Source organism: Molothrus aeneus, chromosome 1 (genome assembly GCF_037042795.1).
Source record: "Molothrus aeneus isolate 106 chromosome 1, BPBGC_Maene_1.0, whole genome shotgun sequence".
NCBI lineage: Eukaryota > Metazoa > Chordata > Aves > Passeriformes > Icteridae > Molothrus > Molothrus aeneus.
This window is the reverse complement of record NC_089646.1, coordinates 5,552,034-5,610,937: the sequence shown is the minus strand read 5'-3', so window position 1 is coordinate 5,610,937 and position 58,904 is coordinate 5,552,034. Positions and strand designations below refer to the sequence as shown.

Below are 58,904 nucleotides of genomic sequence, written 5' to 3'. Positions count from 1 at the left end.
CAAAACATAAACAAGGTTTTTCTCTGTTCAGTATGACTTCTGTAAGACTAGGAGTGTATTTATTATTCCATTAAACTTCAGTAACACAACTATGATAATGTACATGCCACGGTTTATTCTGTAAATCCATCATATGGGAAGAAGTCCACTATACTGTGGAATACCTGTGGATCATGCAGGGTCTATGTTTGTGGCACATCTGTCCCCAAACATCAGAAAAAAAAAAAAAAAATTTAAAAATCATCAGTGATTTGCTAAACAGGTTTATAATGATAGTAGCAATTAGGAATGGAATAAATATTAGCTCCTTTCCATTCCTCACTTTATACTCATATTGACATTCATTTTCTGTTCTCCAGTAGATCCATTGGTGCTTGGACTTTTTCTCTGCTTCCTGTACAGGGGAAATATCAGCTGAGGTTGCCTGTCACTGCTGTGAACATGTCACAGTACCGAGGTACTGTGGGACACACTTTGCAGTGAGATGCCATTGATCAAACAGATCCAAAACCTTTCTCTGAATAGGAAAATATTGAAGAAAACTGAACACAGCAGAGCCAAAGGCCACGATTCTCAGCTGCCATAATCAACAGGCTTGGTTTCATAGGGAGGCTGCCTCTGCTGATATACATTTACAATATCATCTTCTGTGAAAATTTAAAAATATTCTTAATAGCTTTGTCACCAATTAACTACTTAATGTCTGGAGATTGTTCATCGCCCATTATTTCTCCATTCTCAACCATGAGATTGCCACTACTCTCTCTTGTGACACTGTCATACGACGGAGGGATGGACACTGAGGACGACGTTTCAGACCTGTTAGGACTCCTACCATAATTTGCATGCAGCATAGATGCAATGAGTCCTTCTTTTTCTGGAGCAGCATCTCCCAGAGTGTCAGAGCTGCCAGTTCTGTGCTGGTACAGGTAGGAAGCCTGTTTGAGGGAGCGCTGGAGCAGGTGGCTCCTGTAGGCACGCTGGATCACCGTGGCCGACGCTTCCTCTTGCCTGTGGCTGAGCGTAGTGGATATTGGCTCATAGGATTGTTTTGATGGATTGGCAGCCATGAATTTCTCCTCCATATGTACTTTCAGAGTATCCAGCTCTCCAGAATCTCCCAACACCCTCTTGGTGAAAGCAAACAAGATATCCAAGCAGTGTATCTTGTCCCCACTGACCACAGGCAGGTCCATTGCTGTGAGTTCAACTTTGTTTGGTTTTGGTACACACAAGGGCTTGGGCAGAGCATCTGCAAAGTCTGAAAGTGCAGAGAAAGTTATGAACTGAGTTGCCTCAGGATCAAACTTCTCCCAGACTTCATAAAAGATATCAAAGTCATCTTCCCCTAAAGGCTCTGCACTTTCCTCAGTGGCAGCATTGAAGTTCTCCATAATAACAGCTATGTACATGTTTACAACAATGAGAAATGATATAATGATGTAACTTACAAAATAAATAATACCTATGGCAGGTTTACCACATTCACCCACTTCACCACTTATGATTGGATCACAATATGGTGGTCCAGTGTTTAAAATAGGACTGAGAAGAGCATCCCAGCCAGCTGACGTGGTGATTTGGAAGAGACAGAGCATGCTGTTAGCAAAGGTTTGGAAGTTGAACATGTCATCAATGCCACCTTCCATCTTCACATAGGCAAAATTAGCCATGCCAAAAATGGCATAAATGAACATGACCAGGAACAGCAAGAGGCCAATGTTGAACAGAGCAGGAAGGGACATCATTAAGGCAAAGAGCAGAGTTCGAATTCCTTTGGCTCCCCGGATGAGTCTCAGGATCCGGCCAATCCGGGCCAAGCGAATGACTCTGAAGAGTGTGGGTGGTAAGAAATGTTCAAAGGCTTTGCCAATGTTGGAAAGCAGTAAGGCTGAAAAGGAGAAGATAACTCATTAGAATATAATATTTTTCCTTAACTTGTAAAGAGGCTGGAATGATAATATATTCACAGCTCAAAAATATCTGATGTGTGTTTGCTAAGCCCCACCAGAATAACTTTTAGGAGAAGCTGAATTGAAATAATAGTTGTTGAAATCAGCAATTATGAGCTACATTCTTCAGCCATCAGAGAACAGTCCCTGTTGCACAGAAGATGACAAGAAACTTTCTGTGCACAACTTCAAATATCTGTATCAGCTGACACTTGACGACTGATGGTTTTCTTTGACTCTGGTTGCATGAATACTTCAGCAGATTCAAGTTACCTTCTACATTTGTCTTCAAATACTGACACTACAAAGCTAAACTAAGAAAACAAGATATAAGGCAATGTCAAAGTAATTTAGATAATACAGGCATGATATGTAGAAGCAAACAGAGCGATGAACACAGAAGATGTGCATGCCATTCTACAACGGCTTTTGGTTTATTCAGGGACAGAGCTACACATGGACGTTATTTTTTCTTTGTTTGAATGAAATAAATGACACCTAGTAGCATTAGAAGAGGCTTGTCTTTTCTAAGTGCAGCTGTTTTGGATAATTTTTTCTGTATTTACAATCCAGAAACCTAATTTCCCAAGGAAGAGCCATAGTCTTACTGGAATCTTATTTACCCTAGACACGAGTAATAGTAAAGAACTGAAATATCCTTCTTGCCTCTTGCTAGGGCAGTACTAGCCCCAGGAATATTTAAATTGGCAAGAAGCTCAAATTTGCAGCAGAGCTCTTTACCCCATTCTTCCATTGCAATCCCTTCAAGTAAAAACTAATACATTTTTGGTGATCTTTTCTATTGTGTTACAAAGTGAGAGCCCTTATTGTCAGTCAGCAATGCCTGAATTCTACAGGCTATAATCTAATTCCATTCTTCCCACTCTATTCATATTCCAGTATTCCTGTTTGTCTATATATTTCAGTCATCTGTCAAAAAATACAGATGACAAACCCCAATAATTGATCTCATTGAATATTTCTTAGTTGGTACTAAATCTGTGACAATGGGAATTATCGTGTAATGTGATACTGCTATGATGAGTCATTCATTCTGTACTTCAGATGAGGAAAAAAAAAACCTGAAGAACTATTATAAATATATACACACTTTTACTAAAGGAATTGTTTTGAATCTCATTTAATATAATCTTGAGGGGGCTTGTTTATTTTTTCCTTAATACCTTATAGTATTATGACTTACATTTCAATGATTATTTGCAGTTAATAAATTTTAACTAATATTTTTTCTTTCTAAAAAGAATAATAATTTATATAGTAAAGAATTTTCAAGACAGTTTTACTTACCAACAAGTGACATAATAACAACAACTAAATCAAATATGTTCCAGGCATTTGAGAAATAGTACTGCCTCAGAGCCAGCAATTTCAGCACACATTCTGCAGTGAAGATGGTAACAAAGAGTATATTGATTTTGCTGAGGACGTTTGTCTTTGTTTCACTTTGCTCATACGTTTCCACCATCATTGTGACCATATTGAGGCAGATGAGACCCATGATGACAACATCAAACATCTGGGATGTTACAATGTTGAAAAGGAAACCTTGGTATCTGTTCTAGAAGGGAAAAAGAATACTTCTGACATCAGTTATGAAAATAAGGAGTACCCATCCATACATGTTTCCAGCATTTCCAATTTTTATGTCACAAAATCACTCAGCTGCAATGAAGTTGGAGAAATTGGAGAAAGGCAGAGTACAACAAAGACATTAAAAATCCCTTCCCATCCTGAAGTTTTATCAGTTACAAGAAGAATATAAAACCCAATAATATTTATGCAGAGAACTTAATAAATATTTAACCTGTGAAATAATTCCATCCACTTTTTGGTGTGGAACTGACTTTAGAGAACTGTGCAAGTATCAAAGTAAAGACAGTAAGAATATTTTATATGCAATATATAAATATATGCACTTTCCAGTGAATTAAATTGCATTTTTGCAATGCGTTTTCTCAGTGAAGAATTCTGTTTACCAATGGTCTTGGAATGGGTTTTTGAGGTTTCTTGGATCCCAACTTTTTCATTGCATTGTAGTATTTTTTCTGTTCTTCTGTCATAAAGATATCTTCCCCACCTAAGTATACAAAGAAATGTCACTGTTATCTGGCGAAGAGCAAAACTACTGTACTTAAAATGTCTAAAATTCTGGAAACTGACATTTCTTCCTTTTTTACATCTTGCTGTTACTGGCTCTAATTTCATATCATGTAACTGTGTCCAAAAAATCAGTGGCACAAACCAGCCATTCACGGAGTAGAAGTCTTGGTGTGAAACTCAGCCCACCCAAAAGGCATGCAAACAAAAAACATGGACAGGATCAAATCTTTCCCTGGCCTTGCTGAATATCCAGATTTTTCCCTCGGCTTTCAGGCTGGGCTTGCTAAATATCCAAATCACTCATCAGAGCAGCTGTAGCAGACCACTTTCTAAATAATGAGTCTCTGGTTATATTGAGTTCCTCAAAAGGAGTGAAATTTTAAGAGGCTTTGAAAGGTTTGGGGAAGATCTAGGTGTTCAGGTTACAGGGGAAAAGAAAGGAGAAAGTTATTTCTTGTAATTTAATTATCAATGCTCTGGTAAATGCCAATAGAAGTTTTAGATTCCATGTATAGGACCTTGTTCTGTAAAGCACAACCAATACACTTATCTTTTTCTTTTGCTGGTTGAAGTTGTCAATGATTACACCAACAAAGAGGTTCAGGGTGAAAAAAGACCCAAAGATGATGAAGTTCACAAAGTAGAGATACATATAGAGACTGTACTCCATTTCTGGCTGATCATCTTTCTGCAAGAATGAGAAGGAACTTGAGAAATAACAATACAGCAACATGGGCCCAATTGAGAATAATCTTCATATTGAAGCTCCTCTCAAAAATTGGTTCCAGGAGAAACTAAGATTTACAGACTTTCTGCTAATTGTGACAAAAGTGGTATAATTTAAAAATACCAATAGTGCATAACACAAAATTTTGTTTGAATATTCTTGACATGATTTCCACGGGCATTGCAGAAGCACCTTTTCAGTTCCTTTCAATAAGAACAGGAGCTGTAAATTTTTCAGTACATGAAAAATCAAACAAACTATTTAGAAGTCAAATTCCAAGCTCTTGCCATTACAATTCTTGGCCTAGATATGTTGTTGCTCTTTTATCTTCTTAGCAAAAAACTTCTGTGATGGCTATTATTAATAAAAACAAAATTGGGAGAAGAAAAAATAACTTTTCAAATTGAAGAACAAAGAAGAAAAACATTTAAACACACAAAAACTTATCAATATATGAAAATAGTATTATTAGTATTTTCATATTTAATATATTATTTTATATTTTAATATATAATATTGCTAATATTATAATATGAAAATAATTTAAAAATTCTTTTATTCCTTTGAACTCCAGATGAAATTAAGGCATCCTCTACATTTCAATTTCTTTCCTTACTAAGTCATACCACTTTGTTCTGTTTTAGTGGGTGGATCTAGAGCTGAAACCCTTTCCCCGTTGCAACAGAGGAGCTTTAGGATATGATGAGTCATTTGCAGATTGAATGTTTACATCACCTGACAAAAATAATTACTGGTAGCATTTAGCACTGACAAACAGCAGATGTAGAAGTGCAAAATGAATACTGCAATTGCAGAAAGCAGCAACATTCTCAAAAAATACGGTTTGAATGAAATGACTGACCTCTCGTGAATCTACTGCTGCATACATGATGTCCATCCAACCCTTAAATGTTGCCTGGAATGAGAGATTATGGAAAATGTTTTGAACTTTGACCTTGAAAGTCTTCACATAATTTGCAATATCAGAATGACACTGACTGGAGCAAGAGCCTTTGCTATGCTCACAGGCACAAAGCACTCAGCTCTGGCTGCTGCTGTGAGTGGCATTCTCAGCCTCATAGGATATGAAAGCTCTCAGTGGGGAGACAGAACAGTTTATCCTAGGATTCTGACAGAGCAAACCCTCATCAGCATGGCACTAAAGGCCATGCAACCCTCATGGCTGAATAAATCCACATTCTGACAGAAAAGGTCACTATTTACCCCAGAATTCCTTCCGAGATGGACTCTAGGATCATGAAACTGCTGGAGGCTGCAACAGCACTTGCCCACCAGATGTTCCTTTATCACCTGGAAAGTCAGGGCGGGTCTTATCTATCCCCCTTTTCCCATTTGTGTGCGTGAACTGCCAGCTACAAGGGGGAGCAAGCTGCAGGATATTCCACTCCCTGCATCACCCTCAGAGATGAGTTAGGAATTAACAAAAGGTCAAGCCCATCTGACAAGGGCTGGCTACTGAGGACAAGCAGCACTTACCACCTGAAGAAGAGCCAGGTAGCCAGAGCCAACATTATCAAAATTGACTTTAACATTGATCCAGAATATTTTCCCAGTGTTGTTGTACATCTCACAGTCTGTTTTGTTTGTGATGTTGCCCTCTAATACGGAATTTTCATCTGTCATATTGACACATTTCCCAAACTTCCCAGCAAAGAGGTTCACTCCCATGATGCTGAAGATGAGCCAGAAGATGAGGCAGACGAGCAGAACATTCATGATGGAAGGGATGGCTCCCAGGAGGGCATTGACCACAACCTTGGACGAAAAGGGAGAGGAAAAATACGCTTCAGGAAAAAGGATGAGCCCAGGTATCTGTAAGCAGTCACTTAGTCATCTCTGCAAAGAGAAACCTGATGTTTTCTAGGTAAATAGTCACAGTCACACTGGTCACAGCTGTCAGGGGGACCTTGAACGATATCTTTAGTATCTATTAGGTTTTCAAAGCAATAGTTGATATTTTTTGGTCTGCTGTGAGGTCTCACCACTGCTAAAATCTAAGTCCACCCTTTTTTTTTCCCCCTCCTTATTTTTGGAATAGGACATGGTCCATTTGTCTCTTTGTTTTAGATTTTATTAACATAAAACTTCTGAAGTATTCATCCATGAGCACTTGTGCAGAGGACTATATTTAAGACTGTCAAAAGTAGTTCCTAAAAGGACCAGTAATAATTCTCCACTAGTAATTTGCTTCATTTATTTTTAGTGGATTATGGTTGTGTTTGGGGTTTATAAGCATAAGCCAGGTACATTACCTGTGTTAGGTGCTGTATAGCCACAGAAAAGTGTCCAAGCAGATTTTAAATGTATGCTAAGACATAACAGATTGCTTTGAAAAAATTGGATAAGGGAATGGTGGGAACATTTCTTTGAGTTTCACGGTGAACTCATCTGTGAGGTAGCAAAGAAAGACTTGATGGACCAGCAGAAAAATTCAAAGGCTTTGTGAAGGTTTTTTGGAGACTGCGCCACACACATTCTTCATAGCAAGACATAAAGTATGACATTACCTGTTTCAATATCAAAATTTACTCCAGACATGGAAATTTGGATACATTCTGCTAATTAATTTAATGACATTTCTGTCTTCACAGTGTCAAGATTGCAACCACAGAGTTTTCAGTTTTATTCTTCCTGAATAAAAAATAATAAATAAATGTGCTCTTTTGATGGGAAAAGAAAATCTAATGTTCTACAGGAAAACACTTTTGTTTTCTGAAAGAACTCTATTTAAAAAATAATTTGAGCAAAGTACTTTTTAATAGGCTACAGTTTTTGTAAATCAATCCAGTAAAATCTTTCAAAATTGAAGTGACTCTTTCCTCTGAGTTAGCTTGCTATGAGATTTCAAAAATTATAATTGTGCTCACAGGTCTTATTCTCTGTTTTATTTTTGCCTTTCTCAGTAAGACAGGAACACAAGAATGTCTGAGCAGCAATGGAACAAAATTCCACCTAGGCCAGTTTTAATTTCAACAGCACGTGGATCAATCACTCCAGGAAAGTCTATAAGGAATGCCCAATTACAGAAGAGCACAACCAAGGGTCTCTTAAAAAATGTATTTTATAGTTCCTAAGCTGGGCTCAGGGTGAGCATGTGAACTTGACAAAGACACAGTGATGAGTCACAAACCTGTATTGTGCTCATCAGCTCTGACAAGCTTTGGCTTGCAATCAGTCTTACCCTCATTCCTTCAAACCGTGACAGTGCTCTCAGGGGTCTCAGAGCTCGCAGAGTCCTGAGAGATTTCATGGGCCCAAAGGTACTGCCAAAGAGGTTTATCAAAGAGACCTGAGTGGGAAGACAAAGGAAATGCATTAACAACATCCTGTCATCTGTTTCCTTTATTTCTGTTAAAAAAAAAAAAACCCAACCAAAAAACAAAACCATGTTTTCGGTGCCTGGACTACAATATCCTGACACCATTGCTACAGGGGTTAAGGTCTGAAATTTACATCCAGAAAATAATCAGGGATTCTGCTGCTAATGCTGTGTAGGAACAGCAAGGACAGAACTTACATCTACAATAAGGAAATCCAGCCAGCACCAGGCATTGGTGAAATATTTCTTGAAGCCATAAGCCACCCACTTCAGAAGCATCTCCAGAATAAAGATGAAAGTGAACATTTTGTCAAGAAATCCCAATATTGCTTGAATTCTTTCTCTCTTATGTATATGGATGTCTTCAAATGCCTGAAATCATAATATATGTAGACAAATGCAAAAATCAGAAATTAACCTTGTACATTTAAAGTCAAGAAACACTGAGACCCTTTCATCATTCAGCTTGTTTTAATACAGATCTGAACACCATTTGTTACTCAAATCTCTGCCAGCTGAGTAAAAGTGTAATTCTCCCTGTGCCTTCTCTTTCTTTTCTCTATATAAAACAGCCCTGTGGATGCATCCCTCCTGCACAATGAAATCCCGTGAGCACAGGATAAAAATATATACATATTTTTATAAATTTATATAATAAAATTTATATATTGAAGAGAACTAAGCTTTTCTTCCCCAAGTATTAAGAGTCACTTGTTTGTTTTAATGGTATAAAATCTCCTTAATATTTCACAATTGTGACATAACTTCCTGAGAAAAATCCAGTATACAGCCAGAAGAGAAACAGCTTTTGAGATTCATGCATTCTTAGCTTAGCTCATGCTCTCTTATAATTTTTAATAACATCAATAATAGATTTGCAATAATTAAAATGATGAATAAATGACTGCTATTTGAAGACTCTTCCCTCTTTATGAGTTCAAAGATATTCACTTTGTTTGTTGGTAAAAACAACTTCTCTGGGTGCAAATTAAAGCAAAAAACCCTTCATGAATACATGAAACTGTGCTACACCAACCAGGGCTCCACTGCTCAGAAGAATCATGAACACGATAAAGGACTCAAACCAAGAATGTTCCACAATCTGGTAGCAGGTTTTTCTCAGATTCCACCATTTTTCTCCTCCAAACTTTGCAGCACTATCCAGGCAACAATGGAAGTACCGAGCACAACCTGAAAGTGAGAGACAGCAATGAGTGCATGGAAGGGGGGCAGGTGAATGTGAAAGCATGGCCAGGAAACTCCTGGGGATAGGACACAGGCAACGGCCACAGTTACTGCATCCTTGTTGTTGGTTTTCCCTGTTTTACCAAGAGAAAAAAAATTGAGATACATTCAGTTTAATTTGCCTTGTAGCTCCTATAAAGTAGGTAGAGCCCCGTTGGACAACTTTTCATTATTTCAATATTGTATTTGCAGGGAATGCCCTGACAAAGGCAGGAATGACACATCTGACTCCATGTTCTCAGAAGGCTCATTTATTACTTTATGACACTATATTATATTAAAGAATACTATACTAAACTATACTAAAGAATACAGAAAAGATACTTACTAAATGCTAAAAAGATAATAATGAAAACTCCTGACTCTTTTCAGAGTCTCAACACAGCTTGGCCCTGATTGGCCAATGAGTCAAAACAACTCACAGCAGAATCCAATGAAACAATCACCTGTGGGTAAACAATCTCCAAACACATTCCACATGAACACAACAAAGGAGAAGCAAATGAGATAAGAATTGTTTTCCTTTTCTCTGAGGCTTCTCAGCTTCCCAGGAGAAAAATCCTGGGCGAAGGAATTTTTTCAGAGAATATGAATGCCACATTTCAAGATATTTCTGAGACACTGGACAGGCTCTCACTGACCTGCTGTTGGGGCACACAAAACTTCAAGGCCATGGGAAAATTCTCGATGTTACAAAAGTCCTTCTCAGTTTCTGCACACTCTTTGAAAAGCAGAGATGAGATGCTGTAACCCCAGCATAGAAAGACACCGAATTTTTCAGGATTGATGTGAAAGCCAGCATTGTTACATATTAGGGTAGGAAAAAATCACAAAAGCACTGAACACATCCTAGAACAACTTCCAAAGCTAGGTATTGTCTGATGATTTGAAAAGAATCCTCAGATTATTGGATGATATTTAAGGTCCTTTCCAACCCAAATCATTCTATGATTCTCTAATTATCACCCCATAGAAATTCAATTCATCTTAGCAGCTTCTTTTGCTTATTTCACTCCTTTGTTTGAGATTGCTCATGAAATGTTATTCAAGGAATACTTTTACTGCTGCAATGTATTAATAAACCTGATGTGACAGGTGACCATTGCCATGTGAGACCTGGTCCCACACACTTCTCTTATGTTAAACCCCCAAAGTGACTTGGTTGTGTAGAACTCAGTGAAATGCATCTCACCTCACAATCCTATTTTTCAAACTGGGGTCTATGCCATTGCCCATGTCCCACTTGGAAGCAATTGGCTTTTAGGGAAAGGGTTTTATTTTTCAGGTGTCTCAGTCTCTGTGTTGGCTAGATAGGCACAACTATTTAACTTTTTTTCCAATAACTAAAATTAACTGAAAATAATCTGACCCTATTGGCTCAGCATCACTAGAGAAACAAGTTGAGTTTTCACTCTTCTCACTTCCCAGTAGTGAAACCACAAGAGTCTTACCTTCTGGAAAACATTGTTCAGGAGTCTTGAAGTCTTCAGAAAATTCTGGAATCTGTTTTAAAAGATCTTCAGGATTTGTCAGATCCACTGTGCTGACTTCAGAAGAGCTGACACTGTCCAACTACCAAGCACAGTAATATCAGTTATTGATTCTTTCTAATTTGGGTCCAAATGAGTAAATTAATCCATGAACAAATAAAACTCAAAATTAAAGTTTGGTATGTACTAATATTACAATTATTGTTGGTAATGGAATAAACTTTTTGATTTTAAAAGATACAAGCTTAGAAGTACCAACTGATGCATTGAAATAGAGGCCCAAGCTCTATAATTACAGTATCTATCTACATGAACCAGATATACCTGCCTAATCAGCTGGGAAACTGAAGAGCTTTTAAATTGCATATTAGTGAATATAGTTCTCAAAAGAGGAGAAGTTACCTGGGTTAAAACCATGAAATCATGGAAAGATGCATTCACACAGGAGACCCAGATAAATAAATCAGTTATCATGCCAGGAACTGAGCACCCATGATAATATTTAGGAAGCAGAAATTGGAATCACACCCTGTATTCTTCAGTAGGCTTTTTGCCATCTCATTAAACCAAAGACAGTATCATGAGTCAGCAGTTTGCTAGCAATTGTTTACTTTATGCTTTTCTTCTTTCATGTTTCCATAATGCTGGTTTTTACTTCTTTGAATGTATTCTATATTCAAAATTATTTTAAAATCACTGTAAAACTGGTAACAATGATCTTTAATGACACAGAGAGAAACTGATTTCAAGCATTACGTTTCTTGAATCCAAGATACTTAGGACACAGGCAGACTTGATGGAATTTCCCACATGAAAACTTATCTCTCTTGAATTCTTCTTTTTTTTTAATCCTCCTTTTTTGTGGAGTCAGAATTTAATGAATGGAAGGTATCAGAGAGTATTTCATAAATTATTGATAATTACTACTAAATTTACATCATAGCTTTCCCATTTCTACATGCTCTCTTTCCTATACTATATTTTTTTTCTTTAAAATAAATACCTAGAAAACCTTTGATTTTGCTCACAGAATTCCAGCTCCAGTATTGCCTCCTGTCCTGCCAGACCAGGTACTGCAAGTTCAGAGCTGCTTCTGGCACTAAACTTCTCTCTGGTAAATCCCTGAACCGAAATATGCTTGTGTTTGACCTGTATTGGAAAATTAACATCACTGAAAAAAAAAAAATGTTACCTCTTTTTCTTCTGGTGATGAGAGTTCACTCTTCCTGTCCTTTCCTAGATAAAGCACACTGAATTCTTCAGAGGAAAATCCTGATCCTTTACTTGAGCTGCCTGAATTTTTTGCTCTGTCTCCTCTTTGCCTCAGGTGATTTTCATCCTGAAATTAATCTGTGGATTAGAGGGCTTTCTTTTGCCTTTCTAGGGAGTGTACAAATCAGAGGGGAAAAAACAATAAGCTATAAATTTCATTTAAAGTGGGAATCTCCAGACAAGAGTTATAAGAAAGGATCATTTTGAGTCTCTGATTTTACTTAAGGATAGAACTTTTCCACAACAGAGCAAATGAAGGCATTTTAGTGACCTATTCAAAACTTAAATGAGAATTCTTACATAGGAATTAAGAAGTAAACTTAATATGGGAAATTGTGATACCAGATTGACAGCTGTGATTGAAACAGAACAGAAAAATTCATGGAGCACAAAGAAATAGGGTAAATATATGATGTAGTATCAAAAATATGTCCTTGGTAGAGCCACTCCATACTTAATCCCATCCACTTCTAATAATTACTACATATTATACACAGGAAGGAAAAATACAAAGTAAGGATCAGAGCTATAAATTCATATTCTGAATCCATGTTCTGTACACAGAACATGGATTTTTGCTCTTTTGTGCAAATAATACCAAAACAGTTGACATTAAACATAAATATTTACAATAAAAATCACACGTTCACCAAGGACTGCCATAATTACCTGTGTGCACCACAGCATGTCAGCTAGAATTCCTGCAAAAATTTTCTTTTAAAACCATGAAAGAATCTTGATTTTAAAAGGCTCCCAGTGACGATTTACCCTCGCTGTAAATATTTTTACTTTTGGCTCTAGTTCAGAACTTTGCAACTTTCTGAAAATGGATCAACATCTCCCACCCTGTTCTGCTAGAGGCTCTTCTCCCACCCATCCCTCCCTTCATCTCTCTCCACAATTCTGCTGTTCCAACACAAATTAAGATATCCATTACCTGCTTGCTGCATTCTGTGTCAGTAAATGTGCTCAGCTTATCATCATCTTCAAAACCCTCACTTGTATTCTCTGCCTCAGCAATAGGGACACAGACAAATACGTTGGGGTTTCTAACAAAATCTTCAAGACCTGGGCATTTGTCCCTGTTTTTCTCAATCCATTCATTATTGTAATTCTCTTTACAACTCTTTGGCTCTTCACTCTTGAACCCAAGTGAGTTCTGTGCAGTCAATTTGATTTTCTTCTTGTGCACTTTCTTTATGTGCCTGAGCTTTCTGCAGCAGGCATCCCACGTCACGCTCTTGACAAAGTGGAACGCCTTGCGGATCCGAGCAAAGGCAATCCGAAGATTGTTCATCTCTCCATCATCCTCTGTTGTCTGGAGACTGTCAGCACTGAAAGAACTCAGCAGCAGTGCAATGAAAAGGTTGAGAACCTGAAAGAAATTGAAATAATAATTAAAAAAAAATCAAGTCTGGAGATTAGCATTCGAAAATCTGAATTTTAACTTTGAAGAACACAGACGCTACCAAAGTTCTGTCTCTCCTGAGCAAACCAAAACACGGTAATAAGGAAATGGCAGCAACTGATCACATTGTGATTGATGAAATCAACTTCTCTATCTGAAATTTCAACATTCCCATTCCTCTCTTCTCAAAAAAATGTAATTTAAACTACAAGAGAAAACAGATCTGTGTGGCAAATGCATTATTTGATGAAAGCAATTTTTTAAAGGTTAAAGCAGTAACATTGACTCATGTCCTGTCAGTTTAATAATTGTCTCTTCATTCTTCAAATTAGAATTAAATCAGGCCTCTGTGCAGTTACTTCCAAAATTCTGTAAGATCAGATTCAGGCCCAGAAATTTCCTCAAATCTGCCACATTATCACAAAAATCAAAACCAAGAGAAGCTCGAATTTTTCATTTTTAAGCACCTTCATATAAAGGAATTTTTAAACCTCCATTTGTTTTGGTTTTTTGGTTTTTTTTTCTTTTTGTTGTTTGCTTTTAAGGGAATGTGAGAATTTAATTTTTTCACTAGTATTTTGGTTACTAGTGTGTATCTTAATTTTTGTCATGGCAGAACTGAGCAGATAACACCCCCAAGCCATCCAAGGACCACAGGCAGTGGAGAATATCAGCTCTCCAGAGATCAATTCATCTCATCTGTCTTACTTATTGACTTTAGGCTGGAATAAATCTCAGTCCCAGATACCTCTCTCTGCTTCCTCAGACCATAAGAAAGCCTGGACAAAAAGTGGGGGCTAAACACTTCATTGCTTGACAGTTAACATTAAATTGTGATATAAATCTCACTCACAGCATTTCATCACTGGCATCAATCCTTGCACTGTGAAACAGACAGGACATTCAATACATATTTAGGATTCAGCCACAGAGCAGAGATTTCCCACAAAGGTCTGCCTAGAGTTAAATATGTTCAGAATTCTTTTTACAATTAAGAAAAGATTGGCATATGAATGAATGAAGGACATGACGAACCAAGTTACTAAAAGAAGATATTTATGATTTGGGCATCAAGAAAGGACAGCTCAGGACCAAGGAAGGCAGGCTGTCCCTTGTGTCCCAGTATAGTGTGTTGAGGCTGTGTAGGTTATGCCATTGCAAGACCTAGCTCTTGGATATAAATGTATCTTGAGATGCCTAAAAATAATCCTGATTTCTGTGGTAGATTCTGCCATTTGCTGATAAAGAATTCAGTACTTGCATGAGGTCTTAATAAAATAACTAAAATTGATTTAGAGAGGGACTTAAGCACTTGGCCTAATTAATCCAAGCAGGTGAGCCATAAGCCTCACTGATTATTTACATCCAAATCCCAAGACAGGGAGCAACTTAGCTGCCTGTGGTGTATTTACTGCAAAGGTGTTTCTTGTCAATTGCCACATGGAAAGGTCGAGTGGTGCTGTGAGCAAAGCTCACAAAATGGGAAAATACAGACAATGGTCCAAAGGTGAAAGGAAAAAGAGGATTTCGCAGACTATAACATACATAAGTAACTTTTCCACCTGTTTTTAGGGAAGCTACCTTTTTGTTGTCAGAACAACCATTAACTGGAGTCCACCACAGACAGGATGAAGAGAAGAACAGATTGCGAAACTTACCACTAAATTTCCTATCACCATGACCAGCAGAAAGACAACAAGACACATTGATGGTTCAGCAACCACCATGCAGTCCCACATGGTCTCAATCCATTCTCCACACAGAATTCGGAAAACGACGAGGAATGAATGGAAAAAGTCCATCATGTGCCAGCGTGGCCTGCCGTCTTTGCTTATTTTATCGCAGTTGAGCGCATAACTTCTCCCAAAAAGTTGCACCCCTACTACAGCAAAAATGAAAATGATGATTCCCAGGACGAGGGTCAGATTACTCAGTGCTCCCAGGGAGTTACAAATTATTTTAATTAGAGTGTTTAAAGTTGGCCAGGACTTTGCCAGTTTGAAGACCCTCAGCTGCGTAGCAACATAAAACATAGAGTTAGACATTGGTAGAGATAACTCATCTTTGCACCATGCAAATCCTACAACAACCAAATTACTGATATTCTGAACTATTCCAGCGATGCAACGTTTGTGGTACATTAATACTTTTTTTAAAAGTATTTATAGATATTTTTTTCTCTTGGCTGGGCAACACTGCAAACATAAACTAATCACCTCGTAAAGGACCAAACTAACTTGAGACCCTGATAAATGCAGGCAGGTGTCCATGCAATTCTCTTGATGTAGATTTTGGTGCCTAACTTACACGTAAAACAAAGGACCAAAAGCTCAGGGACTGCTGCTGCAGCACTATGAAAAGAGTCTATATTTTGATAAAGCAATTTAAGTCAGTCCCCAGTGTATGAAGTGGAAACCTTAACATAATTTCACATCTCTCTTTAAATATTGTTTATTTCTGTTTGTACTCCAACACTTTTTTCCTAATTTCCTGTGCTAGTTTTTAATTATTTGTGTCATTTTTATAACATGTCCATGCTGGAATATTTTTTTCCTTTGAATATTTCTTGAAAAGTGAACTCAAAAGAAATATACTTTTTAAACTCTTGACTCTAACGTCACAAGGAGTTTGAGTGTGTATCCTAAAGCCAAGTTGAGGAAGAAAAAATAATTGGGATTAAAAAAAAGTAATTTCTTGCCTCCTAACTGCAGAAGTATTCTGTACTAAATTCACAAGATAAAGTTTTATACAACTGAGCATGCATGAAGGATTACCAGTCTGAAGGATCGTAAAACTGACAGGGTTCCTCCTTTTCTCCTTTCTCTCTTGTTTTTGTGTCTGGGGAAACTCAGTTCAATTAAACTCAGTGTGACAATGACACTGTCAAAAATATTCCAGGGCTGCTGAAAATAGTAATAGGGATCTAGAGCGATGATTTTTAAGATCATTTCTGCAGTGAAGATTCCTGTAAAAACCTGTGACGAGGAAACAGTGGCATCAGCCTGCAAGTAGCCATGGGTTATCTCTAGGTCACCTTCCCTCAAATAACATTCATGGACAGGTTAATAAAACCCATGTTTATGAAGTCCTAATGCACTTTTAATTAAAATGGGAGGATTGTTTTCTGCCTTCTCAGGAGCACGACAAACTGTATAAAAAAATCTGGGAATTGTCTGTATTAGAAACAAAGTTTATAAATGCAGGGTTTGCTAATTTTTAATTTTTACTTTCACTTTTTATGTTTCAAGTGAAAACACACATCAGCCAATTAACTAATTCTATAAAAAAACCCACATAGTTGAAAATTTGCTTACCAAGTTTCCTATTTTAAGCATGAATTTAAAAGTAGGTGACATATTATTGTGCTCCAGTGCCATGAACAAAGTGTTCATCACAATGCAAACCGTGATGGTGAGATCAAAAAAAGGATCCTTTATGAAAGCAGCCACTTTTTCCTTGATTCTCAACCAAAGTGGGCAACAGTCCCAAATGAGATACTTTAAAGCAAAGTTCTTCAGGCGTGGTGGGCATTTCTGCTGAGCTTCTTCATGTTCTAAACAAAGAAGAAAATCCTTCTATCATTATTTATCACTGAGCAAGATGGTGAAATAACAACTTCAAGCATTCAAAAGATGAGAGAAGGCAAAGGAAATCTCATCTCTCACAGAGCCTCCCTGAGCTTTTTACCATTCATGTGGTTCTTACACCAGCTGATAAATGCAAAAATAAGAACTCGGAGAAAATGCCAAATTCTTTTGTGAGCACTTCCTTCAAAAGCCTTTGGAAAGGGTTTTCTTTGTTTCAGACTGGTACTAAAACCATCTGGCAATGCAGATATTTGTGCCCTCACCACTGCTTCTTATGCTCTTGCAGGACAACAGAGCAGCTACAGCACTTCCCACCTTGTCTTCACGTGGGTGTCTGGGACAACGGCTGTGTCTCCCTTGACCCTCAAGGCAGTTTAAAGAATCAATGGTAGACATGGGAATTCTGACTCTGGCAAATCCAAATTGCCTGAAATTTGGTCTTTGGCGTTTTCTATGGGAAAGGTCACACCCACCATTTTCCAGCTGATGCAAGCTGAACACATCTCAATTATCCTCAAGTAGAACTTGGGACAGAAGCTGTTTTGTCTTTGTCATTTTCATCTTTTTAATCAAATCTAAATCTCATAGCTTTTTTTTCTTATCCATTAATATTAATTAGCCCTTCAAAATACTTCTGACCCAGATTAAGTCCTGTGCAAATTCATTGACTAACTGAACTAGCTTTAAATACAAGCACAGTAGGAATTACTCATCTGGTTTTCAGGGACCTGGAAGCTTTTCAGAAATAGATGAGCTGGGTCTGACTCATATCCTTTTCTTAATTGGCCCTGTCCTTATTTCTTCTCTCTGTTTAATTTTCATATCTTCTCCCCCAGGCTCAATACCTACATCTGCACCCTACATCACTCATTCCAGAGTGATCACTCTGACTTAATCCGCACTCCAGGTCTAGCCCTTGTCTTCCACTAGAGCTACAAGTCCTGTCCCACCCCAGCTCACAGCTAAAACTGTGCAACAAAACCCAGATCTTTGATGAATTACACTTCAAGGCAAAGTTCAACTGGATGTGCTCAAATGTGATTCTCCTAGGAAAAAGCTTTAAAAAAAATTTAGAAAAGGGACCTTCCTGCCACAGGAAGGTCCCTGCTACCTCCCTGTTCAATCCCATACTTGTGGTCCAAGAACTAGTGGTAGAGCTCCTCAAATGGGCCAAAAGTTACTCATCCTGAATAACTTGGACCGAAATTTTTCAGCAAGATCTGCAACAAAACTATTAGTCATCAAAATGACTGTCACTGATTAACTCCCACCGAAAATTCACTTGGGAAGGTAAATTAAAGGAATAAAATTGTGACGTTGAGTATTCAATATCCAAGAATTGTCATAACTAATTTTACAGGCATAATCTTATTAATTGTTGAATTCTGCATGCCTGTGAATCCTCCGAATTCTGCCACTGACACAACAGAAATCAGAAGCTCAGGAGGAGAAAACAGTGTCCCAGTCCTGCAGGTCAGATGATCAGAAATATCTTCCACCCACTCTCACTCCAACCCCCCTCACTCTCTGCCCTACAAAACAAGCTTTTGCAATAAGCAAAGAATGTGTTCCAGTACACAGAGACTGTGTAACACCTTTTTTTTCTAAAAGAAATCCAAATGAACAATGAAATTCCTAACTACACGCCTACAAACCTCTGCTAACTTTCAAGAACTATGTTTTGTTCTTTCATGGCACCATTATTTTAGGGTTGAAATAAACTTAATGAGGAACCACTTACCCTCCAAGACACTGGTAATTATGCTGACTACGCTTGCTGCCCTTTGTCTCTGAAGAGCCTCATTAAAGTACTCCACTGACAGATGAGGAGGTAAATGCATCATGCTGCTCTCATCATGCACAGCTGGCTGCTCAGAGAAGTAAACACGATTAGGGAGATACCACGGGAGTGAAATGAGCCAGGATGTGATGATAGGTAACTGTGAGAGTTAATAGGAACAATGACAGGCAGCCAAATAAATGTACATTTTTACAAGATGTAATAGATGGTGAGACCAAAGGTCCTACTCTCTTATGGGGCTGCAGTGAATGGATCCTGCAAGCATGTAACATGGGGCAAGCACAGCCCTGGAAATGAGTGTATGAGGGGAAATGGGCCTAGGAATTATACAAGAGACTAATGGAATAGGAGAGAGGTGAAGGATAAATAGGGGAAATTTGGGAACTTACAGGCAAAGCTGCTGCATGATGCTAAAGGGGCTATGAACAAAAAAAAAAAAAAATTAAAAAGTCACGGGCATTATTCAAAATTACACCCCTGAGCAGCATTTGGGATGAAAAGGGTGACTTGCAATTTCAGCACTAGGAATCTTTCAAACGATGTTAGTGCAATTAATGAATAGCAGAAACATAAGGTTTACCAAAATCTAATTTTCAGGAAGCATCAGACTATTAAAAATCAGACTATTCTACAGACAACAATTCTACAACAACATCAGCACGCTTGAGTTCACATCACTGTTTGCCATTAAGGTGAAACTGTTAAAACAACAACAAAACAAAAAAAAAAAAAAAAAACAAAACCAAAACCAAACCAAACCAAATCAAAGATTGATAAAGCACCATATAAAGCATATATTTAAAATATTATATTTTTCCTCACCAGATCCCCCTTTCCTGAGTCTTCCATGACCGGTGGAAGCACGGCTCCTTCAGAGGGCACGGGATCTTGGCTGTGCACCCTGCTGCTCCCCAAACCCACCCCGGGGTGCTCATCCAGGCTGCCTCCCTTGCTGCTCCGCGCGCAGTTCGGGGTGGCGGGGTGGGAGCTGTGGCCCCGCTGGCTCTGCAGGCTGGGGCGCCTTCCCATCCGCGGCCCCGACAGCGACCGGCAGCGGGGTTGGTGTCCCCCAGCGCCCGCGGTGTCGTCGTCACCCAGATCCGCTCCGGAGTCACCCTCCACAGCGGGCATTTGGAAGTTGAAGATGCTCCCGTGGCTCGGCCGGCGCTTGGCCGGGCTGGAGCTGGGGCCGTACACCAGGCCCAGGAGAGACTGGAAGGCCAGGAAAAGCAAAACAGAGAGAGCAGCGTAACATCACAGAGAAAATCTGGGGAAGCTGTAAATTGTTAGAGCTTCGTAACGTTTACTGTCAACCACTGCAAGTCCAAAGCTCTTATTTGATTTAGATTTTTTTGGGAAGGATTATGTTTAGATTCTCAATGACAAATAATAAAACTTTGGCCCGGGAGAGACTGGAAGGCCAGGAAAAGCAAAACAGAGAGAGCAGTGTAACATCACAAAGAAAATCTGGGGAAGCTGTAAATTATTGGAGCTTTGTAACACTTGTTGTCAACCACCGCAAGTCCAAAACTCTTATCTGATTTAGATTTTTTGGGAAGGATTGTGTTTAGATTTTCAACGGCAGATAATAAAATTTTATGAGCTGTACCAGCTATTTTTGAGATAATACTTACATTTTATACTTACATTTTTAGTATGAAATTTTATACTTACATTTTAAGTATAAAATTTTTCACAGAGAATGACAATATAAAAGCTAAGTTCTGGTAGTCATTCACTTTTTTTATTTCTCTTTGTTATAGAAAATCTATTTAACTATTTTAACTTTTCTTTCATGCTCCATTTATAATACTTCCTTTTCAAATTAATTTTTTCATCTAATTCTTCTTTATCCAAACATTTGTTCATTTTAAAGACTTAAGAGTGATTTGTGTTTGTAATGGGTTTTTGTTTATGCTTTCAAGCCATTAATTTTAAATTGAAATTAGAAAAGCTGTAAGGATCTCAGATGCAGATAATAGATTACCAACTTTCGTTGACTGTCTGGGAGTTGTGACTTGGGAAGTTCTTCTTCTTCATTTTCTTCTCTCCCTAGTGACTTATTTCTCTTTTGCCTATTGCTCCTTTCCTTGATTTCTTTGGATGACAGAGAAGAGGCTTCAAAGGAGCTAAGTGACAGGATATCAATCCCTTTAATGCCCAGTGACTGAAATTAAAAAAACCAAACATGGATGATATTTTTCCTAGGTGCTTTGAGTAAAAGCAGAAAGAAAACACTTATGTGCTCTATATTATTATTTCCTGATAACAATTTCTGTTTCACAAAACTCATTAAAAATCTTCAAATATGTGATAATGCTAAAATAAAGAGGAGAGAATTTCCCCCAACATATGGAGCACTGAACAATTTGCTATTTGCAGTGGTTATATGATTACAAGTACTGGGCCTGCCAGAGGCAAAATAATCACATTATAGCTCCTACTCCTCCATATGGCAAACTTGCTTACAATAAAAAATGCTCAGTTTGAAAATAATGCAATAGAATACATCCTTTCCCCAAAATAAATATTCAATCTATAATAAAAGTCTTTCTTTTCAGTGGGGATCCTTGGGACTATATTCACAGTGTGGATGGCTTTCCTTCCAATGTTGAATTTAGGGTAATATTTTTAAAACACAGGAGTATCTTGTTCCAGAAGCTTCTATGCTATTTAAGTTACCAAGAGACTTTTCAGTCAACTACAATAGGTTTTGGCTCAGATGTTAATGCAGAAGAATTACTGTGTGTTTCTTTGCTCAGCAGTCCAAATGACAAAATAGAATAAAAAAGAATTTTAAAAAAGCTCAATTTTCTTTTGGAAGCTGCTGGTTGATGGAGTTAAATACTTAAAGTAACATCAACCTTTAATGCATTTTATCCAGAATAACAGTCATTGATTCAGAGAAAACATACACAGCTGAAGGAGGAGTTGTTCTGCAGCTGCAGGAATCACAAATTTCAATAAGTTATCACTTGCTCCTGTTTCCACGAGTGGTTTTTATATACAGCTGTACACAGGGAGTGATGCTTTTTCTTATGTCTGGGTGGGGCTCTGAGCAACCTGGTCTAGTGGAAGGTGTCCCTGTCCATGGCAGGGGATTGGAGTGAGATGATCTTTAAGGTCCCTTCCACAGAATTCACAGAATGACCAGGTTGGAAGCCAACTTCAAGGTCATCGAGTCCAACCCAGCCCCAGCACCTCAACTAAACCCTGGCACCCAGTGCCACATCCAGGCTTTGTTAAACACACCCAGGGATGGGGACTCCACCACCTCCCTGGGCAGCCATTCCAGAACTTTATCACTCTTTCTGTGAAAAACTTTTTCCTAATATCCAACCTAAACTTCTCTTGGTGCAGTTTGATACTGTGTCCTCCAAACCTAAACCCGCCCTTCCAACCTAAACCTGACCAAAAATAGAACAATGAGAAAAACACTTGCAAGTGAATTATTTACATACCTCTTGCTCCTTCTGCAGTAATTCCATAGCTTCCCGAAATTTCCTTTCCTTTGCCTCGGTTTCAGCAATGGTGGCCTTGTTCTGGTCCTCGTATGCCATTGTTACTACAGCCAGAATCAAGTTGACTAGATAAAATGAGCCCAGAAAGATGACCATCATGAAGAAGACTACATACACCTTCCCAGAAGCTCTGAGGGTCTGCAAGCAACACACCCCAGAGATAAACATTACCACAAAAAGCACCAGGTAGGCTTTCAATGTGCACTGAGCTTCCTAGACACAATGCTTCAGGAAGCTTAAACGAAATTATAAATTTCTTTGCTGTTCTTCCCTGTCTTCCTCCCTCCTCTGATACCCTCACATTGTAAATCCCATGAAGGCAATGGAGGAGGCATTTTTTACATTTTTGAAGGACAGTACAGAACCCTTTTAGGACTTTTTTCCAAGAGCAGGGCAAAAGGGCTGGGAAGCACTTCAGCATCCCTTTTCTAGGAGTTACTGGCAGAAGGAAGGACCATGAGCCTACCAGGGCCATGCCTGGGAAGAGCACACCATAAACTCTGGACATTCCCCACAAGTAAGGGCGAGAAGAAAGGAATGATGAGAGCAGTTATGCAGATTAAGTTATTCCATATAAGGTGATGTTATGAACCCTGCTTTCTGATTGGTTAGTCTTGTGTTCTATATAAGGTATGGTTTCTGTTTCTCTTTGGTTCCCTGCCCTCTATATAAGTTAGTTTTTGCCTCATTTCATGGTCTCCTGGAGTTGCTCCCTACACTGTACAGCTTATGTTTCTGTTGTTCATTTACTGTTAGCATGCCTTTTATTTTCCCTTATTAAACTTTGATTTTTGAGCACTCCTGTTGTACCTGTCCCTATTTTAGTTACTGCCACACTCCCACCTGACCCTGTCCTGGGGTTGCACCCACCATCAGCAATGGGGGTTCATCCAGCAGCACCCTCACAGATGAATCATTGATTGTACATCCCATTGAGACAATCAAGGAGGCATTTTTACATTTTTGAAGCACAGTATAGAACTCTTTCAGGACTTTCTTCCAAGAGCAGGGCGAAAGAGCTGGGAAGCACTTCAGCATCCCTTTTCCAGGAGTCACAGGAAGAAGGGAAGATGTGGGCACAATGACCTGCAGCTATTGCTTTAATTTGAGGTTTCTTGTCCTCTCTACACATCTTCTGCTTCAACCAATGAAGATCAGTTCTGAGCCATGCACAAAACTGGTACCTGTTGGTACAGACGCTCCCAGTAGTCCTGGGTCATCAGGCGGAATAAGGAGAGAAAAGCCCAGCCAAATGTATCAAAACTGGTGAAACCATAATCAGGATTTGGCCCAATTCTACAGCATTTATAGCCAGGAGGACAGTCCCTAGAATTAATAACAAAAAGTGGAGCTCTTATAAATGTGCAGATTTCAAGGAAAACTTCAGTTTTATGTAAGAGCTCTGATTATGTTTCAGCTCTGCAGTTCATTAGAGTGCAAAACAATTTTCTACTCCAGGTAGTATTGGCTGGAAGGAGGGATGGAAAAAGCAGCACCCACAATCCAGAAACAAAGGAAGAAGACAGGCTGGAGTAGATCACCAATCCAGGACAGCCCCCTCATCACCAATCCTCATCCCCTGCCCCTTGCTGCAAAGCAGCCACTCTCCCTCTCTGCCCAAATCTGCCCTCCAAAATTCTTTTTTGTTTTTCCAGTTTAATGCCCATGAGCCTTCACAGAGAGGAGTGTCTGTCTTGTGCTATACCTCAGATCTTTGACATTTTCAGTTCTCTCACACATCCATGGGAAAAAAGAAGACAACACTTCAGGAAAGTCTAAAAGACTAATTAGATCTGAATAAGCCAACTGCAAGTTCATACTTCATTCCCTACAAGAATTAAATTATCTGACTACTATACTTTATTTTCTGTGTTCCTGTTTCTGCATTCAAGGAAAGCTTAGAATTCCTGCTTTTGTCTCACATGACTGAGCAAATACAGGACCACAGAGGCAGAGAAAACTTCCAAGGAAGAAATAATCTTAAGTCACTCACCCAGCACCATGACCACACAGCAAAATATCCACAGTACCATTTTTCCTAGCAAAGTCATCTATTCAAAAAAAAAGGGAAAAAAAATTAAACCCAGAGCACTTTCTAGCCTGAATCCTCTATCATTTAATATTAGTAGTGATGAGTAACCAGTGACCTGTAAGAGTGAGAGCACAGGTTTCCCATGCTCACATTAACTGCGCCAGATTGCAGGATGCCCTGGCCTCATTTGTAAACATGAATATGTGTATGCATGAATTTCAGACTGAAGGCACTCCTTTAATGCAGAATGTTTACAGTTATTATCACTTTGGCTATGTCTGTATAAAGAAAATGAAGAATTGGAAGATATAGGCTCAAGTGCAGTCACAAAATCCAGAAGTGGTTCAGGTTGGAAGGGAGTGTAAAACTCATCTCATTCCAATCCCTGCCATGGGCAGGGACACCTTCCACTATCCCAGGCTGCTCCAAGCCCTGTCCAGCCTGGTCTGGGACACTCCCAGGGATCCAGGGGCAGCCACAGCTTCTCTGGGCGCCCTGTGCCAGGACCTCAGCACTCTCTGAATAAAGAATTTCTCCCTAACATGTAATAGAAATGTTTAACCCATCCAATATTTGCTAAAATATTTGCCAATATTTTGCTAAAATATTTTCCAGTATTTTTAAATGTTGGCACAAACTGGCAGAGTTCTGGCCTGTAGCAATTACCCCTCTCCCAGAATGTGTGCAAACATTGTTAGGAGTAGAACAGACCAGTTCTGTTTCCAATGAACAATAAAAAAGTCCAGTTCTGAGGGGGAAGAAAGAATATTTGGTTGTGTGAATATCCACCACTGCAGAACCTAAAGGCAGCTCCTAGCCCTGCTTATCTGAGAAATGCAGATTTATCCATTAGGATGCTGGAGCTGTGCCCTTTTTGAACTCTTCCCCCTTTCTCTTAGCATTAGTTACTCTGTTATCAGCAGAATGAAAGTAAAAGCTTTAGCTAATAGCCAATTATCTCCATTAAGGTGTGGATTTATTATCCCAGATGTAAGGGAGGTCTCACATGTCCCTGGTGCTTCTCAAGCCTCTCCTGTGCTCATCAGATAAGTCAGCATGATTCAGAGCCACCAAGAACCTTTGATATCAGCTCTGCCATACCATGTAAATACCCCATAAAGGAATTAATCCCTATCTGGGCTACTTTCCACTGGCATTTTGCTCAGGTCTCCTCCTGAAAACTGAAAAAAAAAAAAGTTTTTTAAAAAAGATTGGGTGATTGAATCACAATAACATTTAGTTCTCCATGTGGGAGATGGGAACTTCCCACAAAATCAGGAAGAAAGAAGTCCATAAAAATAAATAAAAATAGTTCTATAGAAAACTGGGCTTATAGGGCTGTACATCCTAAATCCTATAAGAAAGTCATCTACCAAGCATTAAATCTGTCTAGGCTCTCCAATTCCTTTTGGCATAGGGTTTAAACAACACAAAGGATGTGAAGCAGCACAGATTTTATATTTCTTGAGCTCTGTTCTCTCCATACCATTGCCTTTGTACAGCTTCAATGTTCTGCATATACTAAAATATAGATCCTTTTTCTTCTTGTTCTTCAATGCTAAAATCAGTATTTTCAGCCCAACTTCGTCACATCCATGATCTGCTGTGGTGTTCTCATCACTGATTGATTCCTGCTCAAGTTTGCTTTCAATTATGATTCTTACAGCATTCTGTACATGTAAATTACTTGATTTTTATCTGTGGTCTTCTGGTAGGAACAAGGAAAAAAAAAGGTTTTCCTCAAAAATCTTTTCTACACTTTCTTCCCCTGGAATGTGAAGTTTTTGAAGAAATCTTGTCTGAACAAATATCCCACAGAGAGTGTGGACAAACAGCAATCCTGGGTGACTTTTCATGTATTTTCAGAGTTCTCCTGGGAAAATTCTTCTCTTCCTGTACAACTGCTGCTGTGTCTGAACTCAGTGGGAGAGATTTTCTTCAGTGATGAAGCTTTCTTCATATTTCTGGCACAGACATTGATTATTTTGAGTCTGGTTTTTTTCACATTATTGAGTCTTCTCCTTTAACACAAGGCTTTGCTTTGCTATTCTGAATTGCATCTTACAGGTGTTCCTCTGAGAATGCTCTGATGCATTTTCAGATCTCTGCTCCATGGTTCCATCACCAGCCTCAGCCAAGGTGTAAACATGAAACATATGTAAGACATATAATCTTATATAAGACATAAAATAAGATATATTCGATGTCAAGAAATAAGTAATTTGACTTTTCAACAAATTCCTCTGTTTTAAGCTGAGGAGCAGTTCTCACTGAGCAGGAAAATGAAGATACATGGGCTCTTCAGCCTGTAGTAAAAGGTGAACTTTGGGGAATTACAACAGAGAATGAGCTAATGCATATTTCAGTTATTGTCATATCATTCAGGGAAACAGATCTGGATGTTACTGAAAAATCTGGGAGTGCTTTTTCTTATAATGAAGGGAAGGAGTGCATTCCTGGATGCCTGCAAGCTGCTCTGGCAATCAGAAGGCCATTATCAGGTAGTTACTCATCAAAACATCAATCAAATCATCCTAATTCACAGCAGTGATTATACATGTGTGCATAGGTGTCTATAGCATCATCTAAAGAAGAATTAGGGGGAAAAAATTACCTGAATCATTCATAAACTTTTCATAACTTTCCCATGTTTTATTACAACACTCTGTAGTGTTCCTGATACACTTTTGCCTGAGATTGCCCTTAAAAAGTTGGAGGCCTATGAGGGCAAAAACACTCAGGCAGAAAACGGTCAGGATCATCACATCAGCAAGCTTCTTAACAGACTGGATAAGTGCCCCTACAATGATCTTGAGCCCTAAAAAAAAAGGAAAAACAGGATGAAAAACTGAGATTCAAATATCATACTTGATTAGAGTTAAAACAATGCATAAAAGCCAAAGGATAAGAATTACAGGATAATATGTGGCAAATATATTTGCTATACAAGTATATTTAGGGTGAGAGCGACTAATATGAGAGAAATATTTTTTTTCCTCCTTTCTTTGACCCTACAATTTTAAAATGTTCCTTTAATCTCTGAAGAATATTCATGCAAAGGTGACAAATGAGAAATTGTCTAGTTTTCTTTATCCATGAAAAGTAATATGCATAATTCAAATTATACTTCCAACACTGGAAATTTCTGAAGATTATATTATATCCAATCTGAACTTCTCCTGGCATGGATTGATGATGTAAAATCATTAGTGGTAAAGACTCTTCAATATGCAGAATTATTTCTGTGGAACCACAACACACACATCAGCTAAAAGCACATTCTGTAAAACTGACATTATAAACTCTGAACAGTATCTATAAAAGCATAATGAAAACAAACTATATTCAGTATTTTTTCTAACACTTGATTCATTCTGACTGGCACAGATGAACTGAAACACTTTTTGTGTGCACAAATTCAGCTGTGTCTGCAATTTATGAAAGACACAGGAAAAAAAATAAAGGCAAAAGCCAAAATTTTGAATGAAGCAAAGAATGAGTTGTAAGGAGAAGAAAGTACTCAGCAAGTAAGATTTCTTACCTGGGACTACTGAAATGGTTTTTAAAGCCCTGAGAACCCTGAAAGTCCTGAGGACTGACACATTGCCCCGTTCATTGAATGCTCCCACATACCTGGAAAGAGCAGATGTGAAATACCAAGTGCTTGAACAGAGTTAACAGGGCAGTCATTTACAGTGGTCATTCTTGGGTGTCCATCTGTCCAAGCATTTTTTAAGCATTAAAAAGCTACATATCAAGGATTTGTCTGAAGACTTATAAAATAGAAATGCATTTCTTCATTATTAGTTTCCCTCTGAGGTGGCTCATGGCTTGTGCACAGCTGCTGCTTTTGTGTGAGCATCTTTAGACATCATTCATTTAAAATACAAAGGTACCACTCAATATTATGAATTTACAAATGTTGGCTGACCTGTCTTAATCTCCCTTCTGTAGCTGCATTTAACCAGTATGTAGAAGTTTGCTAATTACCAGAAAATCAGGCTTTAACTACAATTTTTGGAGATGGAGCTATAATTTAATCCACTATCCTGATGTCTATACCCATGACCCTAGCTGCAAAATTGTACTTTCATTCATGGGGTCAGCAAGTCTGTATTTATACCTAGCTCTTACATTTCACCAGTCTCAACACATCCCTTCACAGATATCCACCACTGGGAATATCTTGCTCTGCACAACTCTGTTCCCTTCTTGAAAGACTAAAACATTATTGTAATACAGGGAGTGCTAAACGAGGGGAAAAGTCAATTGTCTAGACAGTTTAAGGTGCAGTTAGGAGCCACGGGCTGGTTTTTAAACCACAGACAGCCTTTTGCACCACAGCAATGAGAATTTCTAGCACAGAGAGACGAGGCGGGTAATCCATATTTTATTTGTTCCCACTTACGCCATGACAATAACGGAGAAATCCAACCAGTTCCAGGGATCCCGGAGGAAAGTGAATTCATTTAGACAGAATCCTGTTGCCAATATTTTTATCAATGATTCAAAAGTGTAAATGCCAGTGAAAGTAAATCTAAGGAGGGAAGAAAAGAGCCAAATGGAAAGAGCAGTGTTAGCACTCAACAGAAGAGGCACAGTCAGACTATTTAATGTCTGGGCCAGCAAACTGAGACAATGCTGGAGAGAACAAACAGATTTCTGATGGATTTCAGTGTATTCCATCAGTATCTGGTTCACATGGAGCTGGAGACAGTAGCTGACTGCAATCTGGACATGACTATTAGTGTGCAACCCATGACACACTTTTTGACATTCAACAATTTTTTCCAAATTCTTTCATGTGAGGCCCCATAATTTCAGAAACACCAGACTCCCAGTTATTAGCTAAAGTGAAGATCCAAATTTCTATCTTCCTCCAGTTTCAAGTGGCCAAGTGAACGTGTGATGTGTTGTGTTATTTCCTTTGGGCACACAGCAACCATTTCTGTGTAGAATATTTAAAACACTTAGAGGAATACAAGAGTAGAGGGTTTTCAATTTAAGATGGCAATTTTTCTTATTAATGGAAAATTATCAGTAAAAGCTCTTCTGGACTTAACTGAGTGCACTTATAATTTCAAGGAGGCAGCAATATCCCTACAGAATTCAAAAGGCTTTCATTTGGTAGTCAGCAAATGCACTAAGAAATTATATGGATGTAATGCTTCCCTTTTTATTTGGAAAGAAGTATTCTGAAATTATTCTTGAAATGCATTTGAATGGTAGCTGATGTCAACAGCAGAAACAACTCTGATCCAACCTTTAACTCTCTCATAGGCAGAGAAGCACCTCAGCATCTTCTGGTGTTTTAATACCATGCGGAGCCTTGTTCCTGCTCGCATGACAGTTTGCCACTCCAAGCTGTTTCAGTGTCATTTAACATGATATAGTAAAAATATACTTTTAAACATGTTTTTAATGCTAAGTATTTGGGAATCTTCTTCTTCATGTTAGGTGTTAGAATCATCAGTATTTATATTCTAGAGTTTTTGCCGAAGTGAAAAAGTGACAGCTGAAATAGTCTCTAAAAAAGCCCCAACACCAACAAATCCATGGCATTATACATTTCAAGACTGACTGCAAAACATGGATTTATTGTAATTTAACATTGCAGGTGTTGGCAGCACCAAAGATAAAAGTTTTCCATTCTAACAGCAGGGCAAGTGCTTCTGACAGAACATTTTATTAGAGCAAAACTCAGTATTTCAATATAATTAGCCAGAATTTTGAAAGACAGCAACTCCCATGTGCTCAGTCAGCATCAGTAACAACAGGAAATACATCTTGATAGAGAGAAAATAATTACGGAGTAACTTCAGAAAGTGGGAAAACTGGAGAAGAACAGACATGAAGCCAGTTCAACAGTGGAACTTAATCTGCACTTACTCTCTTCTATAACATCAAAATTATTGTATATATTTGGCTTAAAAACAAAACTACTTCCTCAAATAAAATCTAAATTTAAAAAAACCCTTAAGACAAGCAACTTTCCTTTTAAATCTCCCACAAATTGTCTTGAGTGAAAGTGTAAAGTCTCAATAACACAGTACAACTACATAAATAAAAGATATACATACCCACAGATACTTACTCAACATATGTGTTCCATGAAGGTGATGAAGACTTAGATGACTCAGACAGAGCCATGAATACACAATTAGTTATAATGGTGCACATGATAAACCAGGTGAACAATGTAAGTCATGGGAGTGAAGGCAAAGAATACGACACAGATTCAGAAATGTAACTCAACATTGCATCAGTCACTGGCTGATATTATCTGGCTTTTTGTTTAAAGCACTTGTAAGAACAGCATGCACAGGTATTCAGTGATTCTGAGCCATGCTAGATGGCAACACACTACTGCTGTTACTCAGGGATTTCTGTATTGGTTAAAGATCTGCTGCTCTAAGCGTTTCCAGCCTGGAAAAAGGACCCTCAACCACTTTAGGACTGGATGGAAGGATGCAATTTTAGTTTCATTTTTTGGCATACAAGTTAAACACTTGCTCAAAATCACACAGGTGGAGCCCACACCTACCTCTGACCTGGCAGAGCTCTTCTCTTCCAAAGGACAGCATGAAATCTGACAGGGTGATTGCAGGAGTCTCAAACAACTCTAGATCATAGAATCACAGGATACGCTGAGTTTGAAGGGACCCATCAGGATCATCAAGGCCAAGTCCTGGTCCTTTTCAGGACATACCAAGAGTCACATCACATGCTTGAGAGCATTGCTTCAGTGCTTCTTTAACTCTGTCAGATTTGGTGCTGTGACCACTGCCCTGGGGAGCCTGTTCAGTGCCCAGCCACCCCTGGGTGAAGAACCTTTTCCTAATATCCAACCTAAACCTCCTCTAGCTTGGCTCCAGCTGTTTCCTCAAGTGCTGTCACTGGTCACCAAAGTAAAGAAGTCAGGGTCTGCCCCTCCACTGCCCCTCACGAGGAAGTTGAAGACCAGAATGAGTCTTCAGCTCCTCAATCTCCTCTTCTCCAGGCTGAACAGACCAAGTTCAGCCACTCCTCATGTGGCTTCCCCTCCAGACCATTCACCATCTCCACTGCCCTCCTTTGGATGCTCTCTGATAGATTAATGGGGTTTTTATATTGTGATGCCCATGTTTAGCCAGCTCCAGGGGCTCCCCAGGTGCTGTCGGGGACCTGCTGGGCCAGAGAACAGGAGCTTGGGCAGCTGCCTCATATGTGGACACTTAAGCTCAACCACATGACTCTGGAGCTGGATCTCATGCCTTGTTGTACCACACACATGGGCAATCCATAGGGTAGAGGAGTACAGGAAACAGATCCATCTTTGCCATTATCCATCCTCTCCATTCCCACAAAAAAAAATAAAAATCCTGGCCTTAGGTCCAGGCATGGTCCAGCTGTTAGAAGGTGCTGAGCCACACATGCCAATGTCAGCCAAATTCCACCCAGAGAAAGCCCCAGATGAGAGGCATTGCTGCTCCAGGGATGTCTGCACATTGCTGTGATGACAACTTCAAGCCATTGGAGTTACCTCACTCCACAGATGGCTGGAAATCTGAAATCCACACAGGGACATCACAGACTCCACTCTGGGTCTGGTTCAGACTCAGGTGTCCTTCCCCAGTGCCAAACTGGAGTATTACTTGTGATTCCCACCCCCTAAATTTGATATATGAGGTGGGATCTATATTACCTTTATATTCCCAAGGCATTCCCTGCAGCAGCATTTTGGAAATACTTACTTTCATATAACACATGCACACTTTTTGAATCTTATTTCCCAGAGAAACTAAGTTTAAACTAAGTTTTTATTTTTTCTGTGTGTTTTCCTGTGTATGCTTGCCTAACTCAGCCTTTTCTCTCAAAACTAGCCAATGGTTGATCAGCTTTGGCACATGAGTTGAATTTAATTCCCACATTTGGGTAAGCAGAAGATGAAAAAGAGGACAGAGATCTTATCAATCTTCTCACTGGGAAAGGCTTCAGAATGAGATACTTGTTTATGACACATCAAGAAATCAATATCAGAGCTCAAAACACAAATCTGTAGAAAATCAGGCTTAATAAGCCAAATACTCACAAAACTTATTTCTAAGTATTACAAAAACACCAAAATCACCTACTAATAGCTAATAATAATGACCTAGTAATATCTAAGGTGAGTCATAATTAGAATCTATCTGTAGTGAGGAGAAGACCTCACTCAACTCAGACTAACTCAATCTGTAAAATACAAAAGCACGGGATTATGTAGGGTTTTATAATCAAAAAGAGTGAATAAAGCCAATAAAAGGATATGAATGTACTAAAATTTTAATTGCTCTTCTTCGTATTGGGTGGAAGGGACTGAAGATCCACAGGGCACGTGTAGCTGTAAATCTGTAGATTGTTTTCTGCTTGTTTAGCACTATGAAAACCTTTCAAAAATAAACAAACAAGAATTTGTCAGGAAGTTGAACACAAAACTTATTTTTGTCCTGTTGTGTCAGTCATGAGCAAGAGTTTGAATTTCACTTTAGCCCGGTTAACTGGAAAGGCCAAATACATTTGCTATCCTTTCATCAGAAACTTCAACTCTCAGGCTGCAAATTATTCCTTAGCATAAATTTCTTTTTTCAACCTTGTGATTTGCAAAGAGCTGTGCACAAAACTAATCCTGCTAATGATTATTCTCTTAAAATAGAACAAAACCGTCATTGAGTCAAGATGTACAAGAGGTGCAAGGAAGAACTGCAGCCTTTTTCATTATTATCTATTGTTGACAGTGATCCTCTAGCTCCTGGAGTTTCTGGACTAGTTTCCATTTCTCTTTTTTTCCATTTATCTTTGTTATTGAAAATCATATTCTTCAGTATGTCACAACTGGAATATGGAGCTTGAGTCAGGAGGTTGTAAGGATTCATCAGCAATTGTTTTAAAATAATCTTTATGCTTAAGTATAATTTATTGTATGTACAAAAGCATTGATATGGAGTGAAACACATTGTTCAAAACTGTGGAATTTACGAAAATGTACAAAATTATGTACAAAATTACTGTAGTTTCTAATTATTTTAATTTCTTTCTCAACCCCCCTTTTCTTCCTTTGTCCAGTTTATTCTGCTTCTATTCTATTAATTGATTTCATATTATTTCATTCTTAAAATTTAAAGTTAAGCTTTTTTTAAAAAAGATTACAGCACATCACTCAGCTGTGCCAACTGCATGCGTTGTTTAACCTAGAATGGGATGAAAATTTGTATAAAGGGATGTAAGCAGAACTCTTTGACAGATTGCCCACAGAAACTTTTGGCAATGCAATAAATTAAATTAAATTTAATTTAATTAATTAAAAATAAAATTCAAGTATTTTGGTTGGCTCTAACCTTATGATCTTTGTAGTACGGGTCGACATCCTCCAGTGGTTCCCCAATGAGCTCTGGAGGAGGATTTCCATAGAGAGCTGGCAACTTCTGGAAAGCTTTGAGGTCAAGCTGAGGGCGATCCTTCTCCTCAGGTTTCTGCTCTGTGGTATTTTTTGGACATTTCTTTTTGGCAGCAATTCTCTTTTTGATGGCTGCCAAGGATTCCTGAGTGAACCTGCGGAAGTTGTTGGTACCAGGCACCAAGAATTCAGCCATTTTTCATGCTTCTCTTCCTGTCACTAATTCTGTCCAAACAATAGAAAGAGGTAGAAAGGAAGTCAAGTAACTCCAAAAGAGGCAAATTAAGGAAATGAAACAACTGTTTGCCCATGCATGGCTAAGAACATCAACTTTCTAAGCCATCAGCTTCTACAAAGGAAAAAATAAAGAAGAAAATATATGATAAATACCTTTTTCAGTGAGATGTCTTCTCAGTTTTTTTTTTTTTAATTATATGCACAGATAGGATGTGAGAAAACCTCTATAAACTTAAGAGTGTATTATGCTAAATGCTCTTGAGCTGCTCAGAAAAAAAAACAAACCCTACTCTTCTGGTTCAGCCCAATATTTGGAAATGGGACACTAAAACCCATCAAACTGCAACATCAAACATGTGGAAGTTGTCAGCAACAAGAGGATCAATTATTAAATTAACTGATGCGGATGGGAATACTCAGATGCAAAGTCCATCCTGGTGGAGCCAGCACAGGAATGAGCAGCATCCAATAGATTTAATTTGTGACCCACAGAGCACGGGAATGCTTGATCTGACAAAGTTTATATTTTATGCCTTCCTCTCAGAACAAAAATATTGAGAATAAGCTAGCAAAACACTTTGTATTTTTTGATTAAGAAATCTGGTCAGGTTTTGGGTGGAATCCATCCACTAAACACAACCTGAGTGCATGCTCTGCAAGGAGATTTCTCCAAAATATTTTCTTTGATTATGACCTCTGGGAGGACATTGTTAATTCAGTGAAGGGTCAGGGAACTCCTGAGCCAGTGCAGCCCCACCTGCACCCTGTGCAATGATCCCACCTGGCTGAGGGCTCTCCCTGTGCTGAGCAGGCACAGAAGTTCACCTTAGAGGCACACAGCCAGGATTTTTCATTCAGAAGCTGCCACTACCCCTTCAAGAGTGCTTCAAATTTCACTCCACAGCAGCAGTGACAGCTTAATCTTGAAATTTAAGTCCTCCTGATAGACAACCTGTTCTTCCACCTTTCCTTTCCAGACACTACATGGAACACCCCTGGAAAGTACAGCCTGGACCAAGAGGCTTTGTTTTACTTTGTAAACAATTTTTCTGCATGTGCTGACTGCCTGTACCTTCCCCTGTCATGCAATGCCTTTTCATTTCTCCCCAGATACAACATGATTTCAGCTGACCTCACATTGCTGAGCTGTAGGAAACCATTGCTGTGAGAACAACAGCTGGAGGCCAGTGCCAAACTAACTGCAGTGAAATTGCTCCATTTTTTCAGTCTGCCTGCCTCTCCCATTAAAGCAGCCCACGAAATTATGAATATGAGAAGTAACCCTTGCTCCCAGCACAAATTAACATCATTTCTGGAAGAGAAATAGGACAGTGAGGCAAGAATACTCATTATTCCATACTTTTCAATATCAGGTTAACAGTCTGGAAGCTGTGTGTAGTATTACAGCAAAAACAAAAACTACAACATCCACTCACAAGATTTCAAGCCTTCATCTGGACAAAGTGGTGCTTGTTTTGTTGATGTTCAGAGTAATTCAGATGTTGTGGTAGCAGTAATGGGCACTGTGAATGATGCATGAAAAGATGCAATTTCTGTGCAGTGCACAGAGGGAATACAGTAATTACTTTATTAGGCTTTGTGCCAAATTTCCCAAACATACCCATCCCTCCACTTCCATAAAAGTTTACCTGATCTCAGAAGTTCACCATTAAAATTCTGTGTTTGTTGCAGATTTCATTGTGGTTTTATGTCTTCCCTTCCAAGAAACCATCTCGTAACCTTCCAGAAAATAAACTTTGATTCTCACACCATTTTCCCTCAAGACTATTCCAGGGCAGAGGAGATTCTAGGAAAACAAGAGGTTGCTGGCTAAAGCCAAGGATGGGGAATTAGAAGGAAGCAGGAGGGCACATAGAGCCTGGAGTCCTTTGCCAGAGCTGGAGAGCAGGCAGGGAGATCTTTCCTGGTGGTTTTATAAATTGCTTCAAACAATTATGGAAAAATTAATTTTTCAAACGTTAAGGGAAGCAAATCAAGCCTTGAGCTTGTTGTCTCACATGTCAGCAGCAAAATTTCCATGAGAACAGCTGCAAGCCATGGAGCAAAAGGCTAAAACTGCACTTTTCATCCATGGGCAATTCTGAGCAAATCAGCCTAATGCTGAATAAAATCTAACAATTGTTAGAAATTGAGTAATTGGGGACAAAATGTCCCTGATTCATTCAAGCATCTTTAAAAATATCCCCAAAATAATTTCTGTTAGTCATAGTCTCAAGGAGGATGGCACACAAAAGACAATTGAGATGTATTTAGTTTTTATGTGAGCAGGTATCAATGGAGCAATCTGACCTAAAGTAGAAAAAAATGTTAATTCAAAACCATTTTTCCCCTTCAGGTCACAGAAGAAACAAAGTACCATTTTGGCCTTTTCTCAAGACTTGAAATACCTACAAAACAATGTGATATTTGATATCTCTTGAAAATTAAAATTTTTCTTATCCTTGGAATTCCTCAAGACCAAACACTGATAACGAAATCACCATGATAAAAGAATAATCATTTAAATGATAAAACACAAAGAAACAAACAAAAAAGCATTTATAATTTTTTCTATCAGCTGTCAAACATACTTTCTATGAATTATTTCTCAAATACCAAAATTTGTAGCTGGATATATTTTCCAAGTTAGTAAGGATGCCTTCTTCCAAATTTGTTTTCCTCTTTAGGAATACTCTTTGTGAATAGACTGGGAAAGAAGATTATTGTCAAAGATATTTTCTCTCCTTTAATTGTGATAACAATCACCACAATTCAATCCCAGTTAATGAATAAAATTGTTCTCAATTTTTTGCTTTTATGGCTTCATCAACTGTTATTAAAAAGAGGTGAAAAATGTTGATTATTCCTGTGTTCAGCATGACAAAAATAATTAGTGTGATCAGAGTGGCCAGGATTACCCTATTTCTTTTCATTTGTTTGATTTTTTTAACTTGGCAGATTGTTACTATGCTTGACTTGGGCTGTATTGCATCTTTCTGCACCTGAATTTCCAGAGGAGAAGTCAAATTTTCTAGAACTAAATAAATAAAAAACATAAGTAATAGGAGATCAAAGTTTCTGTAGAACTGTTCTACTCTTTCCCTAAAAACATTTCTGTGCTTTGAGGCAGATGATTTAATCAAACCAAACTGACATTTTCTTAATGGCTCTTAAGATATTTAACATATTAAAATAACACTTGCATCTTAGCATATGTAACTTTTTAATCAGAGAATAATTTGGGTTGAAAGGGAACTTAGGAGGTTCCTCAAAATGGATAAATCACGAGGTCAGGGCTTTACCCAGACAGATCTCCAGGAACAGAGTTGGCACAACCTCTTTGAGTGACCTGTTCCAACACTTGACTGTCTCAACCCATTTGGATCCCCCTTGTTTTAATTTATGCCTCTTGCCTTCCCTCTATACAAAACTGTCACAATAAAAAAGAAAGAAAATACTGCGTTCATAGAATAATTGAATGGCTTGGGTTGGAAGGGATCCTTAAGACCATCCAATTCCAATCCCCTGCCATGGGCTGGGACATGTTCCACTGTCCCAGGTTGCTCCAAGCCCTGTCCAGCCTGGCCTTGGACACTCCCAGGGATGGGGAAGACAGAGCTTCTCTGGGAACCTGTGCCAGGGCCTCACCACCCTCCCAGGGAAAACTTCTCCCTAATATCCAGTTTAAATCTCTGTCAGTTTAAATCCATTGTCCTGTCACTCCATTCTCTTGTCCAAAGTCCTTCTCAAGCTCTCCTGGAGCCCCTTAGGCACTGGAAGGAGCTCTGAGGTCTCCCTGGAGCCTTCTCTTCTCTGGGCTGAACAGCATCAGCTCTCTCAGTCTGTCTTTTATTTGAAAGGTAAAAGGCAGCCCCCAAAATGCTTTTCTATAAGGAGAGAACACATTACCCCTTCTTCAGCCCATTTAGTTGCTCCTCCATTGCAGCCTACAAGGAACTTCTCCCAGGTCTAATTTCCACCATCCTGTGTGAGCAGCTCCACTGAGATTGCCAAGGGAGGCAGACCCTACACCCTCCATGAAATCAGCAAAACTGTGAATTCAGGGCAGCTAATGATGGGTAAACACAGAGATTAACATACACACATGGAGAGTACCAAAAAAAATGCAACAAATTTTTCTCACTAGTGTGAGATAAATCCCCACTCTTTAAACTGGGATTTACTGTTCTGGGCTGGGGAACGAAGGTGGCAAACAGTGTGGAGATTCACAAAATAATTCACCTGATAAAGCCAGTTAGCATTCATCCAGAAAGCCCCTCTGGGTGGGATTCATTTCACCTCAGTGCAGACACCTTGGAGTTACACAGCTACACCTCCACGAGCTCCCACATTGCCTGGTGAGACCCCTTTTCACGTTTACTTCAGGAAAGAAATGCCATTTGACTACAACTGATGACCTGAGATGTCTCAATGAGATGAATTCAACTCTTTGCACCCATTACACCTACTCTTCTCACTGCCCCTGCTAATGGGCACCTGCTAAACTTCCAAAGATTGGTGATTCTACAGTCAGTGGTGGGACTGGGCAAACATCATTAGTCACCAGCAGACTGTGAACACATAAAAATTCCATGATTGCCTAATTCTGAATTGTCTCATGAATGACTACTTCCAGCACGAGCCTTCTTAGCAATTAGTGAAGCGTTAAGTCACATTTTCTTTTGCCTGGTAAGGGGGCACTAATTTTCAGCTACTTTGCCATCATAAATAATTTAAATCTGTGCAGAGATCACTTTCTGTAAGTGCTTGAGCAGTCAATTGACAAGTTGTCAAATGGCCAGTTGCAAGCACTGAGGAAGCACAGGAACTCTGTGGCAGCACAGGAGTGAACCTGAGAGAAAAGAGCTGAAAAGCTGTTCATGACCATTGCTGCTGGAGTTAGGATGAGTTAGGTGTAATCACCTGGCCACAAACATCAGCCCATGGACTTTAACTGGTGGCTTTGGTGTCCCCAGGGAAATAGCCAAAGCATGGAATCAACCTGTTGGTCATCAAGAAGCACAAAAGCCTCCAAAAGTGGCCAGGACAAGATTGTAAAAGCCAACAGCAAATGTGGCAATGTGGTTTGCACTGAGTCATCATCATCCAGGCATTCCCTGTCCCTAAGGAGAGTGGGTGTAACCAGAAGACAAGGAAAGATTGGTTGGACAGTCCATGAGCCAACAACAGGATTTGGAATTATCTCTCCAACCTCTGAGGAGCCCAGGGAGCGGAGAAGACCCCAAGGAACCCCCACAGCTCCAGGACTATGGTTGGAACTGTTTCACAGGAAAGTTAACTCATAAGATTGCATGGATTTGTGGTTAAAGTGTGATAATATCTGAATCCACTGATCCTCCATACTGTGGCTTTACATGGTGGCAACTGCACAAAGAATTGAGATCATCTCTTATTGAGATTAATTGAGATACTCTCTTTCCTCTGCTGTTATCAAGCAAACTGGTCAGCTGCTGGTCAGATGACAGGGAAATAAACCTCAGGTGTGAGGTTTTACAAAACAAAGAGAAGAAACAGGACGGGACCCAGCCCTCTCCTAACTTGAATAAGAAATTGAATCTATCTTGATTTAGAAGTGCCATACCAAGAAACATCAGCAGGCCTGGGGGCAGATTTAAGAAGTGTGACCAGACAGTGTGAATCACACACTTTCATCAGTATGAAGTGGGGAAAAGGAGGAGGAAAAGGAGAAGGAGAAAGGGAAATTCATTCATTTCACCCAGCTTGAAAGGGTGCTGCCCAAGGAGGACAGTGGAAGGAAGGAGAACGTGCTGCAGGTTACACTGGGCTGCAGGGAGGGAGGCGAACTGTGATCTTTAATCATAAATTTTCTACAGTGCTGTACTGAACCATCTGCAGATTTTATGGATACTCAAGCTTTGAAGCAAACAGGGAATCTGAGTTGTCTTCAGCACTGAGGAATGAGAGCCATGCTCTCCTTGCCTCTAACATCAAGAGCTAAAGGACATCCATGTAAGAATTGCAGTTGTTAATTTAAGTTTTTTAGCATTTGAGATTTAGGTTTTTACAGGTTACACTAAGAGTAAGTCAGATTTTTTGTCTTTCCACAGGTAAGCAGTGTTTCAAAAGTGGTTAATGTGATTAATATTTCTTTAAACTTACATTAACATGACTTGATTACAACAAACAAAAGCTGTAGATAGTCATGGTTTGGATTTTGGACTGTTGCCATTAACAGAAATTAGTAAATGCACCAAAAGTATCACAGATTTGTAATTTTGTCATTTTGAAGATTCCTTTAATTGTGTACATTTTGATACAAAAAGGTCTCTCAGCAGCTAAATATATGGAGGAAAAATCTTAGGACAAAATGCAAGAGAAATATTTCTCCAAAGACCATTACAAAATTTAGCTGGTCCATGAAAGAACACCCCTCATCTGTCACTAAAACACAATGAAAAATGCTTTTAACTATAAGTTTTGATAAAAATTATTTTGAATGCACAATCTCAATTTTAACTTGGATTGCCAAAGGTTTAGTAGTTCCATAATTTAATGAAATTTTCAAATGACATGGTTTTTTGTCTGAGTTTTCTAAATATATTAAAATGTATCTAATCAGAAGTTAATTCTGAACAAACCATTTGCACTAGGTATGTCATTTAATAGTGTCACTTAATAAAGACATGCATAATGTCATTAGGTTCCTCACTTTTCTTTATTAAATTCACTATTTTCCCTTTTGAAATTTTGAAAAATCAAATTTCAAAAAACTTTTTTTTGTGGATATGAAAAATAATCTCAGTCAAATAATTACAAGATAGTCAAATAATTACAAAGAAATCCAAAATGTAATACAACAAAAAAATTTAAAACCTTTGAGACATGGAAAAGGAGCAGCACCTGTACCACAGGGGGAACTCCAGAGCATCTAGTTTTCCCAGGTTTCACTTATTAATTTATTTTACCCCTCAGTTTATCATGATAAAAGCAATCACCAGGCACAGTACAGCATATTCCACAAATAAAACAGATGCAATTCTGCCTTATTCACACACACACACAAAAAAGTATTTAAAATGAGATCCATTCTTAAGTCTCAAAACCAAATGTGAGTCTGTATCAGAACAATATTACTAAACATAAACCTATGTAAGAGAGAGTAATGTTACAAAACTTAAGGTTATTGAAATTTTTCTGTCTTTGCTTTGAAATAAATATTATAACTAGAAAATCTGAAGTTTGTAGATAAGATATATATCTATAATTTTCATGCTCAGAAAAAAACTTCCTTATATGCCTATTCACCTTTCCAGGATTCTATTTTTGATCCTAGTTAACTTATTTCAGCCAAATAACAAGTCAAAAACACTGGGGAAACTCCTGTGCAAAGGAATAAATAAATATCCACTCCTCCCCAATTCCACTTTTTATCATGCCGCTCAGGTTTTTTAATGATTTTTAGGCAAATAAAAGGTGACTGAATCCTATAGAAGAGTCTACCACAAACCACCTTTTTTTTTTCCTAAGAAGAGAAAGTGCAGTAAACCACAGGACTTACATTATTTTCCATCCCTCTAAGTGAAGGTTCAAGGAGTCACTTCTTTCTGTGCAGGAGGAGCATTATCTCAGCCCAGCTGAATCCCCAGAAATAGTTGGAAAAACCTCCCCACTGCCTTTACCATCCCTGTGTCCCCTTGAAGCGATCCCTCAGCACTCTGGAGATGCTGTTCCTCCAGGAACTGTGCTATTTGTACATGGGGGTGTTGAGGGAGGTGTCTGTGAGAGCCATGGAAGGAGCTGAAGTGATTACACAGGATCTCCTGGGAGAGGCAGGAGCCTCAGCTGGGGAGGCTCCAAGCTGAGCATTTCTCTGTGATCCTGTTTCATCCCTGGGTTTCTGAGAGGCTTTCGCAGAAAATCGGGAGTGAGGCTGGGCAAAGGGGGTGGGAAACACGGAGGAAAATGTGTTTGTCAACCTCACAGTGGGGGATGTCTGCACTCGAACAGATTGTCTGAAAAAGGTGCTGGCCTTTATGTTTTCTTTTATTATCTCAGTTTCAATTCTCTGCTTTGGTACAGTGCAAAAAATACAAGGGTGGATCTATAAAGTTGTGGGGGTACCGTTTGTCAGTTTTTCTGGGTCTGGATTGAAGGCACTTGAGATGCTGGTTCATGTTCACACTCAGATGTTTATTATTTCTTATCAGTAAAACAGTCTCACTGCTGTGAGTTTGGCAGTTTTTCATTAGAAGGCACAAAATGGCCAACAATCTCCCGTTCCAAGGTCTTTCAAGACTAAACTATCCAATTAAGAACTGACACCTGGATTATTTTCCATTTTAACCCAATCACTGATCCCACAGAGCTGCAATGGGGACTTTTCTGCCCAATTATGGCACCCAAACCCATGGAGAAGAAGCATGAAGAAGAAACCCAGGATGACACCCTGTGCCCTCCATCTTGCTTCCATCCACGACACACTAAAAACCCCAAACCTCAATTTCTCACCAAGTGACACACCTACACTGCTCTCTATAATCTATTTCACACTTTTGTGGATTCTGGTCTATCTTGAAGTCTGGGAAACTTTCTCCATGAATGAGGGTCAGAGTCAGTGCTGCCCTGGGGGCCAGGGCAGCCCAGAGCAGACAGAGAAACATTCCCAGTGCCCTGGGTTCACATAAAGTGAACTAAACAACTATGACTGAAGCTGAGTGGAAGACTGGGAAAACTGGTGGTTGTTATCTTTCTGTGTCTGTGTGTGTGTGTAAATTTATGTGTGTGTGTATGAACATTTACACATACATAACCTAAATGTCAGTGTATATGTAAGATTCATATATATGGGTTGTTCAGGGTATATATGGTTGTTCTGGGGTTGCTCAGCCTGGAGAAGAGACGACTCCAGGGAGATTTAAAGCCTCTCTCAGTGCCCAAAGAGAGCTGGAGAGGGACTTGGGACAAGGGCATGGATGGGACAAGGGGAAATGGCTTGACACTGAGAAGGGGCAGGTTTAGGTGAGATATTAGGATGAAATTCCTTACTGTGAGGGTGATAAGGAACTGGAACAGATTATCCAGAGAAGCTGTGGCTGCCCCATCCCTGGATGTGTTCCAGGCCAGCTGGATGGGGCTCTGAGCAACCTGGGATAGTGGAAAGTGTCCCTGCCCATGGCAGGGCTTGGAATTGAGTGATCTCTAAGATCCCTTCCAACCCAAACCATTCTAGGATTCTGAGATTCATATTAATTTTATACAGATGATGATATTAACAAGAAGTAAGTCAGAAGCCTGGGAAAATTCACTCACTCCTGAGACCTGCAACTCCTCCCTGGCTGAAGCCCATGTGGGATGGGAGAGATCTTTGTCTTTACGGCTGTGCCTGCTCTCCTAATAAAATGGGATGGGGCTCATTCTCTGGCCCTGAAGTTAATAGCATAGTAAGCTTCTGCCCAAAAAACTAAGTTTTCTTATCCTTCAAAAACAGGGAGGGAAAGCAAGAGGCCACCTCTCTGAGGAGGAACTCCAGCAATTTTAGAGGGTCCTCCCTCTCCTGCAAGGGAACCAGGGTTTCTCTTATCATTTTTCCATGTGGTTTGCTTAGGGACAGGGAGTGTGATATCATGATTAGTCTGGTCCAAAGGATCGGTATTTCTGAATTACACTGGCTGATGAACTTTTAAGACAGAAAGAAGGTATCATCTCTGCATTAAGCATTGGCTGCACAAGAAAAGGATTAATGTGGCATTCAAATTCTCTGATAAAATCCCTCCACCCAGGAGTTTTCTCCTGGGAAGCTGAAAAACCTCTGAAAAAAGGAATACAATTTTTATCTCATTTGCTTCTCCTTTGTTGTGTTCATGTGGAATGTGTTTGGAGATTGTTTACCCACAGGTGATTGTTTCATTGGATTCTGCTGTGAGTTGTTTTGACTCATTGGCCAATCAGGGCCAAGCTGTGTCAAGGCTCTGGAAAGAGTCAGGAGTTTTCATTATTATCTTTTTAGCAGTGTGTAAGTATCCTTTCTGTATTCTTTAGTATAGTTTAGTATAGCCTTCTTTAATATAATATAGTATCATAAAATAATAAATGAACCTTCTGAGAACATGGAGTCAGATTCATCATTCCTCCCTGCCACAGGGATCCTTGCAAATACAATAGATTAATTATTAGACGCTAAAGAGAGAAGCTAAGAATCATATAATCATTACAGATAATACTTCACTTTCAGGATGTCAGCACTGGTTAAAATGAGATGTATCTAAGAAAAGCCAACTGACATCTGGGTGGAATTTGAGATTCTCCAGCAAGAGAATGCATTAAAAATGTGAGCACAGTTCTGACAAAGAAGATCATGGTGCTGGATCCTTCCCTATAACAAGTACTCTAAGAATCAACAAAATAATTTGTTGATTCTTCCTTATTTAATCCTTGGCAGCTTTGAAGCAGAGGTTAAGGTAGGAGAGCAACTTTCAAGGAAAGAAGTAGCCCTGCAATATCCTGAGAAAAATTCTATTTTTTTTTTTTTTCCTGGGAATTTCAGTTTCTTGCCGAATCTTTAAAGTTACCTTCTTTCAAAACAGGCAGGGCTGTGAGGAATGGGGGAAAGAATCCATGGTGGAACACCAGATCTCCACCTTTGATGTGCTGGTGGAAAATTTCTGTCTTTTGGGCAGAGCTTTGCTTCATTAGGCTCAAAATGTAATGAGTGTTGCTGTAAAAAGTTCAACTCTGTCTTGGAGGCTTTGGGCACAGAAAGTTTGAGTTCATTGGAAGATGCACATGTGAGATGGTGAGGAAGACCACCCACAAATGAAATTAGGAAATTTCATGGCAGGTGAAAGAGATAAAACACTTATTAATTCTTCTGACATCCAAATTGTCATCACTATCCCACTTCAAAGTGGGATATCAGGTACAGAACAAATTAAATTCATGTAATCTCTTGTTTCCTCCAAGCTATCTTTCTGTCATAGCTCCAATATAGCCTTTAAACCATCTGATATTCATTTTATGAAGTGTGAGCTGTTTGAAGCTTAGGTATCAATGAAGGTCGGTGAAGTTCACCTTCTTTGTACAAATGTCTGCACCTTCCATTCATAGGAAATGTACAGACAAATAATAAGGGTAGATTTTAAAATATGTTTATGCACCCCAAAGAAATACATAGATGCAAAGTTGGGTTTTCAGTGAGAATGGCATTGCAATCAATGTGACTTAAGCTCCTGAACACTCTTGAGAATGACACCACAAAGGGTCTCTAGCACCAGTTAGACAGACAGCTTTCCTGTCCATCTCCAGTACTAACTTCAAATTACATTTAACATAAATTTAGAGATTTCACCTGAAGTTCATAAGTTCAAGTTCATAACATTTCATCCAAAGTTAGAGATGAATAGCAGACTTGAAGCAGCAGCTGGGCTTGGCCTCCTCTGTCACTGTCCTATTTTCTGAAAAATCCCTTCACCAGGATTTCTTCTCCTGGGAAGCCTCAGAGAAAAAGAAAAACAATATTATTTCATTTGCTCCTGCTGTGTTTTGCTGCTTTGGAATGTGGTTGGAGATTGTTTATCCAACATGTGAATTGTTGTGATTTAATGACCAATCATGGTCCAGCTGTGTCAGGACTCTGGAGAGAGTCAGGAGTTTTTCATTTAGTATCTTGTTAAGTCTCCTGTCTGTATCCTTTCTCTATTCTTTAGAATAGTTTAGTACAGTATTCTTTATTATAATATAATACCATAAAGTAATAAATCAGCCTTCCAAGAACACAGAGTCAGATTCTCAATTCCTCTTCTGTCTAGGAACCCCAAAAATACCCCACTTCTCCCCATGAGTAAATCTCCTGTACTTGAGGGGGAAATAGAACCTGCACTTTCAAGAGGCAATAAATAATTATTGTCACCCCTGGGTGAAGAAAGCAGGAAGGCATCTCATGTTTATCTCTGGCTCGCCCAGGTCCTTGTGCTAACCAGGAGATGGCCCAGACTGAATCAGAGATAAGATCAGCTCTCAGAAATTAAAACCATCCCAGGCTGATTCTGAAAGGAATTTTCTTTTACAGGTTCCTTTCCAGGCACATCCTTGTGTGCACTGAGCTATCCAAGCCCACTGGCTGCTCGTGGTCAGGAGGTCACTAAATCCTCCCTGGCAGCCAGCCTGGTTTATCCCAGTGGCTGCTTGGAAAATCAGGTATTTCCTGTTCTCTGTGAGGCAAAGTAGCTTTGGGTCACAGCTCCCTGCAAAAGGCAGCAAATGCATAAAAAATGCGGAGTTGCTGAATTGCAGGAGCTGAAAAAAATTTAGTTGAAGGTGAGAGAAGCAGAATTCTGGGCTCTCCTGGCTGTGCTGATGAAATCTGCCTTGGGAATAAATTGGAATTTAGATGTGTCCCACCTCCTCTTAAATGTGTGGGGAGAAAAGAGACAACCCCTGCTGGACAGGGAAGGGTGAGGAACCTTCGGCATTGATTTTTCCTTCCCTGTCCAAAATTAAATCCTTATATTTTCCTACTGGGCTCAGGGCAAAGCTGTTTGAGTCCCCTCTACCCCATTAGTAGGAAAAGTGAAAAATCTCCTCCACCCCCAGCAAATTCAAGTCCAGAGAGCAGCTGGAGGGAAATAAACCTCAAGCTAAAAGAAACTTTAAAAAGTAGAAATGTGAATGCTGCCATCACAAAATCTAAACCTTGCTAAATAAAGAAGAAAACCAAAATGCATCCCCCATTTGTGAAGAATAAATATGGAAATAGTCCATTAGAAATGAAGGTGTTTAGAGGGGAAATATGGAGAGGTATTTAAAGAGCTGAGAGATGTCTGCATTCACAAATGATACAGAAATGGCTTAATGGAAGGGGGCAAATAGCTGATAGAAATGAATATTTGAACTTAAGAAAAATTAATACTTAAAGACAAGTGAAACATTCATGTGATGTGTGCTTGCTATTAGAAAAGAATATTCATTTAATATAAAGCAGTTTAATCTAAAATAAATAATCTCTGGTCAGCTTCAAGTGAGAGTCAAATTGTCCTTCAGTTTTACCCTCCACAGCTTAGCAATAACTTTGAGGTAGGGAATGGTTACTTAAAACCAATACAAAATAATTTCATTTCTTGGTTCTTTTAAAAATAACTGCCAACTTATTTCTGTGTGATTCCTGATGCTGCTGTAATTGATATGTGTGTACACACCCATCTGTTATGATAAATAATGCTATTTTATGGCCATTTAGGAAGTAAGGAATGGAAGGTAGATTATGAAAAATTATATATGAAATCTGTATCTCTCCAGGTTCCTACATAGATTTCATCACTATAGTAACAGAAACACAATTGTGAATACAATGACAGCTTTCATTGGGAGAAAGAGGATACTTTTCATGAGTGAAATATATTAAATTTATTTCTGAACTCTTACAACATCACCAGATTTGGTAAAGATTAATTTCTGGCTTTTCCTGAGAAGTTAGACATGATTTGGAAATCTCAGCTGTAAAATCCTTTTACATTTCACAGTCCCCTTCTTTTAAGGCTACAGTGTGGGGTTTTGTTTGGTAACTGATCCTCATTTTTCATGGCATAAGGATTCATCAAACAGAACCATTTCAGCTGCATGGTATGGGAGAAAGGAGATGAAAACCAAATAGGAAGTGTTAATGTCTAGTTTGTAAAAACAGATCTGAATTCTTCATCTGGAAAAGGAAAAAATATCAGTGTCGTGATGCCTTTCCTTCACTGTTGGCTATTTGGGATATGGAATGTAGAATTACAGAGTCCTTAATCAAAAGGAAGCTTTCACATTCTGAACAGCATCCCTCTAACTAAAATAATAAATTATAGCTTTTGAATTGAGAGCATTGTAATTTCCAGCGCCAACCAGCACAGACTGGAATGAATTATTTTGCAACTTCAATGAAAGTAATATTTCAGTATAAAAATTATGGTAAATTTAGAATTGCTTAACTGACACAGTTTAACATAGATAAGATAAAGAACCTTATGCTTTTTTCCCTCACTAGGATGAGGTTTATATAATAAATTTCCATTTTTTTGAAATGTATTGTTGATTTTATTTGGTAATGAAATCATGGTATGAAAACTCACCTCCCAAATGCTGCCTGTCAGCTCAGGAGTTATGTTCACCTGTGCATGTTGAAGCTTTTCAGTGTTTTGTGATTTTTTTATAACACAAGAGAAACTGAGACCTCCTGGCCAAGAGGGGAAATCCCCATAAATTGCTGTTTATGGGATGAGTATTAACATATGTGGGATTTGTGGCCCAATGTGAAACTGAGGGAATGCTGCTGCAGAGAGCTCCCAGTGATTTATGAAGGCTGTTTACTGCACAGAGATTAGAATAGCTTTTATCATACATTACACTGCTACTTTGCTTTAAAAGAATAGCTGAAACCCTTTTCTGACCCACATAATAGTGAAGTCTTTAATGGTATAAAGTAGCTAATTGACATTTTTGTCAAAATAAAAGACCTAGGATAAAGGAATCTCATTTCCTTTTGTCAGAGGATGAAATTATATTTAAAAAAATCATGATGATGTAAAATTCAGACTCTTTTGTATGGATAATAGTTATTACAGAGTAACAGGAAATTGCTTTCCCTGTAAGTATGTATTAAAATCATTCTGTTACACACAGCAGTCTCCAGCTTGCTAAATGGTCCGATGCACGTTTCCATCAGGAAAATTTGCTTATCACCTACTCAGATGGAAAAATATGGATTGCTCTTCTCTCTCTCCTCAGTGGCCTATCAGAATAATAAATAAGAGAATTGGAGTAGTGAAGGAAATAAAGTTGTAATATTAATATTCTTAATATTGCTTCATCAAGCAGCATTAGGTGTATCTGGAAATTTCTCTCGCTGTCCCAGACACTGGATATTTACATGTTGAAAATCCTTCTTTATTTTATATCCAATATATCTTTTTTTTTATTATTAATGAAGAGGCAAAACGCAAAAATTTGATTATCTGAGGTAAACCAGAGGCAGCTTTAGGTACTTGTAGATATCACACCCTGGAATTAAGGTCCAGATGGGTCAGAATAAACCACAGCCTTCAGGAGAGGCAGATTTTAAGGACCTAAACACAGAGTACAGTGGATGAGCTATTTAATACATAATAAGATGATTGACTAAAGCATCTGTTTGGCAGAGTGTGGTTTTTTAGAGTCTGTATTATTTATCAGACAGGAAGAGCTGAAAAAACCCCTGAGTGTCAGGCACTGTCTAGAAAATGAGGTGCCTGCCCTCTTTTACAACACAAAACAATTGTAAAGGAAGATCTAAACTGCACAACCCCCAACAGATCAGTGTGCCAGGTGATGCACTGGGAACCACACCCTTTATTCTTTCCACCTTACCTGGGACAGAGGAGTTTCTCCCTGCCTGCTCTTTTCAACAGGAATTTTTCTGCAGGAATTTTCACTTTTTCCTTAGTAATCTTGATATTGTAATTCTGCACCTATGGCATGTTTCTGTGAGGTCTTTTTTTTTTTTCAGCATCTCCACCTCTGGTTTTGTGGTTTCCTGTGCAATTGTGACCTTGCTGGGTCTTGTAGTCTGTGGTACAACAGAAGTGAGTGTATGTATTTTTTAAAGATTTTTTTTCCCAATTTTTGTACATTTTAAGTCTGTCTTTACACTTCTTGTGTAACAGGAGTGTTAAAAGAGGCCAAATTCATGGGCAAGGCATCAATTCATTACCACAAATCTTTCCGATCCAGTGTCTCAAAACTGCTGAAGAGGTCCAGCCAGTGCTGCTGGTTTGAATTCAGCAGGTCCATTCCAGGTGGGATGTGTAAATCCTCCAAATGAGAGCCCAAATTCTTGCTGTGCATAATCTACCATTAAATCTGGGAACAGCAGCACAAATGGTTTGGGAAAGGAGAAAAGTTTCGTGTACAAAACACCACCCTAATCAAAGGATAATCCTCTGGGTATCTGCAAATTGTTATGTCCTTTGAGCCACAAAGTTTAATTAATGATATTAAAAATAATTAACTACCTTTTAAAATATATGAGAATGTTTCCTGTCTTTTTTTTTTTTTAATTATGCTTATGTGGAAATTAAGACCTTTTAAACATCAGTGATCAAGAACTTTCTTTAAAGAACAGCAGGAAATGACTAATACAAATATACAGTGAAACCATCCAGTCATTTACACAAAGGAATCTTCCTCCAGCTCTTTAATGGACTAATGCAGGCTGGATTGTAATGGGGCTAATTTGCTCCACACCTACTTAAGGAGAAGATGCTGGGGTGCTTGATTTTTTCCCCTCTCTTGGGTCTGAAAAAGCAATATATTGCCTACATGAAAGCATCCGTGACACTTTGATAGATGCAGTGAGCTGCAGCCAATGCATAATTGGATGATGCTAAGAGAAGTGTCTGAAATTGCCTCTCAGAAGCCAGGCTTTAAAAGTCTATCAAATTCAGCAAACAGAATGGGAAAAAAATGCCTAGAATTTGTTTCATCACTCATCTCACTCTCACCTTTTCAAGCTAAAACTGGAGCTTTGAGTCTGTGGCAACCGGAACACACAGCTCAAGGGTCAAAGGGATTTTCTCCTGTTATGAAATATGTAATGTTCAAATCACCTGCTGCAAGAGTCTTTGTGTCAAAATAATATAAAAGCAGGAGGAAACAATGATCTGAAAAAACATCAGTGTCTCAGCTGTGTCAGCCTAATATTTCTTGTAAGATTTGAACTTCACTGTCCACCAGAGGAGAAAGTTCAAGGCTCCTGTTGTCAATACCTGGTATAACATACTATGGACACACGAGACTATTTACACCTATAAATGCCAAAACTGGCTGTTTTCTTCCCAGATAAATCAAAGGCTATGTAGTTGTGGGCACACTTTTATGTTATGAATATTGTTATTCTTATATACTTGCATTTGCTGGGTGCCCGACATGAAACACATTCAACAAAAATTTGTAGAGGTTGGTTTGATTCTCATATCTTGTCCATCAGGTTTTCATCATGCAATTTCTTGCAACACATAAAATATAAAGAAATTAAGGCTGGAAAAAGGGAAAAAGATGGTAAAAGGTGAGAGGTAAAGGGAAGGAAATGCTTGTATTTATCAACAAACTTCATACAACATCCCACTCAGTTACTGAGCCTACTCAGTTCTGCTGAAACTGGATTTAGTTTCTTTTTTCTCTGGGTGTGAGGTTGACTTTTGACATAAAGGATCTTCTCCTTTCCAAAAAAATCATCAATTCACAATACCAGAGCTGGTGCATCAGGGATTACTTTTTAAGGTAGTAAAATCTGATAGTTTTCACACACATACACACACACACACACACAGAAGGGTCCATAGGAACCCTTACAGCAATGTTAGTACATTGTTAGTACATAAAAACTTTTATTTGTGAGATGTTGGGGCCATCAACAGTTTTTGGTTTAAAATTCAAGCACAAGCTAAAGGTATGGTCTTAATAGCTGGGTTTGATTACATCCAAAAATCCCCAAATTATTGCAATTTATGGGAACATACAAGCATGCTCCCACCTTTCACTTACAGTGCTGGACAACTTTAGGAATCTCTATTCATTTTTTGGGGTACATTATATATAATCATGTGATTCCTAAGTGCTTGGGAAGGGCAGACTTTGCAAGATTCCTGGGGATTTACTTTTCTTCCTGGAGTCTGAGGCCAGGCAAAGCCTTTCCTCTCTACTAGGGTAAAGGACTTGAAAATTCAACTTTGAATTTAGCAGAACTGGCACCAGGAAAAGGCCACCAGCCTTATAAACTGAGTAAATTCCTCTGTGCTCTTCCACACCATAGAAAAATTGAATTAGACAAAAGCCTTGCAAGCAGGATGGAATAACATTTGCTTATGCAGGGAAGCAGGTTTACTAAATCACCTTCAGAAAACCAGAAAGTGTTTTGTGAGAAAATTACCCCTCACTTACCATTTTAATTTAAATTTTATTACCCCTCACTTACCATTTACAGAGATCCTCTGCTTTAACCCATGAGGGATGGGCACTGTGGCCACAAAGCCAGGTTTGAAAATGTGATTTTCCAGTGAGGAATGGCCCACTGGGCACTGAGCACTGAGATGAGGGGGGCCATGAGGTGGCACCTGGAAATGAAAGCCTCTGCCAACCCAGCCCGTTGTTTTCCCTTTACTACAGCTGAATGTGGCATTCAAACCCATTAATTCTCATCACCAAACCTGGAAATATGGAGACAGATTTCAATTTTCTTCTTATATATTATTCAAGGCGTGCTATGAAATATCATGGAGTTAATTTAATTGCACTGCAATTAAAATACCTGTTTCTGTGTACATAGGTAAACATGCAAAACTTAAAACCTTAAATGAAGACAGTTGTTGTCACTGTTTCCATAAGCATTAAGATGAGGAAATAAGTTCTAAAATAATAATTTTTGCTTTTACCATTGCCCTGTCTTTAACAAATAGAGAAGCTTTTCTCTAAATGTTTGCTCATTTGTACTCTTGACCCTGGATCATTTTAGAAAGAAGAACAGCCATCCCTGGTTCTCAGAGTCCAATAATCCAAACAGATTCTTTCAGCTGTTCCAAGCATGGAGCATGAGATGTTTAATGTCAAATTGATTTATTTCAATATATTTCATTTTACTTGGGCTTTGATTCAGCTGAATGATACATAATATCCTGAAATCTGTTCCCCTCCCACTCCCTCAGGCTGCACTGAGATCTCAGAAATGCTCGTTAGGGCTCAGCCTTGATGAAGAGCTCCTGGAACACTGTTGGGCTCCCAGGAACTTGGGCTGCCTAATGAGCTCCTGCTTTTTAACCAACAGCCTTGGAAACTTATTTATCTTGCCTGGAAAACAGCCCAAGTGGAACAACATGTTTGCTATTGAACTTTCCAAGAAAGTTACCAACCCAAGTTTTGTCCAGGACAGAATATCATTATGACTGAAGGCAAAACTCGTGCAACCCTCTAAGCAGTGTGGCATTTTCAGGGTTCCCTGTGGCAGGAAGGAAATGATGAATCTGACTCCATGTTCCTAGAAGGCTAATTTATTATTTTATGTTACTATACTAAATTATACTAAAGAACAGAGAAAGGATACTTACAGAAGGCTTAACAAGATACTGATGAAAAACACGTGACTCTCTCCAGAGTCCCAACACAGCTGGACTGTGATTGGTCATTAAGTTAAACCAATTCACACGTTGGATAAACAATCTCCAACCACATTCCAAAGCAGCAAAACACAGGAGAAGCAATCAGATAATTATTGCTTTCCTTTTTCTCTGAGGCTTCTCAGCTTCCCAGGAGAGAAATCCTGGCAAGGGGATTTTTCAGAAAATATGATGGTGACCTAAGCAGCATCCAAAGTGAGACCCTTTGAGCTCTCCTGGTCACAGATGGCTGTGACCAGAATCTCCCCCTGGAGTTTGTGGACTCTCAAGGCTGCTGTGCTCAGAGAATCACTGCTGAAAGCTGATGATGGAGCCTGGACTGACACTCCCACTCCTCAAGACTCTACATTTCATCCTCTGAGAAGATGCAAAGGCATCTGCCCTGAGCACTTCACTGAACCTGAGTGGGAATTTTCTCCTTGCACAGACTCCTTTAGGTTTGTGTGTGTGCGAGTGTGAGTCTGATGCAGAAATGTACCAGGAATGGCACTCTCTTGCATTCATTAGAGTCCTGAGTAGGCCCATAAGTGAGTTACTGTTGTGCTTGGAGCAAATTCTATAGAATCTTTTGTTAAATTGTTTAAATTAGGTTATCAATTAAACCCTGCTAAATTCAAATATTGTTGAAACCTTTAGGCCTAAACTGTTGGTCAAGTCCTGGGCTAAATTTGGCAGGATGAGCCACTGTGAACCTTGTGACTCAATAGGAGAATTTCCCTTATTCATTTTTATCCTTATGCTTTCCCAGCTTACTCTTGTTCTATTCACACAGGTCCTTTTAGGTTGATTTTAGTTTTGGACTGATTGATTTTGGGTTTTAGCCTGATTTTTCTCTGTGTGTTTTAACCACCCAGTAAGTAGTAGAGAGAACCTTGCTAATGAACTTCATCACACTTTCATTTTCATATTGAACCTGCTTTTGCCAGTGATTCTTTGAGCAGCCTAAACCACTCATTTATGGCAAAATCACAGTCCAAACATAAGTTTACACTTAGAAAAATACAGCAACATAAGGTTTCAATCACAATACCTGTGTGAGCTCCATTGCCGTCTTGTTGGTGGATTCCCAGGTGTATTAGAAAGTGCAGCTTGCACTGATTTTACCCAGTCTTGTGCATTAATTCTCTCTTTCCTATCTGGATTTTTGGGGGTCTGTATTATTGGCTGTTTGTTAAGGGGTGAGCCCCCCATTTAGGAAAGGATGGGACATTAACTACCACCCATCATATTTGATGTTCTGGCAGCCATGGGCTTTGTCTTGTGCAGAGCTGGCAGAAAAAACAATTCATAGGAGGAAGCTGAAGATAAGTGCAATGGACATAATGGACATAAGCACAAGTGTTTTATTGAATGGGATGTCAAGAGAGCCTGATAAATGAGTGATGGGCACCATGTATGTTTAGGAAGGAAATGTCATTCTCTAAAGATGCTGTGGTGGAATCCTGTTGTTGTTTTTATTGAAGCTTACTCTTATCTCATTGAAAGGGGGAGAAATTTCCTGTTCTCTCTGTTCAGGATGGGATTGGGGGGAAGGAACAGCTGGAAATATTTTGGTGAATTTCTGTGCACAGATGTTGGAGAGTCTGTCTTCTCTTGCAAACACAGGTTTCTGGCTGCAGCAGTTACAGGCTTCACTGGTAGCAGCAGCAAAAAATGTACCAAGTGAAGAACACAAGGATGGCTTTTTATTTGCCTCACCATGTCTGTGTTATTACTTCAGCCACAAGCACAAAAAAGAGATAATTGGAGTAAGGCTATGAAATATTTGCTGATGAATTCTGCAGAGATTGCTGAGACTGGTAGCATTACTAAAATACTACTTCCAGTTCAACCCTCTTCATTTCAAAAAAGGTATGAATATATAAAATAAAACTTTAAAAAGAGCTGTTCTTCCTGGTGACCACTTTAAATTGTCCCTAAGGACAAATTCTACCCAATGTTAGGGCAGCAAGGTAGGGTGGCTGTTGTCTGAAATCTAACCTAAGGCTATCTAACTTTGGAATGCTCCTGCACAAACCCAACTTCCCTGGAAACTGGAGAGGAAACTTCAATTGCTCTCAGTCTGCCCAGAGCTAGAACAGCTCTGCATTAAGGTAAGGACTGTCATTAAAATCAGCTTGGCCTGTCTTAACTCCATGGAACCATAAAGCAGAGAACTGCAACAGATTTGCCCAAACAGCTATTTTTTCCTGAGGAGTTGCCAAAACATCTCTATTGCTCTTTCAAAAGTCTCTGAAGATCAATAAAACCACTTCCTAAGTTGATGCTTCACACATTTTCCCTGGAACTGGCAGAGAAAAGAGTCACAACTTGTGCCACCACATTCAGCTCTGACACCGCTCAGTGCCTCAATCCAAATAGATTTAATGGATGAGGGTGCTGAAGAAACTTGGAAAAAGAAATCTGAAATGATGTTGTAGATGTCACAGAGGACTCATAATTTAGTTTCTAGAGATGGGCAGGTGAGAAATCTCTTGGTAATTTGCCCTAGACTAGAGAATAGAAGTGCGTGTCCAAATAGTATCAATTGATAGACCCCCAGGTTGTTGATTAAAGTGTCTATTTAGCCATAATATTTAAGTTTGAAAAGCATCTGGCTGCTGTCAGGCTTGCTTTTAGCTGGTGGTAGCTAACAAAAGTATTTAAACACAGTTCCTGCATCTTTGAAACTTTCACCATAAATATGGAATAATTTGTTCTGCTTGGTTCCAACACAACAGATCTCTTCCCCACCACTTCTAGCCATGACCCTGACCTCTGCCTAAAGCTGCTCAGGTTGTTTGGTGTGCTCTTCTTATGGGAATATTCCCTATAAACATGAATTACAAGAGCATATTTTGGGATGTCTTCCTGCACCACCTAGGTGGTGAGGATTTCTCATGTTGAGAGAGAATTTAGCTCACTGATGGCTTTGGACAGTGACATTGCAGATGACACACTTGTCAAGAACAACAACCTCTGGTAGGTTCAGGGATAAGATGAAATGATGAAATTCTCTTTCTGGTGCCTTTCATAGAATCACAGAATGATTTGTGTTGAAAGGGACTTTAAAGATCATCCAGTTCTCACCTCCCTGCCATGGGCAGGGAACCTTCCACTAGAGGATATTTCTTTTCAAATAACGTTCTCACCTCCCTGCCATGGGCAGGGAACCTTCCACTAGAGGATATTTCTTTTCAAATAACTTATTTTTTTACATCTGGGGTTTCTTTTGAGTCCTGAGGAAATAGTGGATAGTGCAAACATTGCAAGATCAGCAGTAATTGAGGAACTCCAGAAAGTAAAAGGACAATTTTCACAAAAACTTTGGGGATCCTGCTCTGAGGGATACAGTACTACCACAGAAGTGGAAAAACCTCTTATTTCCCAGGGGTCTGTTTCATTCTATCTTGACAAAGGAACAGTGACACATGGAAATGTAAAACAGAGAGCTGCATCAGCACTAAGGAGGCAATGCTGGTTTGTAGTGTACTGCTGACCCTCAGAAATTCCCTGGGAGCTCCACATTCCCAGTATTTCCTCACTGGAGGGATCCGATATTCCTTTGTTTCTGCTATTTTCTGATTTAAGTATCAAACTTTACAAACAGAAAGGAATATTCTTCCTCTGTGTTCCAAGCATTCCTGAATTGCACACAGAGTTCACAGAAATCCAGGCAGATTTATCAGGAGGAATTCACAGTTCCAGATTAACAGAATTGTCAAAAGCTCCCACCTGTTCACTGCTTTAACTCATCACCATTTACAGACTTATTAAAGAAACTCTACATTCCTTCAGGAGCTGAACTGGCTTTTGGACAAATCCAGCAGGAAGAAGCTGCAGCAGCTGGATATCACCATTCTCCTTCCAACTTCCATTCTCCTAAGGCAATTTTTAATGCTTAAGCAATGCTAAAGAATTAGTCAGACTTTTAAATTAGCCCCATGGTGAATTCAGGTGGGTTTGTATGTTGCTGAGGTGACATAATCACTAAGGATGTGTTCAGGCCAGGTCTGATTTTGCCAAAATTTCTGCCCCTGCAACAGAAATGAAGTGTTCATCTTTGAAGTATTTCTAGGTATGGACAGAGAACCCAGTGTTGCATTCAAACAAATATTTTTTAATTGCAAAGATCAGAGTGATTAATGTTTAAAATTCTCGTACATAGTTTTTCCAATCTTCCCTTTTTTTCCAATATGCAAGAACAAAGCAGTCTTACCTCTTTTCTAAGAAACATTTCCTTTTACAGTGCTATAGAGAAATGCTTGAACTACCCATCTGGAAAGTCCAAGCACAGGAGAACAATTTTTATTTTTTTTTTCTCAACAATTAAGGTCTATCAGACACCAGAACAGTCAGCAAACAAGCACTTACTGAGACCTGTGGCTAACTTGAAAGCCCAGGACAGGAAAAGAAGAGACTTGTGACATTTCCTCTGAAAAATTTAGAATTAATTTAGTACCTCTATGCTGTAATGTGTGAGTTTCACCTGTTTCACTGAAGACTGGCCACATCTTAAACCACAGTAAATGCTGCCATCTAATGGAGCCTGATCGTTGAACAAAAGCTGTTGGCTCATTCAAGAGCTCATTCCAGCTCACACTGAAAAAAATTTATAGTTTCACCTGAGCAGCATCACTGTGCATGAAACAATCCAGGCTGGACAGGAGACAGACCCACCTGGTATCTTTGCATCTCCTGAGATCTCTGCAGATCTTTCTTTATGAACAGAAGCTGGTTCTGAAAACAGTCATAGAATCATTAAGGTTAGAAAAGACCCCCAAGATCATCAAGTCCCTCTGTAGCATTCAGGAACACACAGTCACAGAATGATTATATGCAGGTGCTTTTGTTGAAGAGCTCTGGGTGTCAGGGGTACAGACCCAAATCTGACTCTGACATGGGTTCAGGATGAACACATTTTTATACCCTTATCATTATATAACTGCATATTAATTATTAAACTGATATTGTTCTATTGTATACATTGATTTCATCCAAGCACAGATTTTGTAATTTCCATCAAACCCCCCCAACACAGTTTCTCATTATTCTTGTTGGGATTAAACAATAGTTATATCCAATTACCAAAAAATCATCACATTTAACAATCATATCAGTTATCATAGTCATTAAATTACTATACAGGTGTAGCCTAACATTTTCCCAGGGCCTACCAGGCCTAGCCTTCCTTTCTAACTCCCCTGACTATCCCATGATTTTAGAAACATTTATCCCTATACTATCACACCCTTTGATTGAACACCTCCATGCCCACCAAGCCACAGCACCAAGTGCCACATCCACTCATTTTTTGAACTCTTCCAGGGACAGGGACTCCACCACTTCTCTGGGGTGGCTGTTCCAATGTTTGGCCATTATAAATCTAGTTCAGACTTTACTGTGTCTGAGCTCCTTAACTCTTAGCTTGCCTGTGCCTTTATTTGTCCCGAAAATAGCTTAGTCTTGACTAAATCTGTCCTATTTTAATAGTATTTAAAAAGGTAAATGACAATTAAAGTTCATTACCTTATTGTTCTTTATATTCTTGGCCTGAAAAATGCTAAATCTTTTCTGACTCCCTGTGAATAGCAAAATATTTTCAGTTTTCTTGTGCTAA

General features: G+C 39.0%; 1 protein-coding gene across 1 annotated transcript; it reads right to left on the bottom strand.

Annotated features, from left to right (window-relative positions):
* Nucleotides 1-692: 692 nt before the first annotated feature.
* On the bottom strand, nucleotides 693-34,107 carry LOC136556330 (sodium channel protein type 5 subunit alpha-like). Its single transcript, XM_066549482.1, has 26 exons — nucleotides 33,853-34,107; nucleotides 32,790-32,904; nucleotides 30,591-30,699; nucleotides 28,905-29,033; nucleotides 28,038-28,129; nucleotides 27,111-27,314; nucleotides 24,458-24,515; nucleotides 23,649-23,790; nucleotides 22,405-22,602; nucleotides 20,931-21,110; nucleotides 19,766-20,155; nucleotides 18,884-19,010; nucleotides 16,870-17,108; nucleotides 16,330-16,530; nucleotides 15,214-15,567; nucleotides 13,085-13,522; nucleotides 10,837-10,957; nucleotides 9,177-9,331; nucleotides 8,330-8,512; nucleotides 8,003-8,110; nucleotides 6,298-6,576; nucleotides 5,663-5,716; nucleotides 4,620-4,761; nucleotides 3,950-4,050; nucleotides 3,261-3,531; nucleotides 693-1,891 (listed from the first exon to the last, which is right to left on the bottom strand). Exons 1-26 carry the CDS (start codon nucleotides 34,105-34,107, stop codon nucleotides 693-695), a joined length of 5,844 nt encoding a protein of 1,947 aa, XP_066405579.1.
* Nucleotides 34,108-58,904: the final 24,797 nt, after the last annotated feature.

Excerpts from the sequence above, each read along its gene's own strand:
- LOC136556330 (XM_066549482.1), bottom strand. The coding sequence starts at position 34,107 with ATGGCTGAATTCTTGGTGCCTGGTACCAACAACTTCCGCAGGTTCACT. Across the intron at positions 29,034-30,590 it reads TCATGGAACACATATGTTGA|ATTTACTTTCACTGGCATTT; the intron begins GTAAGTATCTGT and ends TTCCCTCCTTAG. Across the intron at positions 19,011-19,765 it reads ACTCAGGAAAGGGGGATCTG|CCAGCTGTGCATGATGAGAG; the intron begins GTGAGGAAAAAT and ends TTCTCTGAGCAG.